Source organism: Onychomys torridus, chromosome 21 (genome assembly GCF_903995425.1).
Source record: "Onychomys torridus chromosome 21, mOncTor1.1, whole genome shotgun sequence".
Taxonomy (NCBI): domain Eukaryota; kingdom Metazoa; phylum Chordata; class Mammalia; order Rodentia; family Cricetidae; genus Onychomys; species Onychomys torridus.
Window position 1 is genome coordinate 33,368,428 of NC_050463.1, and position 55,722 is coordinate 33,424,149.

At 51.7% G+C, this 55,722-nt stretch overlaps 5 protein-coding genes across 14 annotated transcripts in view; 2 read left to right on the forward strand and 3 right to left on the reverse strand.

Annotated features, from left to right (window-relative positions):
• The first annotated feature begins 2,522 nt into the window (after window positions 1-2,522).
• On the forward strand, window positions 2,523-15,794 carry Cgref1 (cell growth regulator with EF-hand domain 1). 2 transcript variants are annotated; one of them, XM_036171435.1, is made up of 6 exons: window positions 2,523-2,928; window positions 12,858-12,960; window positions 14,337-14,402; window positions 14,497-14,567; window positions 14,663-14,784; window positions 14,940-15,794. In XM_036171435.1, the coding sequence occupies exons 2-6, from the start codon at window positions 12,875-12,877 to the stop codon at window positions 15,441-15,443; spliced, it is 849 nt and encodes a 282-aa protein (XP_036027328.1). In that variant the 5' UTR covers window positions 2,523-2,928; window positions 12,858-12,874; the 3' UTR covers window positions 15,444-15,794. The 2 variants fall into 2 exon arrangements, with proteins under 2 accessions (XP_036027328.1, XP_036027327.1); XM_036171434.1 differs by lacking the exon at window positions 2,523-2,928 and having other exon boundaries at window positions 12,876-12,960; window positions 14,337-14,406.
• A 1,663-nt stretch (window positions 15,795-17,457) lies between these two features.
• Window positions 17,458-27,948, reverse strand: Khk (ketohexokinase). 2 transcript variants are annotated; one of them, XM_036171143.1, is made up of 9 exons: window positions 27,451-27,948; window positions 24,396-24,512; window positions 22,209-22,343; window positions 21,882-22,016; window positions 20,252-20,324; window positions 19,116-19,262; window positions 18,078-18,166; window positions 17,841-17,998; window positions 17,458-17,753 (listed from the first exon to the last, which is right to left on the reverse strand). In XM_036171143.1, exons 1-9 carry the CDS (start codon window positions 27,540-27,542, stop codon window positions 17,668-17,670), a joined length of 1,032 nt encoding a protein of 343 aa, XP_036027036.1. In that variant the 5' UTR covers window positions 27,543-27,948; the 3' UTR covers window positions 17,458-17,667. The 2 variants fall into 2 exon arrangements, with proteins under 2 accessions (XP_036027036.1, XP_036027035.1); XM_036171142.1 differs by lacking the exon at window positions 21,882-22,016 and having other exon boundaries at window positions 27,451-27,946.
• Window positions 27,949-28,182: 234 nt separating this feature from the next.
• Window positions 28,183-35,994, reverse strand: Emilin1 (elastin microfibril interfacer 1). Its single transcript, XM_036170930.1, has 8 exons — window positions 35,418-35,994; window positions 34,406-34,531; window positions 33,901-34,121; window positions 30,654-32,579; window positions 29,980-30,096; window positions 29,561-29,578; window positions 29,298-29,435; window positions 28,183-28,896 (listed from the first exon to the last, which is right to left on the reverse strand). The coding sequence occupies exons 1-8, from the start codon at window positions 35,585-35,587 to the stop codon at window positions 28,559-28,561; spliced, it is 3,054 nt and encodes a 1,017-aa protein (XP_036026823.1). The 5' UTR covers window positions 35,588-35,994; the 3' UTR covers window positions 28,183-28,558.
• A 5,953-nt stretch (window positions 35,995-41,947) lies between these two features.
• Window positions 41,948-43,200, forward strand: Ost4 (oligosaccharyltransferase complex subunit 4, non-catalytic). Of its 2 annotated transcripts, XM_036170477.1 has the most exons (3): window positions 41,948-42,064; window positions 42,177-42,314; window positions 42,957-43,200. In XM_036170477.1, exon 2 carries the CDS (start codon window positions 42,178-42,180, stop codon window positions 42,289-42,291), a length of 114 nt encoding a protein of 37 aa, XP_036026370.1. In that variant the 5' UTR covers window positions 41,948-42,064; window position 42,177; the 3' UTR covers window positions 42,292-42,314; window positions 42,957-43,200. The 2 variants fall into 2 exon arrangements, with proteins under 2 accessions (XP_036026370.1, XP_036026371.1); XM_036170478.1 differs by lacking the exon at window positions 41,948-42,064 and having other exon boundaries at window positions 42,174-42,314.
• Agbl5 (ATP/GTP binding protein like 5) overlaps window positions 43,053-55,722 on the reverse strand; it is a 17,800-nt gene continuing 5,130 nt past the window's right edge. For 4 of the 7 annotated variants that reach the window (XM_036170472.1, XM_036170471.1, XM_036170470.1 and 1 more), the window contains 9 exons: window positions 55,448-55,617; window positions 55,025-55,160; window positions 54,319-54,521; window positions 53,612-53,844; window positions 46,356-46,511; window positions 44,863-44,975; window positions 44,533-44,579; window positions 43,934-44,146; window positions 43,059-43,589 (listed from right to left, as the gene is read on the reverse strand). In XM_036170472.1, the coding sequence (XP_036026365.1) occupies window positions 43,418-43,589; window positions 43,934-44,146; window positions 44,533-44,579; window positions 44,863-44,975; window positions 46,356-46,511; window positions 53,612-53,844; window positions 54,319-54,521; window positions 55,025-55,160; window positions 55,448-55,617 (1,443 nt within the window). In that variant the 3' untranslated portion in view covers window positions 43,059-43,417. Of the gene's footprint in view, window positions 43,590-43,933; window positions 44,147-44,532; window positions 44,580-44,862; window positions 44,976-46,355; window positions 46,512-53,611; window positions 53,845-54,318; window positions 54,522-55,024; window positions 55,161-55,447; window positions 55,618-55,722 lie in introns of all 7 variants that reach the window. The other 3 variants (XM_036170475.1, XM_036170474.1, XM_036170473.1) reach the window with 3 other exon arrangements.

A 55,722-nucleotide genomic window follows, 5' to 3' on the forward strand; every position in this document is an offset into this window, starting at 1 on the left:
AGGCAGGCCTTTAACTTGAAGTGATTCTCCTGTCTCTGACTAAGTGCTGGGGTTATAAGTATAAACAAACCATCATGATCAGCTCATCAGTATTTAGATATTTAGATGGTGAATTCATTTGTTGAGTTGATTTTTTTTTCTTTTCTTTTCTTTTCTTTTTTCTTTCTTTTTTTTTTTTTTTTTTTTTTTGGTTTTTCAAGACAGGGTTTCTCTGTGTAGCTTTGCACCTTTCCTGGAACTTGCTTTGGAGACCAGGGTGGCCTCGAACTCACAGAGATCCGCCACCACCGCCTGGCGAGTTGATTTTAAAAAGTACTGCAAAGTGGATGTTCTGGATGCAAGATGTTATCAGGGTGGGTTCCTTGGGGGTCTGTGTGCGCATCTCCCATTGCTTCTGAGGGTTGGTTGGTAATCTTCAGTGTCCATAGGCGCGTCTATCTTCACATGGTGATCCCATAACAAAATACTACAGATTGGATGGTTTTTAAAGATTTATTTTTTGCTGTGTGTTTGTCCATGTGTGTTTGTGGGGGTGCATGTGAGCGCAGGTGCCTGAGGATGTGAAAGGAAGGCGGTAGATCCCCTGTAGTGGGAATCTCAGGCAGTTGTGAGCCACCTGACATGGGTGCTGGGAACCAAACGTGAGTCCTCTGCAAGAGCGCACTATGCTCTCTCAACCACTAAGCCTACCTCTCTAGCCCTATGCAGGACAATTTATAAGCAATAAAAGTTTGTTGCTCACAGTTTTGGAGTGTGAGAAGTCTGTCAGTTGCTAACAGTGCTTAGTGTCTGGTCATGACCTGTTCTTCATAAATGATGCCACTCATGTGCCCTGACATGGTGGGAAGGACGGGCGGGAAAGACAGCAAAAGGCACAAAGGATCTGCAGCTTCTCCCATAAGGGCATTAATCCACATGCAGGGCAGAACCCTGGACTTAATCATGTCCCAAAAGTCCCTACCACTTAGCACCACAACCAGAGTAAGTCTCAAGACATTAATTTTGGGAGACACTTCAGGCCATGGCAGTGTTATTCCTGTGTGTGTTCAAATGTCCTCTTTAGCCATGGACACCAGTCATATGGGATTATGAACTCCAGTATGACTTCATCTAAACTGATCACATCTGCCATTACCCTCTTTCTAAATATGATGGAGTTCAGAAGTTCTGGGGGGTTATAGCTTTAACAGGCGAGCATTTGGAAAACACAACGGAACCCCTGACTGTTATGGAATAAGCATTTTGTACACTGTGAAGATGTGTCTTTGCCAAGGCACGTTCTGATTGGTTTAATAAAAGAGCTGACTGGCTGGTAGCTAGGCAGGAGGTATAGATGGGGCGATCAGACACGGATGACCCCGGAAAGAAGAAGGGTTGAGTCTGGAAAGTCATGAGGAGACTTGGAGAGAAGCAAGATGAACTTGCTGTACTGAAAAAAAAAAAAACTTCCATGTGGCAGAGCATAAATAAGAAATATGGGTTAATTTAAAATGTAAGAGCTAGTTAGTAACAAGCCTGAGCTACTGACCGAGCATTTATAATCAATAATAAGTCTCAGTGTGGTTATTGGGGAGTGGCTGCTGGGACACATAAGCAAATGGAGAGTGAGGAGGGACTCCCATGGATGCCAGTGCACACAGGGAACTGAGGCCAACTGACAGGGAGGAGAAGCATGGCAGAAACCAGTGGACACAGATCCAAGCTAACCTTGCCCAACAGCACCTCCCACAGGAAAGATAGTCTGGGTGGCTTATGGCTGTGATGGCTGGCTACTAACTGAAGGTTCTGATGGAACTGAAGGAGGAGCCTCAGGCATGAGATTATTTTAAAAAACTAAGTCCATGGGCCAATGGGTGAGATGCAGTCCAGAGCTTAGGTAGAAGCACTCACCACTGGAATAAAAGTAGGTGACATTCCATCTTGATCTTAAACTGTGACCATAGTGCTGCAACAGCTTTGTCTGCAAACTACCGCTCCTGTGGCATTGGTTTCTCCTGACACACGCCTCCATCTGCCTCTCCTCTCATGTGGAACCTCTCCTCCATGATGTACATGTTCACAGTGACACACTGACACCTTCCCTGGAATCTCAGCTTTAACAACTCGAGGAGAGTTTGTTCGGATGTCTTGGTACATACAGCCTGTTAACACCCATACTGTCACGCTCCTAGATAACTGGCCTCCTACTAGCCACACTGCTCTTCCCAGCGAAGGCCGCCATCACACATGCTAAGTCATATTTTATTCAGTCACAAACGAGTTTCTCAGAGAAAGCCAGTGCAGTACCCACAGCATAGTCCTAGTTAAAGGCATTTTAAATGAACACAGCCTCCCATCTGTCCAGTTGCATCTACTTCTCACTCACAACACCCTCTGCCTCGCCACTGTATCTGTGTCTATCTTACACACATGCACATTAGTCTCACTAGCCTGTGACTTATACACAAACCAGTCTACCACTCCGACATCGTCTCTTGAACACACACCTCATATATACCCTATGCCTCACCAGCCGCCCACACACACATCCTCACAAATCTTCTCTAGTCTGTCATGCACACATACTCCGCCTCACCGCTCTGTCACACTCAAACAGACGCAAACCAATCTGCCTCCGTCTGGACCCCGGTGACACGCACCGAGGACCCCATCCATCTTCCCCCAGCCCCGCATGGAACAAGGCCAGGTGGAGGCGCTGCCAGACAGGTCTGGGCAGGGCGGGGCGGTGGCCCTGCCGAGGCTGTCACTCCTTCTCCGCCCGGACTCTGCCCGGGCCTGGGCGGTGGCTGCAGCCGGGAGGGCGACGTGGAAAGGCCACGTGGAGCCGCCCGGGGGAGGGCCGGCTGCGGGCAGCCAGGCAAGGGCGCCACGGTGCCCAGAGCGCGCACGAAGCCGGAGCCCCAGTCGCGCGCAGCGCCACCGCAGCAGGTGGGTCGGACTCGGGCAGGGGGCTGGGGCCCAGCGGGCCGCCGGGGTGCCGGGCTCCTTGTGGGGGGTGAGGGCGGAGACCTTCTGCCTGCTGTCAGGATGCCGAGAGAGCGCAGTCCTCCGCATCCCTTGCGGCTTGGACTCGGCTGGGGAGGTGGCCCTGGCCTCTAAGTACCATTGGGAAAGAGGTCATCCCTGAGAGCAGGTAGAGGAAGGGTGCAAAGCGCCCCCCTCCCAAGCCCTCTGGTTTAATAGCAGGTCCAACAGCCCTGGCGGTAGGGGTAGGGTTTCGGGTAGCTAGCTAGGGTTCATCCTCATTCAGTAGATGGAGATGATCGAAAGGGCGCTGGCCGTCGTCATTCAACTGTAGGTGGCTGGTCTCCATCTAGTTCAGGTGTGAGCCCCTTGGGCTGTATAGCCGCAGTCATTCGGGGCTCCCCCTCCCTAGACCCAGATACGAAGGGGCTAAATGAAGGCAGATGATTAGATTCACATAACTTGTTCAGAAATGACATGGATGTCCTTCATGGGGACAGCTCCTGTCCTGGAAAGGTTCAAGAGAGGCTTTTTGGCTATTTGACAGGGATACTGTAAAAGAAATGTATCCACGAGATGGGAAGCCATACAGCTAAGGAGCCAAAGACCCCCTGCCACATAGAGGAGCGAGCACCTGCTGACGCTAGCTTAAACCTATACTATGTCACTGTACCTTCCTGAAGTCCCTATGAAACACCCTCATCTTAATCATGAAGACCCCAGGGCTAAGAGAGGTTAAGATACCCGCCTGGACCACGCAACAGTGCAGAGGCAGGATGTGACCAAAGGTCCAACCTCAAGGCCAAAGTCTCCTCCTGTGAGCTGGGGCAAAGGCTTAAAGAAACTGGAGGCAGAAGGTGGTTGTGGGTGTGGGTGTGTGTCCGACTTGAAAAGCTTCACTGAATTATATCACAACTTAACTAGCAGTTACCGTGGCTCTCAAGTGTTTATTAGAGTCGTTACGTTTATGCATGCTCTAATTATAGGAAATGGCCAGGATCATTTTTTATTGTACAAGCAATTGTTCAATGACCACTCTATTTCTGTTACTTACAAAAGCTCTTACAAGGGCTTAAAACTGTGTAAGTATGGACAAGCCGTATCACATCACCCTCATTGCACCTCACATGAAATGTTGTCCTGGTTCTCTCAAACAAAGGCTGAAAGCATCAAGAGACTAGCAGACCCAAAGCCTGCATGCAGCGCTTTTAACTTTGGGGGCAGACTGCCACGAAGCGCTGAGGTTATCGGGAGGGTCCAGGTGGAAGGCGGAACAGGTTTGGACGAGAACATTAAAACGTGAAAATAACAATCTAGTACGCCGATGTTTGAAGCTTTCTCTAATGGAGCACAGAGCGGGAGGTAAAGAGGGTGTGATACCTGAACACCCAAGCGAGGACTCTGGACTGTGAGAAAAACAAGGAGCTGTGAAAGGTCTTGGGGTTGGAATTGCCAGGTGTGGTGGTGCACACCAGTTATCCCCGTGCTCGGATCAGGAGTTCAGGGTTATCCTCAGCTACATGCTGAGTGGCAGGCCAGCCTGAGATACATGGGACCATGAGGGATTTTTTTAAAATTAATTGATTATTTGAAATAGGGTTTCTCTGTAGCCCTAGATGTTCTGGAACACACTCTGTAGACCAGGCTGGCCTGGAACTCACAGAGATCCACCTGTCTCTGCCTCTAAAGCAGTGGGATTAAGGGTGTGTGTCAACACCCCTGGCCTGTATTGTTTTTATTTTTACATGTATGGGTGTTTGGCCTGCATGTATGTTTGTGTACCACTGTGTGCAGTGCCCTCAGGGGAGACAGGACAGAAGAGATCTCAGGCCCTCTGGAACTGGTTACAGATAGTTGCTAGCTAACATATGGGTGTTGGGAACTGAACCAGCACTCAACAGCTGAGCCATCTTTCCAGCCCCTTTTGATTTTAAAAAGTTTTGAATGGACCAGCAAAATGGATCGAAATGCTTGCAAGCAAGCCTGAGGACCTGAGTTCAAACCCTCTACCCCACAAGGTGGCAGGAGAGAGCCAATTCCCCGGAGTTGTCCTCCGACCTCTACAGGCGCACCCTGGCACGCACCCTGGCACACACAGGCCTACACTCATGCAGAGTAATAAAATAAACAATAAAAAATGTTTTTGGAGCAATGGCGGTCTAGTAAAGGGAGACTTATCTGATGTGGGTGTGAAGACGGCACCACAGGCTGGGGCAAGAGTAAAAGACTGTATGTGAGAAGGAGCTCCCTGTCCACTTGCCATTTTCTGCAACCCCATGGTTCCGTCCTCTACACACACCAAGTAGTTACATATGTAAGACTCACCGGACAGAGAAGAGGACAGGGACGCCGATGTGCATGGGGAGGGCTCAGAATCAGCACATGATTTGCAGAGCCCAGTGCAAAGGTGGTTAAGACTTTCAAGACAGCTACAGCAGACAGCTGTGTGACTAAGTAGGTCCCACACCTAAGAAGCCAGCTCTTACAGGGCTGGGGTTTGGATTATCATGATTACCTAACAAGCCACTCAAAACTTAAATGGTTTGGATTTGAAGATAGATAGAGGAGAGCTCCTGAGTCCTCCAGAATCCCTCCAGGTCTTCAGAAGGGGCTCCGTACGTGGCAGGTGCCTGCAGATGATCTCAAGCTTCCCAGCAGTAGGCATGCTGCTTGTACAGTTGGGGTCAAAACCAGCTCCAGCTCTTACCTTGCTCCTAGGCAGACTAGATTATCACAGCGATGCTTCAGTACCAGCTAGGCTACGGGAGTCCTCTGCAGGTTAAAAAGCAGTATACAACAGCCGGATATGGGGACACGCTCGCTCCTGTAATCAGCACTTGGTGGGAGGCTACATGGGGAGACCCTGTTTCATAAAAACAACTAGAGCTAGGTGTGGTGGTGCATGACTATAATCCCTGTTCTTGGGAGGCTGAGACAAGAGGATTTCAGTGAGTTTAAGGCAAGTCTGAGCTATATGAGTTCAAAGCCCACCTGGATTGCATGTCGAGACCTTGATTCATAAAACCAACCAACCAAAACAACTTAGTAGCTTCAGATGTTAACTTCACTCTGCATGCCGTCTAGGCGAGGCAGTGGAGACCAGCTTTCTTCTGTTCATGCTGTTGGCTAGGCCAGCTGGAAGGCTCACCATGGGATATGGAAGGTTCATTCTCTGACTTGTCTGGCCGGGAGGTAGCTGGGCCCCAAGGGCTCTATCCCTGTGTAGTCTTTTGGGGGTTTGCAGAGGAGACAGAGAGGGGCAGAAACACCGACTGGACCTGCCAGTCTTTTCAACAATCCTAGTCACTTGGAAGCCAGTCACTAAGTCCAAACATATAAGAAGAGGTGAATAGACTCCAGATTTAGGGGAAGGAAAGTAAAAACAAATTGAATACATGGACCAGTAAGATGGATAGTAAAGGTGTTCTGATCCCCAGGACCTACACCGTGGAAAAAGAGAAAGTTGTTCTCTGACCTCCACATGTACACTGGCACACATGTCCACAGACAGACAGACAGACAGACAGACAGACAGACACACAAAATAAGAAAGGCAATTTTTTAAATTAAAAAGAAAAAACTGTAGGCATGTTTTTGGGGTCACTGCAGTCAGCCTAATGAATGGATGGATTAGTGGGTGGAGGGGGGACACTTCCTGCTGGGCCCGAACCGCCACCGCTAGGGTTTGTCTTCGGAGTTCAGACACCCTCTTCTGAAAAGCAACCTTAGCGGACAACAACAGATTCAGTTCAGCTCTGAGGGACTGAAATGACATGAGTCTCCTGCAGCCCGGATGCTGGCAGGGAACGGACGGGGAGGAGAAAGTAATTTGAAGGACTCAGGTGGGAAGCCAGGGGGTGAAGGTGTGTGGGAAGGACTTCAGAGCAGCCAGGACAACTTGTGGAAGGAAGAGGCCTCCTCTCACTTAGCTACCACCAAGCCTACATTGCAGATGGAGACCAGAGAGAAGGAGAGCATACAGCCGGTGCAAGGCAGAGCCTTCGGTTAGGACCCTTCTCCGTGTCAGAACATCGGGTTAGACCTCCTTCTCCTAGCAATTCTGTATTTCTGTGTCCCTCCCTCCGTCCCTCCCTCCCTCTCTCCCTCCCTCCCTCCTTCCCTCCCTCCCTGTCAGGCTCTCACTACATTGCCAAGGCTGGCCTCGAACTCATGACTGTTGTAACTCAGCCTCCCCGGCAGCTGCGACTGTAGGTCACTCACTTCTGTTCATCTGTTCATTGTTTAAACATGTGTGTCTTTTCCTGATTATGTAACTTTGCAAGCCTTAAGGAGGAAAAGAAATAGTTTGATCTTATACTTCCAACTTACTGATAAGAGAGTGCCTCATTTATCAGAAGGGACTGAGAAACAGTAAAGAACCTGGCGGGGGAGGACTCAATAGTTAAGAGCACCCGTTGTGGCCCTCGCAGAGGACCCAGGTTCAGTTCTCAGCATCCACATGGTGACTCCCAACCTTACGTAATTCCAGTTCTAAGGGATCTAGTGCCCTCTTCTGCTTTCTTTAGGCACCAGGCACTCACATGGTACACATGCATACATGCACACAAAACACTCACATACATACATACACACACATATATACATCTAATATATATTTTAAAATTAAATGCTCTAACAGTGCACTTCAGTGGTGGGGCCCTTGACTTGCATGCTGGAAGACTTGGACTTGACCTCCCCGCACTGAACAATGAAGAAATGCACAGCCAGACACCATGACTCATGTCTGTAATCCCATACTTGGGAGGCAGAGGCCGGGGAATGAAGGGCGGGCGACATGGGCTACTTAGGGGAAATGTGTGTTTGTGTTCTACACATTGCCCAGTTGCCTTCCTCGGATACTGGCCCGCCTGGTGTGACTGTGTGATTTGGCTTCCCATGTGTGTTAACTTTCCGCTGCCGTAACGAACATCTGCGACAATCAATTCATAAAGCAAAAAGGTTTACTTTTCTTAGTTCTGGAGGCTGGGGCTCAGGGTCAGTTGGCCTGGTTGCTCCTGTACCTGTGAGGCAGCACACCATGGCTGGGGTTGGAGACAGAGCTGGTCACCTCACAGCTAGGGCAGGAAAGGGGCGGAAGACAAGGCTGGGGTCCTTTATTTCCCTTCCATGGCACCCCCAGAGAGATCTCCATTTTTTCCCCTTTTCTCCCCCTCTGTCTCTCTTGGTCTCTGTCTCTGTCTGTTTGTCTCTCTCTCTCTCTCCCTTCCCCTCCCCTGTGATGTATGCCTATGTAGCTGTTCATGTGGATATGTGCGCACGTGAGTATGGGTGTACACACACGTTTGCATATGTGGGTGTGGAGGCTAGAGGCGGACACTGGGTGTATTCCTCAATCATTCTCTCTTAATTTTTGAGACAGAGTCTCGATGAAACTTGGCCTCACTAATTGGCTGAACTGGCTGGCCAGTGAGCTCCAGAGACCCACCAGTCTCTACCCTCCCCTCCAGTCCCTCCCTGATGCTCTCTTTTACAAGTCAACTGGAGAGGGGGGTCTCCAGCCTTCATGCTGGCCTCACAAGCACTTTGTGGACAGAGCCGTCTTCCTGGCCCAGGATCAATCTCTCTCTCTCTCTCTCTCTCTCTCTCTCTCTCTCTCTCTCTCTCTCGATTTATTTATATATTATGTATACGGTGGTCTGCCTGCATGCCAGAAGAGGGCACCAGATCAGATCTCATTTTAGATGGTTGTGAGCCACCATGTGGTTGCTGGGAATTGAACTCAGGACCTCTGGAAGAACAGGCAGTGCTCTTAACCTCTGAGCCATCTCTCCAGCCCCAGGACCAATCTCTTAAAGGTTCTCCGCCCTTCCAGTGTGCCAAGCGGGAATCACACCTTCACCTCTCATACAGGGGCCGTTAGAGGACAATGCAGAGCCAAGTCCTCTACCGCACCATGGTGTCCTCTTTCTTATCCAGGCCAGGAGCCACACATCTTGGCATTCTCCTGCTGACGTCTCTGGCAGCTGGCTCTCTCAACCACTGTGCACTCCTTCTTTTCATATTGGAGACTGGACCCCAGTGGGCCCATCTTTATCCCAGAGACTTCGCACACAAAAAGCTTTTAAGGTTGCCGTCTAGTTCCCAGACCCATTGCCACCTGCCACACAGGTCTCTGGGGCAGGGCCAAAGGAAACAAGGAAGCAACCTGCACAGCTTGGGTTTCCATTTAACACCTTAGGGGTTCTGTTGACATTTCTGCCTTCCACATCCCTTTGAGGCCTCCAGGTGGCCTCCAAACCAACTGCTGACACTCAATTCTTTGAACTTCTGTGACTGCAGAAATCTAGACTTTTGAAATGCTCAAATCTGCCCCCCCCTTTTTTTTCATCTTAAATTTGATAAGCTGGAAAGATGGCTCAGCAGTTAAGAACTCTGCTCTTCCAGAGGACCCAGATTCAATTCGTAGCACCCACATGGTGGTTCACAACCATCTGTTACTTGGGTTACAGGGGATCTGATGCCTTCTTCTGGCTTCTGCAGCCATGAGGTGCACATGTGGTACACAGACATACATGCAGACAAAACGTCTACATGCATAAAATACATAAATTCTAAAATTTATTTAAAAATCGGTAAGTTTAGACATTTATCTTTTATTGTTATTGTTTTCATTGGTGGTGATGGTTTTTTGTTTGTTTGTTTGTTTGGGTTTTTTTTGTTTGTTTGTTTTTGTTTTTGGTTTTTCTGAGACAGGGTTTCTCTGCGTAGCTTTGCGCCTTCCCTGGATCTCACTCTGTAGCCCAGGCTGGTCTCAAACTCAGAGATCCGCCTGCCTCTGCCTCCCGAGTGCTGGGATTAAAGGTGTGTGCCACCACCGCCCAGCATGGTGATGGTTTTTATAGGACAGGGTCTCACTTTGTTAGCCCTGGATGGCCTGGAACCATCAGATGCCCTAAAGCTGGAGTTCCAGCTGGCCTACTTGACATGGATGTTGGGAACCAAACTCAGGTCCTCTGGAAGAGCCCCAGGTGCTCTTAGCCACTGAGCGGTCTTTCCATCCGCCTTTGTTTACTTGTACTTAGTATAGCCATTTGGAATCCCAGCTTGATGTACGGGGTCTCCTCTCAATCTGCTCATATTAGGCCAGCCCAAGCAGCTCCAGTTCACATGGGTTGGGTTTTTTTTTTTTTTTTTTTTTTTTTTGTGTGTGTGTGTGTGTGTGTGTGTGTGTGTGTGTTGTTTTGTTTTTGTTTTTGTTTTTGAGCCGAGGATCGAACCCAGGGCCTTGTGCTTGCTAGGCAAGCGCTCTGCCACTGAGCTAAATCCCCAAGCCATGGGTTGGGTTTGACAGACACTCCTGATGAGGTGGATGTCAAACTCACCATCCCCCCATCACTGGTTCCACAGTGCTTTGGTACACTGAGAATTTCTTGCCACTCGATGCTCACGGGGGAATACTTTCTACTTGTGTCCAGCCTTGTGGTTACTGTCCTTGGGACATTTGCTAACACACTCTCAGGTGTGCAAGCCTAGCTCACACTGTCATGGAGCTGTGTCTCCTTGAGGGTTTAATATTAATATAGAGAGCTCAGTTCTGGGTGCCCACCTTAAATGACCACAAGACCCTGTCACCTCTCCTTGGTACAACTAGACCCCAAGGCTCGACAGTCACAGCTGATGCTACAAATATCTTTCAGGCAGTGGTGGCTTGACCATCCCTTTGGCCACTGGGGCTTATAGAGATCAGCAAGCTACATGTACTCACCGGAGCTGTCAGCAGCCATCATATGTGTAGACAAATGAATATGGCATTGAGGGTGGGAGGGTTGGGGTGGGTCAAACACAGATGTGAGCACCCGAGTTCAATCTTCAGTACCCATGGAAATAGCCAGGCTCAGGGTTGGGACGGGTTCACTCGGTGAAGTGCCCGCTGAGAACCTGAGTTCAGACTCGCTAGAATTCCTGTAAAAACAGTAGTGTGTGCCTGTAACCCAGTGCTGTCTGTCTGTCTGTCGGTGTGTGTGTGTGTGTGTGTGTGTGTGTGTGTGTGTGTGTGTGTGTGTATGAGAGAGTGGGGTTAGAAAGAGGTGGATCCTTGAGCTTCTTGAACAGCCAGTTTAGATGAACTGATCAACTTGAAGTTCAGTGCGAGATTCTGTCTCAAAAAAGGAAAGTGGTTTGGCAGCTAAAGATACTTTACTGTGCAAGCCTGGGTACCCGACTTTAATTCCTGGAATCTATGAAAATTCGGACTCCATAAAGTTGTCCTCTGACTCCCACACGTACGCCACGGCACACACGACCACCTCCACGTCACTCCCAACAATACTGTATTTTTAAATTAATTCAGGTTTCTTGTGATCAAGGATAGTGATCAAAGAAAGATATTTGACATTAACTTCTGACACCCACATGCATGTGCACAACTATATTAATAGGTCCATACATCACACACACACACACACACACACACACACACACACACACGCACGCACGCACGCACGCATGCATGCACGCACGCACATGTGCATGCACATAAAGGAAAAACGAACACAGGGCCTGTGCTGTGATGGCTCCATCCTTTTCTGGGCTTCCACTCTTTGGTCTCCTTACTCAAGGCAGCTCAAAATGGTAAATGTTATGCTTATCTCCCTGTGAGCCAGGTGCTTGCCAGCTCCACCTCTCAGCTCTTAGGGACCTAATGCCCATCCTGGACATGTTTCTAGACCTTGCTAGGATCATGGACCTCTTAGGGAACCTACTGAAAGCTAGGGGATGTCCTTTAGTAAAATCAAGTGCTTGCCTGAGTTTTAGGTTCTGTGGATGAAAGGTCCTGACCATCAAACATCTGATTATTTTTCTGCACAGAGATGGTTTTTCTGGGAGGATGTCTCAATTTGGGTGGGCATCTATCTCCTCGGAAACTCACATTATGTGTACATATCCCTAGGATGAACTAGAAAGCTTTATGTTCTGTGTTCCCAATAGACTCATTTTATATTTGAACATTTCCATATAATTAAGTCTGTGTAATGTAGAGACAGCCAGGCTGACTTTGAACTCACAATCCTCCTGCCTCAGACTCCTGAGTGCTGGGATTATTTATTTATTGTGTTTTTCGAGGCAGGGTTTCTTTGTGTAGCCTTGGCTGTCCTAGAACTAGCTCTGTGGACCAGGCTGGCCTCAAACTCACAGAGATCCTCCTGCCTCTGCCTCCCAAGTGCTAGGATTAAGGGGATGTGCTACTACCGCCCAGTGAGTGCTAGGATTATGAGCATGCACTACCACACCAAACCTCGGCAGATTTTTCATAAGGACAGGCCAACAGTGCATCTCCCTCTTTGTCTTTCTGTATAGTTTTGGTCTTTGGTGATCCCAACATTTCTAATCTTTCCTTTCCCATCTGTAAATAAAGTGTGGCCTGCTCCAGAGAAGACACATTTAAGCAGCACTTTAAGCAGGGCCAAGGGACACAGGGAAGAGCACTCACATCCAGAGCTACCTCCCAGAGCGCTTCTTTGCTTTTATGCACTTAAATACTGGAGCATGATTTATATATTTTCCTATAATCGGGACTTATGTTGAGCAAAGTTCCATGGGACGTTGCTGGTGTGCATGTATAGTCCTCTTTGAGCAGACGTTCTTTGTCCTTATTTATTTAACTTTTTTTTTCTTATTTTATGTGCATTAGTGAGAAGGTGTCAGATCCCTCAGAACTGGGCTTACAGACAGTTTGAGCTGCCATGTGGGTGCTGGGAATTGAACCTGGAAGAACAGCCGATGCTCTTAAGCTATCTCTCCAGCCTGCAGACATCCTTTTTCCTACAACACATGTTTCCACATACAAGGAAAGAAGTCATTGCTGTTCGAACCATCTGACCCCCAACACTGTGGCAGACACCCCTCTCCTGATTCTCTGATTCTGTTCCTAGCTCCAGTCTCCAGAAGGATGTTCCAGTGTCTGATGCAAGTGTTGATGCTACCACTGTTGTTGCTACCTTTGGGTCACGCTGCTCCCAAGGATGGAGCTGCAAGGTGAGAGGATTAGGAGCATGGGTCCCTGGGCTGGGGTAGGGAGAATCTCTGGAAAGATGTCAGGACCCCTCTGAGGAGCCGGGAGCCTGATGAAGTATAGCCTCCTTCATTGCTGTGTTGAGCACCCCAACCTCCTGCCTTGTGATGATCAGAATGTCACATGTAGGGATGTAGTGCATGCTAGGAGACCCCTTGGCAGCCAAGAGTTCAGCTGCAGTCTCGTGTAAAGCAGCAGGAGGAAGCTAGGCGCTGGGACAGGGGCTGTGATCTATGAACCAAGACCTGACATTGGGAATATCAAGGAAACAGGGATCATTAGCTAACGTTTCTGACTTGCTAGAACTTCTCTCTTCAGTGTGTGCGGAAGGATGATGGGTATGAGGGGCCAGCAGTGCTGGAGCAGCCTTGGAGGGCTGGCGACAGTGACCCAAGGGACTGCAGCAACTTTTGTCAGGTCTGCTACTCCAGGCCGCTGTGGGCAAACAGTAGCCACATGCAGGAGTCGGAATACATTCTGCGGCCCTGGGCAGACTTAAAGTCCAGGCTGACATCCATGCCCTCCGCTTCAAAAACGAAGGGGCAGTGATGTGTCCTGGGGCAAACTGGGTCTGTAGAAACCTGGGCATCACTACTAGCCTTAGCTTGCGATCTGCTCCTTGGATGCTGGCATTGAAGAAGCAAGATGACAATAAGCCACTGTGGCTTGACACTCACTGGACCATTATTTTGTTTTGGTGGGGTTTTTTTGTTTTTGTTTTTGTTTTGTTTTGGGTGTTTTTTCAAGACAGGGTTTCTCCGTGTAGTTTTGGTTCTTGTCCTGGATCTCGCTCTGTAGCCCAGGCTGGCCTCGAACTCACAGAGATCCGCCTGCCTCTGCCTCCCGAGTGCTGGGATTAAAGGCGTACGCTGCCGCTGCCTGGCTCCACTAGACCATCTCATTGGGCCTCCACTGTGTGTCTACTATGGTGGCCCAATCTCACCAGCAACTTTCTCCTTTCTTTTCAATTTCGTATTTATTTACATGTATGTGTCCGTGTGTGCATGAATGTGGAGGTGCTTGCAGAATCTAGAAGAAAGGGTTAGGTCCCCTGAAGTTGAAGTTATAGGTAGCTGTGAGCCACCCAATATGGGTACTGGGTGAACTCAGGTCCTCTGGAAGAGCAGCAAGTACTCTTACCCACTGAGCCATCTCGCCATTGGGTTTCCTGAAGTTAACTAAGGCACCTGAGCTGCAAAAACAGCCTTAGGAGGTAAGGTTCTTCTTCCAGTAACATCTGAAGAGCTTTTTCCCTGCAGCCTTTTCTGAGCAATTGGTTCCGTTGGGACTGCGGAAATCTAAGCTAGGCCTTGGGCTGAGCCTTCTCTCCCTGTTCTAGGCTGGACCCTGAGGTACAACAGCAGCTCATGCCCAACCCGTTCCAGCCAGGCCCCGAGCAGCTCCAGTGAGTAAGCTGGGGGCTTTCAGGAGGCATTTACCTGGTCACGTCCCAGGTCACAGACAGGACTCTCCTGGCTGATCTACCGCTCTTTCCACAGACGTCTGCAGAATTACCTCAAGGGGCTAAAGAAGATGGAAGAAGATCCAGAGCACATGGACCGGGAGCAAGGTGAGGTGCTGGGAGGCTCCTGGGGACAGAGCTGGGGCTGAGTGCCCACTGCCCTGTGGGTTCCCGCCTTCTCTAACCCAGCTTTTCCCCCCTAGTCCTGCTCTACCTCTTTGCTCTTCATGACTATGACCAGAATGGACAGCTGGATGGCCTGGAGCTGTTGTCCATGTTCACGGCAGCTCTGGCTCCTGGAGCTGCACACTTTCCCATCAACCCGGTAAGCACTGCCGGACACTGTTAGACTAGCGCCTCGGAGATCTGGCCCTTTGGTAGACTCCCTGAAAAAGGAAGCTGAGACCCCTTGCAGCAGGGACGAGGCTGTTGGGAGAGGGGCTGGGTTCCTGGCAATACCTATGGTAACTGTTCCCACAGGTGATCCTGACGGTAGACCAGGTGCTCGAGACCCAGGACCTGGATGGAGATGGACTCATTTCTCCTGCAGAGCTCGTCAACTTCCCAGGAGAGGCCCCCAAGCATCCAGAGTCCCTTCCCCCAGCGCTCCAGGAGCCACAACCTGCTGGAAGGCAGCTGCATTTAGCTAACAATCCATTGCAAGCAGACTCCCAGGAATCCCCGGAGACTGGAGAAGAGACTCGGGACCAGGCAGAGGCCAAAAGGGAGTCTTTGGAACCTGTACAGGAGGCTAGACATCAGACAGGGTCTCAAGTAGATACCCTCAGTCCTGCAGGGGAGGCTAGGAGACAGGCGGAGGCTGAAGGAGATGTCCCGGGTCCCAGAGAGGATGCCGAGGGCCGGGTGGAGAGCAGGGACAGTGAAGGGGAAGCCAAAGAGCTGCTAGTGGAAACACTAGATACCATAAACACTCCAAATGAGGTTGAGGCTCATAGTATTCAAATGGAGAACGATGAGATATAGGCCCGATGACATGGGCTCGCATCCCTTCAAATCTCAGTGCGGAGCAGGAAGCATGAAGGGGTGAAGCGTGTATGTTGCGCTAAGAGCCACCTCTGACATGGGTACGGTGGCACAAGCCACTGTAGCAGAAGGATTGAGAGCTCCAGGCTAGCCCAGGCTATATAGCTAGTTTGAGGCCAGGCTGGCCTACTTAGTAAGACCCTGTCTTGATGAGGGAACAAAAGCTCTCCTATATTTCCTTTCTGGCCTCAGGAGGAAGCAGGACTTCTGTGCTGCTCAGGGAGACCCCAAGCTGAGAGGCGGCTTTCAGGCCCCCAACAATCAATAAAGACCAGAATGAATTCATCTCCATAGCGCCTTCCCCTCAGAACACAAGGGTTTGGGGACTGGACAAGCTTCTCGGCGGGATGGAGAGTCAGCTTTCCCAGGGTTTCTGGCCAGGGGTGCTGAGATCACTAGCCACAGCCAGCTGCAGACAAGCCCAGGAATAAAGCTCAGTCTATCCTGGGAGCATGAACTCTGTCCTGAAGTTTCCTCTTGACTTGACAGTCAGACCTCTGTGACCCGTGTTGTGGCTCAAGGCAGACAGATGGTCCCCACTCCTCCGTATCACTCCCCACAACTAGATGGCATTAATAACTACCCTCCCTTCTCTTCCTCTCCTTCTCTTCCTCTTCCTCTCTTCTTCTTCTTCCTCTCTTCCTCTTCTTCCACTCTCTTCCTCTTCCTCCCCCTCTTCCTCCCCTTCTCTTCCTCTTTCTCTCCTCTTCCTCCCCTCTCTTCCTCTTCCTCCCCTTCTCTTCCTCTTCCTCCCCTTCTCTTCCTCTTCCTCCCCTTCTCTTCTTCTTCCTCCCCTTCTCTTCCTCTTCCTCCCCTTCTCTTCTTCTTCCTCCCCTTCTCTTCCTCTTCCTCCCCTTCTCTTCTTCTTCCTCCCCTTCTCTTCCTCTTCCTCCCCTTCTCTTCCTCTTCCTTTCCTTCTCTTCTTCTTCCTCCCCTTCTCTTCCTCTTCCTCCCCTTCTCTTCCTTTCCTTCTCTTCCTCTTTCTCCCCTCTCTTCCTCTTTCTCTTCCGCCTCTTCTTCCAGGCCCTCAAGCTAGGTGACAGTGGTCAAGGGGGCCTGCTTTCTGGGTCCGTGGGGCTTCTCTGTCCAAAACTGCCTTTTCCCATGGGCTTCCCAGGAACCTACAGGTCCTCAGAACTTACCTTGAGTCAGGTTGGTACTTCAACCACAAATGTAGCCTGACACAGAACGCTGCTGTCCCAGGGAGAAGTTAGATGCAGGTGACATGTCAGGACGGGACTCTAATGTGACATTCCAGACAGGTGGACAGAAACATAGGCTTCCTTGTCAGACAGAGGTGAATTCAAGTGAGTTATTTAATTAGGTGTGTGCCGCCTTTGTGGACGTGGCTTTACCCTCCTTTCAACTTCCCATCTGTCAAATGGAGTTGATTTTTGCCTGGTAATAGAATTACCGTCAGGACGAAAATCAGATAAAATGCTATATTAAAATGTCGGCCTGGTGCCTGGTGTGTACAAAGTTCTCAGAAGGAGGCGGAGGAGTAAGGAAGCCCAGGCTGACACCTGGCTTAGGGCCTGAAGAACTGTCTTTTCTGTTGCTTTGTTCTAGAGAGGGATGGGCTGTCCTCCCTGGACTGGATGGCTCAAGGCCTCTATCTTTCCTGACACTCCTCTGAGGACATCTGATGGGGGGTGTGCCTGCTGCCTTAGCCGATGTAGCCTCCCTCCGGGTCTACATGGGTGGGACTAATCTGAAGAATGAAGGGAAAAAATGGAGGACTGTGGTGTCAAAGCCTCAGGAATTCATCCAGAGCAGTCTGAGTATCAAGAAGGACAAACGGGCTAGGCCTAGGATTCCAGCACAGGGAGGCTGAGACTGAAGGACTTCAAGTTTATGACCAACCCCGGGCTGTGTGACCAGACCCTATCTCATATAGGGGGGGAAAAATATATATATATATAAAAGCAAAACCACTCAAATAGACAGGCAAAGCTGGTTTAGGAGAAGATTTATTTGCTCTGAGTATCTGCAGAATGGAGGTGGAGGAATACAGAAATATGAACACAGAGAGTTCTTTCCACAGCCTACACCTGCCCAGGGAACAGGGCAGCTGGGTGCCAGGCCGGGTGAAGCGGAGAAGGCGATGGCAGGCCATGGTGCCAGCCTCTGAGATGTTGAGCTGGTGCCTCTCCCCGGCCGCCTCTCACACAATGCCATCAAAGCCCTGCAGGCCACACTTCCTGCCAGCCACCTGGCAGCCAAATCTCAGTGCCTCCTGCATGCTGTTTCCTGGAGGAGGACAAGGAGCAGGGTCAGCCTGGTGTTCGGGACAGTGACAGGCCCGACCCGGCCCTGATCCCACGCTGAGGGACTCACCCTTCGAAAGGCTGAAGATGACAGAGGCGTTGAAGGTGTCTCCTGCCCCCAGAGTGTCTACGACTCGGGGCGGTGGGAAGGCATCTGAGTGTAGCAGCTGGCCATCAGGGCCCAGGGCGTCGGCGCCCTCCTCAGCCCAGGCACAGACCAGTGTAGCCCTGTAAGACCCACTCAGATGGGCGTCGGTCCACCTCATCCCCCAGGCCCCTCAGGCCCCCTCTTGGCTTCTCCACTCACCCTTTCTTCACACGACCATACAAGCCTCTCAGGGCCTCCGCCGCTGACTGGAACCCCAGGTGCTTGGCCACGTCTTTGCTCACAAACACCTGTGGGCAGTGAAAGAGAGGATGGCAGCCACCTGTAATGAGTCCCTCACTACTAACGGCCAGTGTGGCCGACAGGTTATAACACAACCCTTCTAACTCACTCACGTCAATCCCTAGCGCGGCATCTCGCTGTCCCACAGGCACGCAGTTTATGCCTGCTGAAGGTGTGCCAAAATGCAGCCTTGTGAATTGTGACATGCCCCCCCCCCCGTATTTTCATTATGAGTTGAGGGAATTCAAAACCCAGAAGGAGCCTGGAGCACCATCTTGGGGTGAAGTCAAACCAGGCTGGCTCTCAAGAATGGATGCTGTTTTGTCTGTTCCCCCCCCACACACACACAGCCCAGCCCTTCAGAGCGAGTTTCTTCATCTGCAAAATAAGGCAGCCAGAGCTCTAGCGCTCTCTCCATAGTAGCTTTATATTAGAGTCCCAGGGGTTGGTTTGGGAGGGGGGGATCAGCCTGTCATAATTTTTAACTGTGCACCAAGACCAACAAACAGTGTCTAGACAGTATCCAACTAGCTTTAGCTACGGCGCCGGGATTGTCGCCCAAGTTCCCTGTACACACAGCCCTGTCTAAATCTTCCTGTACCAGCCCCCTTCCCATTCTCCTCTCATTGCTACTGGCTCTCACCTCCTGCCACCTACGTGAGAAGAAACTCAGAGAACAGATCCATCCCCTTCTTCATTTTGCAGAGGGAAAGACTGAGGGGGATGAGCAAGATGTCCATGGCTATCTGGGTCCTGTCCATCCTTATTCCTATGTATCTACCTGAGCAGGAAAATTCTCCTTCTGGGCTACCTCCACCTACTGCAACCCAGGAGCTGTGACCTACTAGGAGCTGCCAAGTTATCGCTCAGAGCCTGGCAGGCAGGATAGGGTCCTCTCTAGTTCTCCTAAGAACCTCGTCAGCTAGAGATGGCCAAGAGAAGCTGAGGAGCACTTACCACCTCACCATAGCCAAACAGCTGGAAGAGCTCTTCCCGGGGCTTCTCTATCTCCACCGACACCCGGACTCTCTGGGGCAGAGGCTGCTTGGCGTTGTACTGTTCTATCCGCTGCAACATCTTCACCTGCTCCGATGCATTCCGGCCCTGGGGCAGGACAGGGCAGCTCAGAGCCCAGCTGCTCAGAGCTCATTCTTCCCTCCCTGATACAATTCTGGGTGCGGAGGGAGAGGGCTTGGAGGAAGATGGGCTGGAACCCCATTGGAGCTGCGTGATTCTAGGACTATCTTGGGCCTTGGAGGCCTGATCAGCCAAATTTTTCATTTCAAAAATGTGAATAAAGAATGAAAGATGCTGGACATTGCATGCATGCCTGTGACCACAGCACTCGGGAGACTGAAGTAGGAAAATTGTGAATTCCGGGCCAACCTGACCTACATAGGTAAGACCTTAGAAAGAAGCAAGAAAGCAAAGAGAAGCTGGGTGTGGTGGCACACGCCTCTAATCCCAGCACTCGGAGACTAAGTCGGTCCAATCTCTGCGAGTTCAAGGCCAGCCTGGTCTACATAGTCAGACCCTGTCTCAAAAAACAGACAAAAGAAAGCAACAAGAACCCCAAAGAGACAGACAGACAGAGGGGGGGTGAGAAGAGCTGGAGAGAGATGAACAAAGAGAAAAGAGAGGGAAAGGGATAGGAGGTAGAGACACCCTGGGTGAACCTACGGGACAACCCTGGACTTCTCAAGGTTTCCCCTTATCTGGATCCCCAGATTTCTCCCTTGGAAAGAAAGCTGTAATTCCCTTCGGGCCCTCTCCTTCCTGTTTCCTCGGAAGTAAAAGAAGTCCTAAGCAGCAGGAGGAGATACCAGGAACAGATACTAGGAGGGAGGCAGCCCTAACCCAAAAAGGGGGGCTTTTCCCCGGGGCCGTCTGTGCCTATATGCTGCTGTATCTCCCGATCTTTCTGCACCTCGGTTTCCTCATCGGAAAACATCAGAAAGGGTGGAGAGGAATGGCGGGTTACTATTCATTATCCCTATCGTACTTTACGGTTCCAAGAAATCACGGAAGAGGCTGACCATGCGCAAGGGCCTGGCAGGCTAAGCCCCTAGAAACACACGTAGGGCAGGGCTTGCCTCAATGTGGATCCACTTGAACCGGGTCAGATCCACCTTCTCAAAGTCCTTAGCAGACACATCTGGCAGGTTCCTACATCACAAAACAGGAAGGAAAGAGAAGGAGCGTGGTGAGGGCAGCCGGGCCCGGGTTCTCCGACGGCTGGGGAGCCTCGTAGCGATACCAGCAGCATGGCAAGAAGCTGGGAAGCTCAGGGCTCTGAGGCCTCGGCTGAGCCCTGTCCCACTTTGCTAAGGTGCCCTTTTTGAGTTGAGATTATCTAAGGATAAACACCACGGCAGCCTGTGACAAGTCTCCCTCGGTGTTCCTCGGAAACCACCGCCCCTAGAGTGCAGGAGACTACATTTCCCAGCAGGCCCCTCGCTGGAGCACACAATGGCCCCCCGCGAATTACAAAGCCCAAGGCCGCCTTGCCAGGAGCTCTCTTGAATAACATTCTCCAGCTGGGAGTTTGCCAGTGACAGAACGCCTTGTCCTGAGTTGGGCTCCTCAAAGTTCACACTCCTAGGAAGAGTTCGTGTTTGGCTGGTCTAGATGTGGAGACCCAGGAAAGTGCTTGGCCTCAACGCCGCTTGGCCACTCAGCCTATTCCCTCTCCGTGGTGCTGTGGCGCTTTCCACCCACTTCGCTAGTGGCAGGGGCCTTTCTGGGGCATCTTTCCCATCGGTACACAGGACTGAAAGCCTTAGCCTCCTGGGGCTGCTGCAGTTGGAGCTCTGCATGTGAATATGCCTGGACCCAGGCCAGAAGGCAATAAACATTTCTCTTCGGCTCCTCCTCTGCCTGCTGGACAGTACCCATGTGTGCCCTTGATCAGAGTTGCTGCGGATCATCGCTTGCTTGACAGGTAGATGACAAAGATTGCCTAATCTGAAAGTCACCTTTAATATGGGAATGCCCACTCACTTTTGAGATCTATACATAGCCTACCTAGGCCCCCAGCCTTGTCCTCTCTACGGCTGCCTTACCCAGTACCTGCCACGTACTGGGTTCTCAGTATACTGAACCTCTGAATCTGTTCAGGAGGTGCCTGGGAGAGATAAGGGTGCAGGTCCACCTTTGGGACTCAGAAGGGATGCTCCTCTGTGTATGTTAACGTCACATCAGATAGTCCTGACCTGCTGATCTGATGTCCCCTTCCTTCGGTGGTGGCTACCAATGGTGTGTGGTGTTTGGTTTCATCACACTAGGACCTTTGGAGGGGTCCAAACCCAAGCTTCTTGATGCCATGCTGCAGGCTCAAAACTGTGGGACCAACCCTAGAAATCCCAGTGGGTCCCTTAGCCCTTCAAGGCTTTGTATGGGTTGTCTCCCATCTCTGTACACCCAGCCCCAAGCTGATGATTGACTAATTATGAAGCAATCATATCATCAATTACATGTTTTACAGGTCTGCCTGGCCGCCCACCTTTGTGCCGGTCAAGGGCAAATTACCAAGCAGGGCAGAGCCGACCCCTTCCCACCTCTCTTCTCCCCTAATTGAATACAATTCAAAAATTACCGAACAGTTTGGCGTGGGGGCAATTTCCGGTATAGAGAAGCCGTGGATGGAAAGTAGTTGGTTTGCCCAGCAATGAAAGAGGGCACTGATTGGTGGGTTGTGGGAGGGCAAGGCCAAGGGGCCCTTACGTGTCGTAGAGTATAATGGTACGGGAACCATTGGAGTTGTTGATGATGCAGGATGAGCAAGGGCTATCTCCCTGGCTCTGCCAGGCCACTTGAGACACATCCACGCCCCTCCGCCTGAAGTCAGCCACCAGGAAGCTTTGGGGGGAAGGACCCAAGCCAGGGAGAGGGCAAGGAAACACAGGTTAGAGCTCCACATAGCCTAGACCTCCCCCAGGAGTGGGAAGGGTGCGCTGGAGCACACGGGCCTCTGAAAGAAGAAGGGTCCTGTCCTGACAGTGTAGTGATGGCGGCGCTGGCGGCGGGCAAAGCGCAGACAGGCGTACAAACCTGTAGGCGTGCAGGATGGTGCGGCTACCGCTGGCCTCGTTGATGATAACTGTAGAGGTGGGGATGGAGCCCTCAGTCTGATGGACCGCGTAGCGTAGGTCCACAGAATGTCGGCGGAGGTCATCCAGAACAAAACTGCCAGGGTGGAGTAACCCGGAAGGGCAGTTTGGCGAGAGTTTAGAGGACTAGAAGGGAGGGCCACCGGGGACCCTGAAAGGCAAGGGGATGAGCAGAGGAAGTAGGAGGGGACCGGCAATCTTTGTCTTGCCAGAGGTGATGGCAGGGGGCAGGAGAGGCAGGGTGCAGAGCCTGGACATCAGAGAGATAGGAACGGACATTTTAGGTCAGTCTCGGTCCAGTTCATACTGCAAAGCTTTGCCCTCATCCTTAAAGCTAGACGGAGGTAGATTTGGGGCCTGGGGCCTGTTTGAACTAATTGTGTGTGAGTCCTATGGCCTGGTTCATGCAAGACCTAGGCAGAATTAATAATTAATCGCCGAGGTGATACTTTGCAACCCTCCCAGCTGCACGCTGCGTGTTCATCCTCATGGTGTGACGCTTTCTGGGGTCCCTTCTGATCTTGCTATGGTACCTCCTCTTACATTTCTTGCAGGTTGATCATCCAGGAAATGGTGCTGCCTTGGGGGACCTGGTCACTACTGTCTTCTCAAAGCTGGACTAACCCCTATGGGCAATGGATTGGTGCACGTGGGAGGTCTGTAAATAAGCACCTGACCCAGGATGATTTCACATAATGGCCCCTAGTTAGAATGAGCTCAGAGACATCACTTCAAGATTAGCCTAGCGGGACAGCAAGGAGACTAGTCCCACTCCTTCCAAGAAATCCCAGAGCAAGCAACTGCCCAGCGGCCCAGCCATCCTGTGTTTTCTCACTATGAGCAGACCTCCCTTTCAGTAGCACCTAAGCTGGACAGACCCACACAGTGCATCATCCCTTGACCTGACCACTCAAGGGTCCCTTAGCAGTTTCTCCCGATGCATTAGAAATATGGTTGAGGGGCTGGAGAGATGGCTCAGAGGTTAAGAGTATTGGCAGCTCTTCCAGAGGTCCTGACTTCAATTCCCGGCAACCACATGGTGGCTCACAACCATCTGTAATGAGATCTGGCACCCTCTTCTGTGTACATAATAAATAAATAAATCTTTTTTAAAAAATAAATAAATAAATAAATAAATAAATAAATAAATAAATATGGTTTGGTTTGCTGATATTTTGCACCCACAGTGCCTGGCATATAGTAGGTGCCCATTAAATGTTTGCTGAATGCATAGAGAGAATTCTGAATGGCTCATCCCCCAAATATGATTGCTCCTTATGGAGAGTCCACCCTCCTAAGCAAGAACCAGGGTCCTGCTTCCACCTAGGAAGGAACTCCTGGCCCATCTCCAGGATAGTCTCTCACTTTGTTAGTTGTGTTCCAGTTCACCAAGACTGGGAATTTGGCTGTCAACATCCCCCTCAAACTAGGGATCAAAGGGCTGTGCTTTACAGGCCAGAAACCTGGCAGTCTGCCCCAGTGCCCGCAGCGGGCAAAGTATGGGCCACACCTCCCGATAAGTGTGTGCTGAGCTGGCAGTGTCAGGAGTCAAAGGACTCTTGGGTCCTTGCAGCAGCTGACATGGAGAAGGCGCGTGGGTCACTTGTGGGCTGCAGCCTCCACAGCAAATGGGTTTGGGGCCCAGTGTTAACACGTGACCTCAGGATGTCCCGAGCCATGGACTCTGGGCATTTACTTACAATGAGGACACTAGCGGTGACCCTAATCCTCAACTGTGGGCCTTCATCCTGTGACCATGGATGCTCAGGGCGCCCCAGAGGCAGGGAAGGGTACAGCATGTCCCTAACTGCCTTTTACATCAAACACAGCAAGGATAAGGGCCATGAGAAGGGCCAAGGCAGATCCTAGAGGAGGAAAGGAAGGCGGTGGCGGGCAGCCTAAGAAGCTCTTCGGCAAGCTGTGGAAATGGACTCCTTACAGGAGTGGGGGTTAGCACCCAAACAGCAGACAGACCACCCCAGAAGGATCAGGGAATCTGGGACTCTCCTGTGGGTCACCACCCACCAACCATTCTTCTATCCTGCCCACCCCACGGTTCAGACAACTCTCCTCTCCCGTACCCTGCAGGCAAGCACCCCCTCCCACAGGTACTCCCTCCCAAACTTACTCGGCAACATGGCCAGGGGCCAACGAGCCCATGAAGGCGCAGCGGGCTCCGAGCAAGGAGAGGACTGTGCAGGAATTGGACGCGTTACCTCCACGTTGCCATCTCTGGGATAGGCACCTGTAAGGCACAAGGCGCATCCCTGCAGCCTCAGCAGACTGGTCCTGGGGGAAGCTGGACCGACCTCAGTCCCCTGTGTAGGCGTCCACAAAATGCAGGAGCCAGGAGGAATCTGTTTCAGCTCATCTGCTATAAATGGAGCTGCTGAGACTCAGTGGTGGGATGGGGCTGGGCTGCGGGTCTGTCCCCATATCTCAGGCTGGATTCAAGCGTGGAGCTGCATCCACCTGTTTTTTTTTTTAGCGAACCAGGAAACCTGCGCATGCGCAGGGGTGGGGGTGGGTGGGGTGTCTCACTTGGAGGGCTCCCTTAGCTTTGGGTCATCTCGGCCTTAGTCACAATGAGATGTCACAGTGGAACCCTTCCAAGTCATGCTGAAGCTTCAGGCTGGGCAAAAGTGCTCAGCATGAGGATTTTTTTGTTTGTTTGTTTTGTTTTTCTGGAAGGTTCTCCTCAGCATGCACTCTGGGAAACAGGAGACCTATCTCAGGTCGTCTCTGATCGTGAACCCTCAAGTTCTGAGAGTCCCTGGGTTAGGTGGGGTGGGGATGTCAGGAAGGATTAGGTCCTACTCAGTATTGCTCTTCTGGGAGACTCAAGAGTCCAGAAGCAGGATGCTATGCAGCACCACAGGTCAGCAGAGCTGTACACCCTGGGGGCAGGGACCTGACAAACAAGGGAGAGGTCTCTTCCAGTAGTATCCACCTTCCAAATGGAACCTGTGCCATCAGCAGGGGGTAAAGGGGCCCCTCCTCTTAGCCTTCAGGTAAAGAAGCTCAAAGGAATGTGGCGTTCAGTTCTAGCAGAATGTGGTACTGCATGTATTCAGGTTCAAATACAATCTCTGGAGAACTGGGAGCCTGAACTATGCACGTTCTCCTGGAATAAGAAAAAGCACAGGGCTGGAGAGATGGCTCAGTGGTTAAGAGCACGTGTTCTTGCGGAGGACCAGGGTTCAATTCCCAGGACCCACACAGTGGCTCACAACCATCTGCAACTCCAGTTCAGGGCACCCAAAGCCCTCTTCTTACCTCTGTAGGTGCCGGGTACACAAGTGGTGCAAATACATACATGCACACAAATGACTCATACACATAAAGTAAATAAATCTGCAGGGTGGGGCCAGAGAGATGACTCAGTGGTTAGAGGGCTAGAGGACAGATTCAATTCCTAGCACCCACTTGTCAGCTCACAGCTGTCTGTAATTCCAGTCCAGGGGATCTTGACACCCTCACAAAGACATACATGCAGGCCAAACGTCAGTGCACATAAAACAAAAACAAATAAATCATTCAATAAAAGAGAGAGAGGAGGGCTGGAGAGATGCTCAGCAGTTAGGAGCACTTGTTGCTCTTGCAGAGGATCCAGGTTCAACTCCCAGCAACCTCATTGTGGCTCACAACCGTCTGTAACTCTAGTTCCAGGGGATTCAGTGCCCTCTTCTGGCCTCTTCAGGCATCAGGATTGCATGTGGTGCACACACATTTGCACAACACTCACATACATACAAATAATAAATCTTTTTTAAAACGAGAGAGAGAGAGAGAGAGAGAGAGCCCGTTTCCCCCTACTGAGCACCAAATTCTACCTTGGTAAGTAGGTTGGGTCTACATAACTACTGTCCCTGTACCCCTGGCCAGGGCTCTAACTTCTGGCAAACAAAGCAGCTCAAAGCAAAGGCTAAACTCCACGAGCTGAGCAGTAAGAGCCAGCACACTGAACTTGGAGACATGCGCTGGAATCACTGCTCTGCCTCGTGTTACGTATGTGGCCTGATGAACACAGCTGGGCTCCTCCAAATCTTCAGCTTCCTCATCTAAGGAAAGGATCTGCATGGTGCTTTCACAGTTCCCAGGGAGCACAGGGGACAGTACTCTGGGGACCCCAAAACCCAAAGAGCACCCAGCCTCCCCACCTCTGCAAGTTCACCGCTGTCAGAGCTCTAGTGCTTGCCTTGAACTTCCTTTCGTCCAGTTCTTTGCGGAGACAACAAATAGCCAAGAGACAATCGGTGTTGCTCAGAGCACCAGACCTCACCAAGAGAAAGCCAGTGTTCCACTCCACAGGCATGCCTTCACGGCATGGCAGCACAGTGGCGTGGCCCTTATCAAGAGTAAAGGTAAAAAACCGTCAAAGGATACTTCAGCTTCCACCAGACAAGTGGTGGATGTTCTCAGAACGTCCACTAAGATTCCCTCATCTTTGTAAAAAGACTTCTGGTGGTAGACTCCTTTTGGCACTTAGCACCAGGAAAAAAAACTGAGCCAAGTTTCTCCCTAGCTAACCCAGAGAGGTTCCAGGTTTGCTTACACTGCCAGCCAGCCCTGAGCTAGGCAAGGCTCAAACGCCAGGTTTTTAAATGTGTGTGAGTGATTTAATTGCACGGATCACTCACGGTTAGCTACCTCGTGTTTTATTTCAGCAGTAGGCGGTCAGTTAGAAGTGCACAGGCTTGGGGTTGTAGGGAGGGGAGCCGAAGAACGTTTGTCTGGCACCTTATCAGCTGTGTGCCCTTGGGAGGGAAAAATCATTTCAGCCCTGTCTCTAAACCGAGGATTCTGACGATCCCCACAATCCTAGGATTGAGATGGGAACCGGCTAACAACAGCCATGATTCAAGCGCGGTGTTGAACTCCGGTTAATTCCAGAGGCTGAAACGAGGAGTTTAGGACAGCTTGGGCTACCTAGCAAGACCCCGTCAAAATAAAACGACAAACCCCCTGAGTCTTATTTTTAATGGCCTCTAGTCGCCTGTCCTCACTCCCGCTGAGAGCCCCTAGGCTTCCCTGGCAAAGAACATTTGCACTCCAGGCTGGAATCGTGCCTCACTGCAAGGGGAAAGGGTGATACCCCCGGTTCAGCAGCCAATTAGCAGTGACAGGCGCAAAGACAGGGCTACTGCGGCCCTGGGGTCTCCGAGGGGCCTGGGCGCCCCTACCTGCGATCCGTGTCCTCCTCTGGGTACTTGTCCACCACATTGATGATGTCCAGCACCACCAGCCCCACGCAAAGGATCTGCTTCTCTTCCATGAGGCTGCTCCCCAAGCTTCCTACCCGCCAGCGGAGGGAATTCCTGCTGGGGCTCTGCGCCTCTTATCCGCTGAAGAACGGGTGTCCCAGCTTCTCTGGGGCTGCCCTGGCTCCTCCTCCGCGTGCGGAGCTCCTCGGACCAATAGCAGAACCTCTCCCTTCTCCGCCTCACTGGTCAGGCTGAGCCCGGCCAGACGGTCTCACGAATGCAAAGCGGAAACGCACTACGATTGCATCACCTTCTCGGTCCCTCTGCACCTGCTGCTGACTGCGGACCCTGGACCACCGGGACGAGCGGGACTGGCAACCGAAACCCCTCCTTCGCAGGAGGAGCACCGGAGCACACGCTCCTCCCCGCCGCAGTGGCCCAGGCGAAGCCCCGCCCCGGCCAGGCTAGCGGGCGTCACGTGACGGGGAACGGGGAAGGCCGCCAGCCCGAGAGGCGGCTCTAGTCCTGCGCCCCCTGGCGGCCGCTGGGGGAACCGCGGCCGGGACCCTGAGGCTGCGACCGCGGGTGCCCTTAGCGGGGCGCGCACCCCGAGACCACCAGCCAGGAGGAGATCGCCTCCGTAGGACCCCTCCCGTCCTGCCCCTTACCGACCCTTAAACATGTACCGGAGCAGAATAGCTGTGTTTGTAGAAAAAAAAAAAATCTAAGTGTCTTTATTCCTGAATAGTTTAGTACGGCGGTGCGGGCTCGGGAAAGCCCTTGGACCCGGAGGATTGCGGGAGCAAAGGGTGCGAGGGACGGTTCCTCTCCCGCACCCCGGGTCCTGGAGAGGGCTCTGGTGGGGATGGCAGTGGGGCCAAAAGTCAAGAGGAGACGCCTAGGTCCCAGACACCACCAAGTCGCTGCGTGCAGAGTGGCCGCTCTGGATCCCTGAACCGCAGCGGGCCGCGGTCCCCGGACTTGCCCCACCCGGGCCTCGGTAGGGGGTTTTGGGGGTGGGGAGCCACGATCCCAGGTGGCTCTGCGGCCCGTGTAGATAAGTTTGGTGGTCGTGCCGAAGCCGTGTCTACACCTGTTCAAGCTCTGTGTCCTCGTAGAGCAGGGCTCCACTGAAGATGGTGAGCGGCTCCTCCGAGTGGGCCAGCTGCCCCATGACCAGGTCGATGCAGACAGTGTCTCCGACCTGCAGCGGCAGGATGAGGCTGAAGACGCCCAGAGCGCCGGGGCTCGGCTGACTTTCGGCCACAGGCTTATTCTCCAGTCCCTCGGGCTCGTAGCCTCCCGAGTCGATGCGGGCCACGCCCAGGTTGGAGCGCGACAGTACGGCCTCCACTTTCTCGTGCCGGTGCCCAGTTAGGACAGCGCTCAGCAAGTAGCGTCCAGCCAGTGGTGCAGTGAACACACCTGGGGACAAGGATGGCCGTCAGGAGGGGAGACGGTGTCTGGGACAAGGACGGTTTCTGGAGGAGGGAGGGCGTACAACGCTCCTGGGCCGGGGCCGGGGGACCACCTTTCACGGCTATTCCACTGGACTGTACCCTGTAGGGGACCACCCGCCTTGCATCTCCAGCACTTACTGCAGGATGCGTGCTGGAGCCCGTCCCTACCATAAAAATCTCCTTCCCTCCCCACCCTCTTCTTGCCCAGCTGTGGTGGGAACGCATGGAGAGAATAAAGGTCTTTCTAAATGACAAATTGAAAAGATGTACTTGTCTACAGAGGCATGGACGAGGCATCAGCACTGCCCAACCTCACCCATTCCCTCAACTGCTCAACCCAGCCCCCTCCCCTCCCCCATAGGTTACCTGTCTCGGGGTCGTAGTAGCCTCCATCATTGAGCAAGACTCTGTCGAAGGGGACTGTGCCTGGTTCCGACCGGGGCAAACTCAGGGCAGCTGAAAATGCCACTCTCGGCACGGGGGCTGCTGGCGCTCCCTCCACTCCTGAATAGGGGATAAAGTGAGTGTTAGAATGAGTGCCCCCTTCCTGCTGCCCAGGCTGCCTGAGGACTGTCCTCCTCCAGCCCCGAGCTCATTTCCCCTCCCAGAGTCTAATAATGAGAACTCACCCTGTTCACCTTGACGACCTGTGAAAAGAAGAAAAGGATAACAGTGACTAGGGCATCCCTCACTGTACCACTCACCCAACATCTGTCTTGCAGGGCTCTGAGGGTTAGGTGTGTTTCCAAGCAGGAAATGAGATGCCAAGAAAGGCCTAAGTAGGCTCAAACCCGTGCAGCTGCCGGGCCATAGCCTCAGCCCTGAGCTTTCCCCCCAGATGGCCCTTGTAGGCTAAGCGTTAATCTGCAACACAGCAGAGAGATCAAGACACCCAGTAACCAAATGGCCACCTCATCTACTAGTCACTTTCTTCTCTGTTCACGGTTAGACACTGGGAACCTCCATTTCCTGTCTCCCCTTTCTCAGTCCAGCTCCGTGTGGAATGTAGCCGCAACCCCGGCTGTAGCAAGGGTCTCAGCCAACATACCTGGTGGTCCAATGGGCCCCGTTTGTCCATCTATGCCAGGAGGTCCTGGAGGTCCTGCAGGGCCTGGAGGCCCCTGTAGCCCAGGAGGCCCAGGGGGCCCAGCCTCTCCTGAAGGCCCTAGGGTGATAAAACCTAGTTGAAGGACATTTGTAGAGGGAGCTTCCAACTCACGGGAAAGGTGGTGGGTCCATAGGTAGAGAGACGGGTGAGAGAGATGGGCTTGGAGGACCGATGGAGACGTGGGGCCCCTTGTGCTGCAGGCAAGGCACCTGAGCGACAGAGCCACATCCCACCTCCACTCACAGGCCCATCTAAACAACCAGAGGGAGGGCAGGGAGCTAGATCCTGGCAGCTTCTCTGCAGACACACTTCAACCTCCCAGGGGAGCAGGAAGAGCTACCACTGGGGCCGAGCAAAGAGGAGGTGGTTGTTGTGGGGTGGAAGGGGACAAAGAAAGGGTCTGGGGGCTGGAGAGATGGCTCAGAGGTTAAGAGCACCGGCTGTTCTTCCAGAGCAGTTCCTGGCAACCATATGGTGGCTCACAACCATCTATAATGAGATCTGCTGCCCTCTTCTGGCGGGCAGGGGTACATGCAGATAGAACACCATGTACATAATAAATCTTAAAAAAGAAAGGGTTCGAAAGGGGAACCCCGCACGCCTTCTGTCCTCACCAGTGAAGTCCTTCAGGCTGAACTGCTGCAGACGGTCTTCCAGAAGTAGCAGGGAACTGTTGAGGGCACCAAGCCGTCTGCCCAGGCCTGCCTGGCCCCCCAGCAGCTTCTCCAGCAGGGCGGCCTGTGTGTGGCTGGTACTGTTGTTCTCCCGAAGTGCAGCCCAGAGCCCAGCCACATGTCTAGACAGGCCTTCACGCAGGCCTTGTAGTCCCCCTGCCACAGTATCCAGTCGCTCACAGACCCCCTCAAGACGGCCCAATCGCCCTTCTAAGCTAGGGCACTGGCCGGCCTGTGCCTGGCCCTCCTCTAGACCTCGGAAGCGCTCCTCACTCTCTGTAATGTGCTCCGTGGCCTCCTGCTGTAACCTGTTGATCTCAGAGATGATGCTGTCCTTGGTGGCCCCCAGGTCGGCCAGATCAGCACCCTGGCCCTCCACAGTGGTCTGGAGCTCATGCAGTGAGTCATTGAGGGAGCTGAATGTGAGAATGACCTCAGAGAGTTCTCCTTGAAGGGCCTGGAGGGCTGAGCCGGAGCTGCCCCCAAACACACTGAAGCCGTCCAGAGGCCCGCGGCTTGGTCCCCCAACACCTGGACCAGCTCCAGGGCCCCGCGGAGGTAACAGTGGGCAGGAGCAACGTTCCACACCATCCCGAAGGCGGCCCAGCTCCTCCTGGACACCACCACAGGCCCCGCAGCCCTCATCCCCTCGGGCTTGCAACAGACCCTCCAGTTGGCTTAGCTGGGCTGCTGTAAGATTGAGGCGCAGCGAGAGTTCTGCCACTGACTCTTCCTGGGCATCCATGCGCTCCTGCAACCGGCCCAGGATCCCTTGCAGTCCCTCCAACATGGCCTGCTGGGCCTCCCCTGCTGCTCCAACTTTGTGCAAGTCTGAGCCCACCAGCCGTAGCTGGCCCTCGCTGTCCAGCACCCTGCGCTCCAAGGCACTGAGGATCTCACTGACCCGAGAATCCTGTTCCCCGGGGCCCCCAGAGCAGAGCTGTCCACAGGCCTGCACTGCCCCGGCCACCTGCTCTTCCAGCAGATCTAGCCGGCCACCCAGCTCCCTGCTCACATTGGCCATTAGCTCCTCCAGCTTGTCTAGCCGGCCTGGAGCATCAGGCAACCAGTGGCCCAGCTTCCTCGGTCCTCCAGGCCGGTCCTTCTCCTGCTCCTCTGAGGGACCGAGGGTAGAGTTGAAGCGGTCCTCCAGGTGAGAAAGGCGGGATGCCAAGCTGGTGTAGCCTGGGGGGTAGCCCCCCTGCCCAGCTGCTCCTCCCAGCTCAGAACCTCGATGTCCACTTAGCACTGTCACTGAGCCGGCCACTACATCCAGCCTCCGCTCCAGCTCTGACAGTCGCCGGCCCAGCTCTGGGGGGCAGCACTCCTGAGGGGGTCTCCTGGCCATGGCAGGCCCCAAGTGCTGCTGCTGACGTTCCTCCCTGGAGGACAGGAGCTTCTCCAGAGTTTGCAGCCTCTCCCTATCCTCTTGCTGCTGCTGGCGGAAGCCATCTAGCCCCGCCAGGCACACTGAGCAGGACTCCTGAAGCTGCTGTTCCAGCTGCCTCAACACCTCCTCACTGAGGCCCGAAGGGACGGGGACAGGGGCCGGGGCCCTGCCGCCTCCACCAGTGCCTCCATTATGATGGTTGTTAAGGTGGCCCAGCTCCTGGTCGTGGGTGGAGACACGGTTGTCCAGGAGCTGCAGCTGGTGCTGGATGGCAGTGAGGGTTTCGTGCACACCCGGACGGGCAGCTGCATCCGCCGGCTGCTGCCTCCCATTAAAGGCTGTCTCCACAGCCTTCTGTACGTCTTCTGCCAGGCGCCCATTTATTCCCTGCAGGACACCTCGAAGGCCTTGCAACTCTTTGGTCAGGCTCTGTACCTGCTGCTCCAGCTGCTGTACTTTCTCTGACTCCCCAGGACCTGAAGAGAGAACAGTGGATGACTGAGGGCCCAGGCCCCTGCTTACCCCAACTGCAGCAGGGTCAGGGGCTCTCCTTTGGATGATGTGGGCAAGAGAAAAAAAAAAAGGAAATATCATTTACTGACTGCCCTTACCCCAGGTTTGAACCACAGATCTTCTTTTTGTTTTTGTTTTTGAAGACAGGGTTTCTCTGTGTAGCTTTGTTCCTTTTCTGGAACTTGCTTTGGAGACCAGGCTAGCCTCGAACTCACAGAGATCCGCCTGGTTCTGCCTCCCGAGTGCTGGGATTAAAGGCGTGCGCCACCACCGCCCAGCCGGACCACAGCTTTTAAAACTTCCTACTGAGCAAAGCCTCTTGCCATTTGATGGCATGGGAAACTGAGGACCAGAAGAATTAGCCGGGTAGTCCCAGCAAGAGTCAGAGGCTCTCCTTTGGACGATTTGGGCAAGAGAAAAAAGGCTTAACAAGTAGCCGAGTCAAATTTCTAATCTAGATCATCTATCTGGCCACCAAACCTACCCACATCATTTCCACTTGGCCTTAAGACCTCTCGACTTCTTGGAAACTGTTTCCTTATCTGGGAAATGAGAAAGACACCATGTGTCCTCCCTCTTTGGGGTGACAGTACCAAAGGGGAATGTTAAGTACTTCACATAGCACTGTAGCAATGACTGGGCATTTCCCCAGAGCACCACGGGTCAAACAAGAAACCCTTCAGCAAGCCCGCTGGGGTGCTGGCCGGCTAGCTAGTCAGCCAGAAGTTCCTGTTTCCATAATTATAGTTCGGTTATCTCTTTGGCAGGAAAAGAGCGCACATCCGGTGTGCCTGGCCTAGCCCCTACACACGGGAGGAAAGAAAATGCAACAGGGACTATTGCATTCTGGGACGTGCAGTCTCCAGGGGCCTGAAAGGGACGTGGGACCTGTAGTCAGGTGCAATGCATGCTAGGATTTGTAGTCCTAACTGTTTCCAATGCGGACAGACGGAGTTTCTCAAAGGAATTCCCCGCTTCTCCCACAGCCTTTCCCGACTAGGAAGGACCTTGGCCACATGAGGGCGTATGTGAGCAAGTCCTCTCCATGACTTCTTATTTGGCGCTAGGTTTTCAGGTCTTTCAATCAATCGATTCCCACTCCTGGCCCCCCAGCTCCTTGACACACTCAAACCACGCAAGCATAAACGCATGCAGAATCTCGGGGGCGTCACTGCGTCCTTTCCATCCGCCTCCCTCCAGTCTAGAGCACAGAGGTTTCCCTCCACAGTCGAGCCCACGTCTGCCACCTGGGATCTCCCCATCCCTAGGAAATTGCAGACTCACCTTCTCCCCCTAGCCCACTGAGGTGGCTGCCAGCACTGGAGCCAGATAGGTTGGGGCGCACAGGCCTGGGCCGGGGGTGTGGTGTGGAGGGTGCAGGGCCCAGAGCAGAAGCAGGGCCTTCTCCACAGTCATCGCCCCCGTACCCCTGACAGCACCGCCACTCCATGTCTGTTACTGTCTTGTAGGCCACCCTGTAGCGAGGACGAAGGAAACTCCGGTACCTGGCCAGAGAGGAAAAGAAGGTTTTGTATTTGCTCGGTTTCTGCCAGGAACCCTGAGTTCGTGGCTATGAGGCTGACCTGTCCAACACGAGGCCTGGAGGTTGGAGACTGCAGTAGCTCACCTGCAAAGCCAGGACCCTAATATCCTCTCAAAAAGTGTTGTCCTGCCCCCTGGCCCCTGCCCCCTGCCCCCTGCTCCCCACAGAATCCCTGAGTGGCTACCAGCTGTCAGCCCTGGCCCAGCTCCCACTAAGTACCCAATCCCTCAGTGTTGGGGGGCTCACATGATACTTCGGGGACACTGGGGCTGGCCCCAGCCGCAGGGTTGATAGTCTGGCTTGACAAAGGTCTCCACTCCATCCTCAAGGACGCAGCTCACTGTCCGAGTCACCACGTAGGCACACCAGTTCCTGTAGGCACAACCCTACCTGGGCCAAAGGACCAAAGACACAAGCCCCAGTGGGCCCAGAGGCTGATGGGAGGGTCGAAAGATGAAGGGGCCTTGGGGACCAATGAAAGTTAGGGGTTTTGCAAGGCCCACCCCACGTCTTCTATCACCATAGCAGATAAAGACTTTTCAAGATAGGGAGGATATAATGAAAAAAACACACACAAAGAGAAGTCAGTCAGTCCTCATGACTGTGGGGTCCCGGGCACCCTGGATTCACAGTCCCTTGGGCCTGTCTCAGGCCCCAGCTGTGTAAACCAACCAACTTGGATGCTGGGGATAATCCCCTGCACACGGTGCTTCTACCCACCCCTCAAGGAGGAGAGCAGGGGCAGGCAGATGTCCAGCCTACGGTTAAGTAGAGAACCGCCAGGGCTCTGTCCCCCTGGGGCTTGCGGGGCTGCACTCTTGACCCCATTCACACTGGCTTCTAATCTGTGGACTGCTGCGGAACCAGAAGCAGTAGGGCGGGAGAAGTTATACATTAGTGGCTGGGGCTACGGAAGCCCTAGAGAAGGACAAAAGGTCTGCTTGATCCAGAACTGCCTGCCTGGCACACAGCTGGCAGCTGGCAGCGAGGTCTGGTCCATGCCCTTCAGTGTAGTTTCCCTGGGCACCCAACTGCAGGCCTCCATAGAGAAGAGGGGTGTGAGCTGATCCCCCTTAGGCCACCAAAGCGCTGGAAAAAGTCCCGTGGGAAGGTGCATACAGGAGGGCCACTGATGGATGGGAGTCCTCACTCTCCTCTTCATGGCATTGGGGGGATAGCCAGGTTGCCCATCTTCTGGGGACTTTCCCAACCACAGCCTCCAGCCAGCCCTGGCTGGAGGACACACACAGACTCTTACCTGTGGCGGCTGGCAGGCCGTGGTGAGTTCTGGGCCTGGGGTCCCCCAGGACTGAGGGCCGAACTGCCCCCTGTGTAGAGGCTGTAACCTCGAGGAGGGTAGCTGGCCGCCTCCGTGGCTACAGTCAGCAGACAGCAGAGGCAGCACCTCCAGAAGGTGCTGGGGGCCATGGTGAGGTGTTCCTTGCCGCCCTTAGAGACACATCCCGGCTTGACCTCTGGTGCCTGGACCGGCTGAGGCTCCAGGGGACGGTCCGCTAAGCCAGTTCAGTCCCTAGCTTCCTGCCTGTAGCCCCCAGCCACACGCCTCCTCCTTGGCTGCTGGGCCTGACCCCTCTCTCTCCCTCCTCTTTCCTCCTCGGGCTCCTGTCTGTCCCTCCCTCGGGTTCCTTCCGCTCTCCTCTTCTGCACTTTCTGAGGGGAGTCTGTTCTCTGGGCCCCCGGCCTCCTGTGCCTGGTCCCTGCCCCTCTCAGAGGCTGTTTCCTGAGCCTCCACCCCCTGGCTCCAGCTGGCCCTCTTCTGGTCTCCCCGTTCTGTTCCCTGATGACTGGATCCTCAGGATGACAGAGCGTTGCCCCTGTGGCTGTGGAGAGGCACAAGAGTGACCGTAGGGCGGGACAGCCTCTTCCCTCCCTTCTTTCCCCTCCCTCCCTTCCCCTGTCTGGCTGGCCATCCAGCCTCCCCCTTCCTCCCCCACCTCTCCAACCATCGTTCGCCACATCTGCTTCTTGTTAACTCCGGGAAAGAGGGGGGCAAAGGAAAAAAAAAAAAAAAGGAAAAACAGAGAAATGTAGAGTTGCCGCCGGGCTTGGGGCCAGCCTCCCAGACAGGCCACATGGAGCCGGGGCCAAATCTGGATAGGAGGCCCAGGGCTGGTGGTTAGGACCAGGGACTCTCCTGCCAGGGTCTCAGCTCCCCTGGGTCCGTCAGAACAGGACCCTTGGGAGAAGATGAAGAGAGAGGAACCCTGAGGACAGTCAGCAGGAAGGCAGGACTGTACAGGAGATAGCGCATGTGGGGGTTCGGCAGGACCTCACCACCACTGGCTCCTTCTGCCTCCTTTTAGAGGCTCACGTGGGAAAGTCATTCATTTGTCCAAGGTGACACAGCACATTGATACTATGGCTGAGATTGGACTCTAAATGACTCCAGTGACTCAGGAGAAGAAGAGTTGGGGGAGGGGGTACTCCATGGAGACAGATGGGAAACCTAAGAGAGAGAGAAGAGGAAGGAATCAGAAAACAAAGCAGTCTTCTCTTAAACAATGGAGGAGACAAGAGGAGAAGGCATCCCCTTCCTGTCTGCCATTGGTGAAGGTCAGGCTATGACCAGGAATGTGGTGATGGTAGAGGTAAGACTTAGTCCTCCGCTGTTGCCTGCAGAGAGAATGCTCAGCTTAACCCGAAAGCTCTTGGTGGGATGCCTGCTGCCTCTTGCCTTCCCTGTGGTATGTTCTGGACCTGCGTCTCCCGGGGGACGCTGGAAGGGAGAAGCTGGAGGATCAGACAGACAATGGCTACAAGAGGTTGCCGTGTGCCAGGCGCTGGAGAGGTGCCTGAGTTGCAAGTCTAAAACTCTGTCACTGTCGATTAAGGAACAACTCCGGCTGATGGGCCCCCAGACAGAGAACCACAGAGGCAGGACAGACCTATTGCCAAGAGGCCAGGACAAAGGGATGATGTGTGCTCTGGCTAAGAGTTGGGGAGAGACAGCTGGCTGCTGGGGGTAGGAGAAGAAGCTGCTGGAAAAGGAAGAGTTTGAACAGTGTGGAGCAGGAGAGGAGGGGTAAAGGACAGAGACAAGGGAAAGGCAGAGATTTCAGGCTCAGGGAATGTGCTCTGCCTCAGTTTCTTCCTCAGACACAGGCATAATATAACTGCTCCCATCTTAGGTTTATGAGGATTAATAAACATTTCAGAATAGCGCCCAGAATATGGTCCAGGCTTACTTAGTATATGTTAGCTCTTTTTGGTACACTGGAACTTGTGGGAATCCTCCTGCCTCAGCTGCCTACACTCAGCAACTATTAAGCTTTTTTTTTTTTGATTTTCAAGACAGGGGTTCTCTGTGTAGCTTTGCGCCTTTCCTGGAACTCACTTGGTAGCCCAGGCTGGCCTCAAACTCACAGCGATCTACCTGGCTCTGCCTCTCGAGTGCTAGGATTAAAGGCGTGCATCACCACCGCCTGGCTTTGTTAAGCTATTAATTGTCAGAAAGGTGTAAGGCAGAAGTCAAGAGAGGTAGGCTATGGGCCAATGACAGAGAGGCTTCCATGACTGGCCAGGCTATTGACTTGCAAGGTTTGGAGTAAGAGCAATGAACCCAGAATGAGGTTACAAGGATTTGAGTCTCGATTTCTGGAGCTTGTAACTTGGAATACTTTCCACACCACCACTGGGAGTCTGTTTGCTCTCGAGAGCCTCTTCCAAATTCTACACTGTAAAGTGATGCAGAGAGGTTGTGCTGGTGAGCACGGCCATGGGAAGAAAGAAAGGTTATGCCTGCTCGGTGCATGAAGATAGAAGGAAACACCGCAGAAGGTTCCAGAGCTCGAGCTAAAATGAGGAGGTTGGAAAGAGTAGGCCCAGAGGGAAGAGAGACTATTTCAGTCTGAACATACCGGAAAAAAAAAAAAATGAGAGTAATACATTCTAGTAGAAACAACTGTCAAGAAAATAGTTAAAATGCAGACCTGCATCTGGGAACCATTTATACAGTGCTAACTGGAAGCCGTGAGAACGCATGTCACCAACTCCTCTCCTTGACTCTGAGTGATCTGCCTCTACTTCTGAGAGCCACAGACCTAGACTATGACCTTGGTGGTTAGAAGAAATACTGATGTTGCTAGGCAAGGTGTTGGGGAAAAAGTCAGAACCAATAGAAGTAGCAATATGTTTGCTCTTCGGGGGCCTGCAGACCAGCACGTGTGAAGACTTGAAGGAAACGTTCACAAGAGGCCCTGATTTCAGGAGTCTGCCAGTGGGAGGTGGGAGCCTTGTCTCTGGACCTTTACATCACTTGTAGGCCCTGGCCCTGGCAGAAACCAAGCCACCCCAACCCCATTCCCCTGGCTACCACTATGAGTTTTGTATTTTTCTTTTTATAATTTATTTCACTTTACTTTATGTACATTGGTATGAAGGTGTCAGATTCCCCAAAACTGGAGTTACAGACAGTTGTAAGCTGCCATGTGGGTGCTGGGAATTGAACCCAGGTCCTCTGGACGAACAGTCAGTGCTCTTAACCACTGAGCCATCTCTCCAGCCCTGAGTTTTGTATTTTCCTTCTCCTCCTCTTCCCTTCAGGGGACCACTGGCAAGCTTTAAAAAAAAAAACAAACAAGATAACAATAAGCCAGGCCGGGCAGTGGTGGCGCACACCTTTAATCCCAGCACTCGGGAGGCAGACGAAAGCAGATCTCTGTGAAGTTTGAGGTCCAGCCTGGTCTACAGAGAGAGTTCCAGGACGGTCAGGGCTTTTACACAGAGAAACCCTGTCTTGAAAAACCACACCAAACAAGAAATCAGCCTCCCTGTCACTGCCCCGTCACCACACATTCCCTCTCCTGTGCTCTTGGGTCGGAAACTCTGTTGTACGGTTTAAATGTGTCGAGTAAAAGAATGCTGGCTTTGAAAGGTGATTGCAGGAGGCTGCATTTCTCTTAGCCTTGGAATTAGGAGCCAAGGCCCAGGCTCTGACATGAAGGTTTGTGAAATCTCCTACTCACCATTCACTGGCAGTAAAACTTCCCATTGCTGGCCTCGGGGTGAACAAGCAAGCTGCAGTGGTGACCGGTGTTGGCAAGAACGTAATGGTGGCAGTGGCATTGGTAGTATTGGCAGACAGTCACAAATTTCCAAAGTCATTGGCCAGAATTGCTCACCAAAAAAAAAAAAAAAAAAAAAAAAAAAAAAGCTACGTCCTTGTAGTAACACAGAGTCTATTTTATAACAACTGTAAGGCGGGGGATTTTCGATGACCTAGTGCCTGTGGGACATCTTGGCCACAGGCAATTCATTCATTCAGCCATCACCGATTTAGCAAGGAACTGAAGTTCTCAGAGCCAGGGTAGCAGGAGGCTCCAGAAATGAGGAGTATTTTATGTCTAAGGCCTTCTGTTAAAGGACTCAATAGTGGGTGGGAGGAAGAGGAGTCATGTGAATTGGGGACATGTCATGCCAACACAGTTGAGAATTCAAGCCAAATTTCATGCCTGTCCAAATGCATGCACTTGTGTGTGTGTGTGTGTGTGTGTGTGTGTGTGCGTGCGCGCACCTTCTAGGCCTTTCTCCAGGTATAATACTTGAGGAGCTGACCATCCTGGGACCCAGGGACCAGTTTCCCTCCTTTCCCAAATCTTACAGATTTCTCACTCCTAAACTTGACCCTGGTCCTCATGTCCTGTAATCCCAGTACTGGGGAGGCGAAGGCAGGAGAATCCTGAGTTTGAAGCCAGCCTGAGCTACATAGTGAAGTTCTATTTAAACTGCAACAACAGTATAACCATCATATTAATTAGAGAGTACGTTTCATAAGTATCTTCCTAGCACCTTCCCCAAATCCTGCCAGGATGAGGTTTGGCCTGCTTCACTTTCCCACATACTTTTCCATCCAGGATTTTTTTTTTTTTAAATCAAGCTTTGTCATTTCTTAGCTGAGTCTAGTTCAGTCCTGAGGTCAGTTTTTATTTCAGTTCCTTTAGGCAGTAGGCCAAATGACCCAGTGAAGGCTGATAAAGACTCACTGACCTAGGCATGGGAAGGGAAAGGGAGGTGAAGGATGTTTCTGGGTAATTCTAAAATAAATCTTTTCCCGTTTGTCCCTGACCTTTGGACAACCTCCTAATTCTCTCTACCGTGGTGGTGGTGGTGGGGTGTGGGAAGAACAGGTGTCCTCAGCCAGCTGTAGGACCTTGACTAGGTTACCTTCTGGGCCTATTTCCTTCTTTACCAATAAGTAAATAAAATGACAATAACAGATCAAAGAAGTGCCTTTCAGTTGTGGTGGTCTAGGATGCTCTGCACCTGAAATCTTGAAGCACTTTCCTGAGCCTTCTCTTAAAACTTCTTTTAAAACTATAGTCGAATTCTGATTCAATAGCATACCTAAATGGTTGAACTTGGATCTGCTCCCATTTTCCAGGAGACACGAAGCATAATAATGTGTAATCCTAAAATCTAGACATCATTCTTTCAGGACGGAGCTGGGGGACACACCAGCTCAGGGAGGGATGCCTGGGGAAAACACGTCTGGGTTTTCACCCGTGTTATATGGAGGGCACGGTAGGCCTGGGATTTCTAAATATGAAACTTCTGGGAAACAGTGGGTGAGGGCTGAGGCAAGAAGCGGGAGGAGGCATGGAAAACTATAAACTAACTACTGAAGGCAAGTATTGAGTTTAGGAGCAAACTGTACACAAACTGCTGATGGTCCAAGACCAGAGAAAGCAACATTGGAATAGTGCAAATTCAGCTCACTGTGCACACAGGAGGCAAATTGGTCCCCTGTCCCAGCTGTTCCAGACCTATAGCAGCTCCCGTACAGTTTTCTTTGGCTCAGAGAAGCAGAGGCCTCCCCCGGAGCCCCGGCCCCCCTCTACCGCAAAGCAACTGGCTTCCATTACCCCTGACAGCTCCAGAGCAATGAACGGTCCAGCCCCCGGCCCTGCCTGGCTCCACATCATTCCCTTTTATGGTGAAGCTAAAACAAGAAAGGGGAAACCCGTTTCTAGCTGGAGAGAGGGTTGTAGAGATTCAGGGTGCTGCTACCCTCACCAGTGACCCTCGGATGTCTGTTTGTCTATTGCAGCCAACTCTCTTCTTCACCACAAACTCACGACCCCTCTGGCTTGCCCCAGCCCTTCCTTTCCTACCCCCGCCTTCACATCCGGGGGGTGATTTCCCACTTGGCCGAGGTCCCACGTTTGGTTTTTGATTATGAGAGGGTCCGCCCTAATTTCGACGCCCACCTCCAGGAGTGGGATGGAGGCAGGGGGCCCGCCTGAGACGGGGCACTGGTCAAGTAGTCAATGATCCGCCTGTTTGGTAGGACGTGGTTTCAGAAAGACTAGACCCGTGAGAGCACCGGCATCCTCAGTCCTGTCCATTCTGCACCACCTTCCATCCTATCCCCACCGCCTGCGAGCCTGGGAGGGGACCGGGAGGGCAGGACCCAAAGGAAGCACCTGGCTGGGTCGGGCAGGGAAGCGAAGGGTGGCAGCATGCAGGAAAGTGAGTCGGAGCCTGCGGGTCAGTCAGGCCCGGCCTCCCGCCCGCAGCACCCTCGCCCTAACCCACCCCTAGGCTCCAAGGAGGCTGCCACTACAGCGTCGCTAGCAAACCGCGGCTCTCCCCGCGCCAGCTGCCGCCAGCTGCGAAATCGCAGCCCCGCCCCGCCCCCCGCAGCTGGGCGGTCCCCAGGCTCCGCCCAAGACCCGCCCTCCGCAGCTGGCCGGTCCCCAGGCTCCGCCCAAGACCCGCTCTGTGTGAGCTGCGCGCGTGCGCGCACCGCCCGGAGCAGACGAGTCGGCGGGGTAGAAAAGCCGGAAGTGCCTCCTCGTTTCCCGGCTGGCTCTACGAAGTTCCGGCTCAGGTCTCCAACCCCGAGCTTGTGCGGCGGTAGCGTCGGAGCCCGGTGGAGCCGGTCAGGTGAGAGGCTCGTAGGCGCCGTGTCACACGCCGGGGCCGTGGTGGCGAGGAGCGGGCCTGGTGGGGGCCAGGAGAGCGCGGCCCGAGGCTCAGTCCCTCCCCTTGTCCGCAGGATGATCACGGACGTGCAGCTCGCCATCTTCGCCAACATGCTGGGCGTGTCGCTTTTCTTGCTTGTGGTTCTCTATCACTACGTGGCAGTCAACAATCCCAAGAAGCAGGAATGAAAGTAGCGCTTTCTCCGCCCCAGGTAACGGTCCGGGCAGGGGCGCCCGGGCCCGGGGGAGCTGAGTGGTGAGGCCGCGCCAGGGCCTGCAGGCTTAGGGACGTCAAGTCAGCAAGTGTCAGCCGAGCTTAGTCCAGAACCGGGCCCCTGTGTTCGCACTCTGTACAGTGCCTTGAAAGACCGCTTCCTCCCCTAAACGGCTTCCTGCTACAGTGTGCGTGGGTTTCCGGGTCCTCGGGCTCCATCTTGAGGGTCCCGGTAGATAGAGGCCCAAGTTATAGGGTCTGGTTACAAGGAGGCGTTGACAGCAGTACAAACGGGGCAGTAACTGTGCCGTCCAGGTATGGGGGGTCAGGCCCTTAATAGCCTCACTTTCCCACGGAGTCGGAGGCGTTATTTAGGCAGGTTTGGGGGAAGGGCATGGTAGTGAAAGATGTACACTTATTTCCATGTTCTGGAGCCAGGGACGTTTTTTTTTTTTTTATGGAAGAACTACAAACACCAACCAGAGAGGAGAAAAGGGAGGGAGGGGGCAGAGTCTGGAACCCAAGTGTGCTTAAAAGTGTGAGGGGAGACGACGGGCTAGGTGGGGGTTGGCTCCTGAAGGACTCCCCACAGGCGAGCTGCAGCATTTTCCTTACTTCGGGTCTTTCCCCTTTTTTCTAGGGTTCCAGGACATAGTCTGAGGCAAGATGGAGGGTGTGAGGGGCCGCACACTTCATCTCTCTACCCATCACAGCATACAAAGCAACTACACCCGGATTTTTCCAAACAACTTTTATTTCCTCAAAGTCTTCCTTAACCCTATGGAACAAGAAGCTGCCACTGAATAGGGCCCAGTATAGGGGCTGCTTTCTTTTCTACACCCTCCCCCCAATACAAAAATATAGATATGTATTTTTTTGTGGTCCCAAAATCTTGTGCTGTGGAGGGAGGGAAGGGGTGGCAGGTCCCTGTTTTGTTCTGTCTCAAGGTGATGTTCTGCAAGGCCTCGGACAGTGTGGCCAGTATTCCAGTATTCTATGGTTGTCACATGGTATCAGCAGCTGGAAGACGGGACTAACATAGCGTTTCACTGTGTTCCCTCACCTTAGGTCTATATCCTGGGCATGGAGGTAAAGGCATTGTCAGACCCTGGGAAAAATAGTGAGTGATGGAGATTTAGGGACAAAACAAACCTCACATTGGTTCAAGGGCCCCCTGCTGTAACAAATCCGGGTTGGGGAGTCAGAGAGAGTACAGGAAATAGGAGAAGAGGCAGGGGCAGAGCGGGGCCGTGGGGGGCCGGCCTGAGGCAGCCTGCAACAGAGAAGAGAGAGGAGATCAGGGTTGTGGAAACAGCCCCTTTTCTGGCCTGTCAGCCAAGGGCTGGGAAATGAGAAGGTGGGTGGGGACAGGCAGATTTACACTGCACAGATGTCTGAGACTAGAACTGGCTAGCTAGTCCTAGGCATTAAGAGCCTAACTACAAGTTACCCTCTGAAGTGAAGACAAGTCATGGCAGAGTAAAAATCAGGGACTAGATTATCAATGAAAGCGCATTTAGTCTCTGGGATAAAAGAAAATGATTCTGAATGGTGGCAATGGGGGTGAAGGAATAGTAGAAATGAGGGGTAGAATGAAGGGCGGACTCCGGTGCTCACCCTGGTGTAGCAGAGCGGGGTCCCGGCTCCTGCTCACTGCTCTCTCTGGTTTGGGGGATAGGGGATGTGGGGCTTGAAGAGCCTCTCATCCCTCTGCGAGTCGGCGGTGAGCTCCGGCCCAACCTGGGCCTAGCCTGTGTGGACAGGGGTAGTCTAAGAGGTTGGGCTCTTCCATGAGGCTTTTCTGCTTCGAGAGTTTCCATGCAGAAGAATCTAGCACAGAAATCAACAGAGGTGCTGGGACCTCGAACTCCTGGGCACTGTTCCTAGCTGAGAGGACGAGGTGGGGCAGCTACAGAACTCCCAGATTCAGTTTGTGACACCATGCTAGGTCTTATCTAAGGGTGGCCAGAGGACCCAGCACGTCACCTCCATGGGTACCCATGGCTAAGAGGTGGCTGAGGAGAGAAGCACTGTGGAGAAGGATGGTAGAGAACTAGCAGGCCTCCCTCAGCTTCCTGAGCCTCTGCCCTGCCAGAGCAGCTGAAGCTTCATGAGTCAGCTGCCTCTACCAACTACAGTCAAACTGGGAAGAAGAGCTTGTCTGAGTTGGAGGTGAGGGTAGGGCTGTTAGTAGGAGCAGTAACCAGATGTGTTACCTGGGGAATCCGGGACCCCTCCTGGCGGAAACTCTCCTCGGGCAGGTCTGGTCAGAAAGAGAGGAGAAGCTAAGGACGGGTAGGGTAAGCCAAAGCTAGCAGGCTGCGGTTGGGGTGCATCTGGCAGGGACAATGGAGTCTGAAACAAGCAAGATACCTGGCCGATTGGGACTGGGTAGGTTAACACCCAGGTACCATGGCAGTTCTGATAGGCTGGTGATAGAATGCTGTCAAACAGGACTGAACAGTTTCTCTCCCAGTGCTCAGGAGAAGAGTGCCTTCCTGGGCTCTCCTAATGCGAAGGACATGGGAAAACCCCCAAAATTTTACCTGCAAACGAGTCCTAATGCAGGGGATCCGAGCACCAGCCCCTAGCAGACTTTTCCCAATCACCATGACAGCCTCTGGCTTGTCCCCTGAAGACGAGAATGAGCAGCTGCTGCCTAGAGAACAGAGGAAACTGATCATCAAGGTAGGACTAGAAGAGAAGGGGAACTTCACTCAGATCAGTTTCTTGACCTTGGTTTGTTTTCTTCCTAGTGCTGGGGATAACCTGGGATGGACGATAAGCCGGTGCTCGGCTGCTGAGCTGCGCCAGCAGCCTTCACCCTCAGCATCAGTGAATAATTGGCGGCACCACCACTCATTGTTACAGTGGCTTTTGTGCTTAGTAGGATGTTTATCAGCATCCTGCCTTAAACTCTTGTGTACTGTTTCCTCCTTCGGTCCTTGCCTGGTGTAATAACCAGAGCCTCTTTGGATGCTGCCATATACTCCCTGGGTGGCAGAATTGCTTCTGAGGGGTTCTAGTCTGATCCAAGGAGTGAAGCTGCCACTTTGGGTTAAAATTCAACCCTCAAGTTCAATGACTCAATTTGTAAGCCTTAGAGTCCACTCCATACATTTTGGTATTTAGGAATAAAGTCCAACTGGGCATAGTGGACTTTTTCCTCCTAGCGTTCCAGAGCTAGAACTGGAAGGCCAACTGGTCTATATAATGAGTTCCGGGACAGGCAGGGCTACACAGACCTGTCTCCAAGGCAGAGTGGGGCAGTCCATTATGTACAACAGCTGGACTGAGGACTAACTTGACTAAAAATTGTTAGGTGGGTTGGACTCAATCATAGAAGACAGTTCTGCTTGGCATGGTGATGCACGCCTTTAATTTCAGCACTCAGGAGGCAGAGTCAGGTAGGTCTCTATGGGTTTGGGGCCAGCCTGGTCTACAGAGAGTTCCAGGACAGCCAGAACTACAAAGAGAGACCCTGTCTCAAAAAAAAAAAGAACGATCCCATTTAGTTCCTTATACCACTGGATCTCTAACTTAAGTTTGCCTGTAAGTTTAGTTAGGGTATAGGATCCATTTATAATCAAAATAGGTGAAAAGCCTGTGTTTTCAAATGTTCCAATTTAATCCCCGCTCCTAGCTCTTGAAGTTAGGGAGCTTGGGTAAGCAGCACTTTGCGGGGAGGAAAAGTCCTCAGCTTCTTTTACTACAACTGAGGACTAGATAGTATAGAGCAGTTCCTGCACAGAGTGAAAGTTCAGTAAATGTTAACTGTTAACTTTATTTTAGAAATCCATCTCATTGCATTCCAACCTCCTATACAAAGGCACATGTGGTAGGAATATGAAGTACCAGAATAACTTGCATCTGCTCTGAAGTGGCCTTGACAGCAGGTCAAGAAGGGAAGTCCAGGTGAGGTAGCAGTACGGCAGAGGGGGTTTCTTCTTGAAGCTTAGTTGGTAGCCTGTCTAAGCCCTGGGTGGTAGGGAAGGTAAGAAGCTGGGCAACCTCGATTTCAGGGGCCATGGGTACAGACCTGATAAGCTGAGTGAATTGGGCAGTAGGCAGGAGCCCAGGTTTCGTGAGGAGGCTGGGCCAGAACTAGGAAGAGTTGGGGATGGGGCCAGGCTGCTTGTGGTAGGTCGATGGTTCAGTGGCTGCTGCCGCCGTCTCCTGTCTGGGCATCGGGGCTCTGAGTGGAAAGGACACAAGCAGGTAGAAGATAAAATAAGTGAGACACTGTATTTCCCTTTGGTCAGCCACTTAAGAACAATGTTCCCAGCCTTTGTCTTCTCTCCTAAGTCTTGAAATCTCTAAGGCTCTTTCCTCACCAAGTGCATTTTGTCAGACATTCTACCTGTTAAGTCCCTGAGTGCCAAACCAGATCTCACGGTCTTCTCCCTAGGCCTTTTCCTGTCTGCTGGAAAGCTCACTCCACTTTCTGCCCCCTGTGTTTACTTTGTTGAGTCAGACCCTAACGGTTCAGCCCTTGCAGTAGACTCTTACTCAGGCCGTCACCAGCGTCTAGGTACAGATCTCTCCTCTGCTTGACTTTTGCATGTGGCTAAATTCTGAAGGTCTTTTAAAAGATGACATCTACGGGTTGGGGATTTAGCTCAGTGGTAAACTGCTTGTCTAGCAAGTGCTAAGGCCCTGGGTTCGATCATCAGCTCAACAACAACAAAAAAGATGACATCTACTCTAAGCCTTTACATTCAGAGTCCTGTGTTGTGTCTCCCGGCTACCTATCATTAGGATGCTGGCTTGATCACTCATCCCTCAGCCGCTGTTGCTACTAGCTGTGGGGTTCCTTTGAAATGTCCCTTTCTCTTTTTAGGAAGTACCTTGGCTCCCTCCTGTGTTCCATCTCAAATGTCAGCTCCCTGTAGTTACCTTGGCCATTTACAGGCAAAATTAGTTCTCAGCCCCTTTTTACACGGCTAGTAGTTGTTTCTGGATCAGTCACCTCTTACAGTGTAAGGGCATACCTAGCCTCTAGGGGTAGTACTCTGATGCACTCCTTTGGCTAGAACTTGACAGTTACAGGTTCTGAAGGGTGGGGTCCCAGGGACACAGATGGTAGGTGGATGGGAAAAGGGACTTGCAGGTTCAGTAGCTTTTAGCAGGTGCCATGTGCTCTTGAATCACCGTAGAACCAAATAAAACGTGTCGGTATTCCAGATGTTCTCTGATACAAGCTTAGGTGTGTGGTGTGAAGTGTCCAACTCTGGAAGTCAGTGACAGTGACTTCATCTTGTCTACACTGAGTTGTAGCAGGCAGTGCCATGTACATAACAGTACAAACCTGTAATCCCAGCATGCAGAAGGTTGTGGCAGTGTGATCACAAGTTCTAGGCCAGTGTGTGCTTCATAATGAGGCCCTGTTTGAAGGAATATTTCTGATCTATCTTAGAATGGGAGCCCTTCTGGCTATGTGACACTGAATGGATAACAATTAGAGTCTAAGGTGGACAGTGTAAGAGTATAAAACAGCCAGACCTTAGGGGGCTAGTGGAAATGCTGATAGGACGGCAGAAGTCACCCGAAACATTAGTCACCCTCAGTGACTTGTGATACTCAAGTGTATATATAGACCTGGTGGTTTTGATTTAAAATGTGGGTACTAGACCAGGCGGTGGTGGCGCACGCCTTTAATCCTAGCACTTAGAAGGCAGAGGCAGGTGGATCTTTGAGTTCAAGGCCAGCCTGGTCTACAGGACAGCCCTGGCAGTTACACAGAGAAATCCTGTCTGGGGGCAGGGGGATGTGGGTACTAAAATTGTCTGTCTTTAAAGGCAGATCTCTGAGTTTGAAGCCAGCCTGACCTACACAAGTTTTAGACAAGCCAGGGTTATATAGTGAGACCCTGTCACAAAAATGAAAGTATGTTCCTCAGCACAGAAGGCAGAAATAATAGGGTGCAGATGATCAGAGATCATGTCTCTATACAGGCAAGCTGAAATCACGTGATAGGGGGATCCTTCTCATGACCCTAAGGAAATAATGAAGAAGCAGGAAAGTGATTGGAGTATGGTAATGCACATCTATAATCCCAGCCTCTGGAGGTGGAGACAGGAAGAATAATTCAAAGCCAGTTGTTTACAAAGTGAGTTTGAGCCCAACTTGGGCTATGTGAGATTCTGACACATTAAGGAAAAAAAAAAGATTAAAACCTTTGGGACATATGTAGGTTCTAGTAATAAATGGAGTGCTGAATGTCTGTCACTCCAGAAACAATGAAGAAAACCAGATAAAAGATAAAGCTCAGGAATCTTTAATGAGTTTCTGAAGAAAAGGCAAGGTCTGGTTGGTCTGGAAAATATAAGGTATTAAAATTAAAGACAGTATTTCAATCAATTAAGGACTGCCGTAACACCTGCCCAGGCCTTCCTGTGATTTGTTAGTGAGAACACATAGCAGCTGGATTACTTTTTTTTGGTGGAGGGAGGGATGTTTTGAGATAGGGTCTCTCTGTAACAGCCCTAGCTGTCCTCGAACTCACAGAGATCCACCTGCCTCTGCCTCCCAAGTACTGGAATTAAAAATGTGCACCACCACCGCCTGGCTCTAGCTCACGTTTGTGTTTTGACTTTTGACTCCTCTTAATCCAGGTCTTATTCTATTCCTGTTGAGAGGATAAGAGGAGCCCCAATTCTGGATTTAGTTTGAAGTACAAACAACAGCTTAGTGCTGATCACAGGGTAATGTGATTGGCTCTGCTTCTGAAGGTGGTAAAACGGTATTTGCTGGTAACAAGCTGGGACTGGCAGGATAGGACTGGAGCTTATCACGGATTACACGGTCTGGTAAACTGAGCCAGGCTGCCCTCCCCTGCAAAGAGTTAGGATGCATACATTTTCTAAGCACTAGAATCTAAGGTGTCATAGTTGGACATATTAGCCTCTTGCTTTATACCTAGACTTGACATCTCTCCATGTAGTGCCCTAGATATTATTGAGGCCTTGGAATGTTCACACAACTGGTTCTTAAACCCTTTGAAAATTAGAAAGATTAGATAAGCATTTAATCTGACTCCCAACTAAACTTTTCACTCAACGTACAGTAAACATTTGCTAGGCACAGTGCTAGGTTCTAGTGTGGGGGAGGGGTCCCTGATACCGTTTGCAGTGGGAAGAGCAACGGTGGCAGTGGTGCTAGAGGCAGCAGGTCCTAGTGACTCACTCCAGAGGACCTGCCTGTTAGCCGAGCCAAGGCGGTGACTAGACCAGGAAAGAGTTGTAGGAATATCAGGTTCAGGCGACAGAGCTGGGAGTCAGAGGAGGGGTGCTGGTGGTGGGTGACAGTTACAGGCTCGTCTTCATACTGCCTCATCTTCTACATCACTGCATGGGCTGGAGGGCCAAGGCTAGAATCATGCAAGTGAGAAACCTAGGATGCTAACCTGAAGGGGGCTACTGCCTGATGACGGAACTTTGTCTGGGTGCCTCACCTGCCGCTGCGTCATGATGAGGAGACCTGCCTTGTCACCCTGGCCCCTCTAGTTGTTCACCTCTGCTTTTGCAGTGTCGTGCATGCCTCTGGTTTTGCGTCCTCACTGTATTCTCCAGTGACCTCTTCCTACAGCCACAGCAGCTACAGATAGTGTTGCTGGTGTTTCTGAGACGGTAGACTGGTGTGTGCTACAGATCTGGGAAGGTAGCTAGAGCATGTTTTGCAGGTGGGGAGTCAGCTAGATTCTGGCCCTAAGGTCGGGTACTGTTTGGCTTCCTGTAGTAAGAGCTTTCCTCTTTGTCTGAAGTTGGTGATTTACTGGCTTTCTACAGCACCATCTCCAGCTTGAGATGGAGCCTTTCAGACCAGTTTCCTGCCTGCCTTAAGCTGCTGGCTGAGCTGCCCAGATCTTTCCTGAGAAAACTCCCCGGAACTCTTAATCTCATATTTGTTCTAGTCAATAAAACCAATGAAATGTATAGTTAAATGTGATGTATACAATAACTGAACTTTGTATGGGGAGGGTGTGTGGAGCCTGAAACTTACTATATAGGCAAGGGATGACCATGTCTGTCTATATCTTCAAGTGCTGGGATTACAGGCATGTACCACTACACCTGACATAGGAATTTTACAAATAAATTCACAAGTCAAAACAACAAAATTATCAAACCACAGTCTAAATTTTGGGGTCATAAAGTATACCTCATTTATGGTTAAAATTTCTGAGATCTGGGGGTCATTTTTTTTCTAGAAAACGGGCCAGCCAAGATGGCTGAGTGAACAGACACCACGCCTGACAAGCTGAGTTCGGTTTCCAAGACCCACATGGTAGAAAAGGAAGAACATTCCATCAGTTGTCCTCCACCTCCACACGCGTCGCACGACATGCACCCTGCCCACAGACAGACAGACACACACACACAGTCAATACATACAAATAAATAAACCCTAGAGCTGTGCTGGAAGGCAGAGAGCCAGAGGTGTGGAAACAATGTTACATGGAAGGACAGATCACCCTAGACAGATAAGTTCTCTCAAGAGTTGACTGAAGATGTCATGTCCAGATGGTAGTCTGCATTGCAGCCCTATCTAAAATCAGAACCAGTCTCCCTTACTTGGGGTCTTAAAAAACACTGCCAGCAAATACCTGGCAGGACACTTTTAAGATTCCTAGGGCCTCACTTTTTAACTCCGTACAGTGTCTATTTTGATAGTAACTTTCATCTTGACCCCTTGACTTCAAAGCCATAGTTTTCTGCTTTTATTTTATTTTATTTATTCAAGTCTTGGGGGCATCTCTTCTCTACCCAGCTTTTTCTGTTCCAAGCTCATTCACCCGAGGAACATGCCTTCTCACTTGACATTACTATGTGTTAATTTAGATCTCCAGATCTCACTTGCCTTTACTATAGTTCTGCCTACAAGGCATCTCCATAGATAACCTAAGAAATCTAGGCATGTCTAACGTAGCTTTTCACTGTTTTCCCCCAAAGTGTCTTCATGTCACCATGACTTCCCTGTGGGACAGCTTTGAAGCCTCCTAGCTCATCTGCCTTCTACCATTACTGAATGCTGCCTCTTCTGTTGTGATGCTTAGACATCTCCCCATTGCAGGCCTTGGTCCAGGCTCCAGTTGCTCATGTGTAAACAAATGACTGCACACTTCCCCTCTCCCTGTCCAGACGCACAGCCCAGTCTCTTTTGTTCTCCTTTTCCTTAGAAGCATAGAGTTGCTACCATATGCCTCATTTTAAAATATCCCTGTTTTCAAAACAGCTCTCCTTCCCACGTTTCTTTCGTAGATTCTGTGGGTGAAGGGTGTAGTCCTTTGTGTGCCAGTTAAGTATACATGCTTTTGCTGTCCACCCAGGCTGTGTTTCTGGTCATGGCTGTCAATTCTCATTTCTGGAATGTTTTTGTCAAGCCACATACTATTTATTTTTCAAAGCTGTTTCTCAACTAACATTCTTTGCTTAATTACTCATGACCTACCACAGTAGCTCCCCAAATGCCCTGGATGTTTATAATGTGCATGTACTTTTTATGTGTATTTACTATCTTCTTTCTGCTATTAAGCTTCAAGTCAGTCAACCAAGAATTACTTAGTATTCAGGCTGCATATTTTCTATTAGTCCTCTGGGGAAGTAACAGAAAGAATACAAGGCTCTTACATCAAGGATTTCAGTGCAAGTTCTGCATCAGGGAGTGGGGCTGCAGGATGTCACCAAAATACTGATTAAAAAATGCCTATGGCTGGGAATGATAGCCTGCCTATAATCCAATAGTTGGTAAGTTGAAGCAAGAGGATCCTAAGCCAATCTAGGCTACAGAACTCAACTCTGCCTCAAAAAGACAAAAGAATTGCCTTGAGTCCTCATGTAATGATATAGAGAAGGACCTTTGTGGTCAAGGATGGAAGATTTATAATGCTGATGAAGAAATTATGAGCTATGATCTAGGAAAGGCTGACAAAAGAAAGAAACGAAAAACAACAGAAAAACCAGATTTAACATGGGAAACTGGCTATACTGGAGTGGCAGCTGGAAAAGCTGCCACTTACGGAATTCACCACCCTACCATTTCGCCCTGGGAGGAGTCTCATTAGACAGCCCAGACTGGCCTTCACCTGTGCTGCTCCTGCTTCAGCCTACCAAGCCAGGGTTATGGGTATGTGCCACCACACCCAGCTGGAGGAGCTGTTCTGAAGCAGTACTGAGTTTTCTCGTCAGAAAAATGGGAACATCATCTACCCCACAGGACCTGGTTAGATTAAGTGAAGCTATTTATGATATTGTCTTATTCATTATTAAATGCTATCTAGATATGAAGCATCATGATTACTAATTTAATATGTTAAAGCACAGTGCATATAAATATTTATTCCCAAGTTAGACAGACTCTCAAGGGGGTTGGAATATAAACAGAACCAGGTTTCGTATCAGAAATAGGAGCATCCTAATAGTTGAAGCTGGGATTCCTCTGCAGCTTCTCTAACTAGCAGTCAGATTTACAGACACTGACCAGCATATCAGGGCCAATACAAAAGCCAGGCCGCAAACTGAATGGTACACAAATGCTCACAGTTCCAGCTTACAAGCCTCCATGTTTTGACAAGATTTCTATAGCCCGGAAAACACCAACAATACTGATTTGTGGTGTGTGTTCCTAGAACTAATACTACAAAATTCTCTCCCCTAACACAACCCAGCCTCCTGCCAGCTTTTGTTCCCCCATCCCCACCCGCTTCAAGCCCATGCATTGGTCATAAACTTGTGACCCAGAATCTCTCATCAGGTGAGACCTGAAACGTACTAATGCTACCTAGTGTGCCACTGTGCACACGGATGAAGACGGGTATACGGCTGGTTTATGCACCTGGAATAGAAGCTGTCTCAGCTCTGCTTCTCCTTGGAAGAACTGGAATCTTGAATTACTATCTGAATAGCCATCAAGCCAGGAAGTATCAGCCCACAGAGGCCGTGGACGGTGCTCACCATTCTACAGTGCTGCCAACAAGAAGACTCTGCAACATTGTCCTCGGTATGGACGTTCTGTGTCTGTGTTTGGCTCTGCTTTAGCTAGTGTTTTGTCCTTGGAAATGTCCCTGGCTCCTAGCATGTGCTGAAGCTACAATCCCCAGGACTTCTTCCTGTGGCCGGCCATACACAGTATTGCTCTGAAGTCATGCCGCAGGAACAACATTCGCAGGAGAGGCTGTAGATTCTTCTGCTACAGACTAGTTTATTGATTCACCCCTGGCGTGTCTTCAAGCTCTCTTCCCCCAGCAATGCCCCAAACAACCGAACACCTGCCGCAGGGTCTCCCAGACTGGCTTACCTCTGACAGGGCCCAGCACCCGATGGCTGACCTTCTGGGTGCTAGAGCCCAGGCCTGGCAGCCCTGCAGGCCGACTGCCATGAAAAGGAAAGCTGGGAGAGTTCTTCATCTGTGGGGAGTTTTGTTGGCCGCCGCCGCCGCCGCCGCCGCCGCCGCCGCCGCCGCCGCCTGCACCGGTGCTGAGACTTCGAGCCCGGCTCCCAGCATTTTCAGAGCAGGAAACAGGCACTGCACTGCAAAGCAGCAGCCACGCCTGAGGCCTGGGAAGAAGGGCCTAAGGCTTCCTCAGGATACAGCAATTGAAATTCACTTCCCATGTCAAAGGGCAGAGGAACCCATTCCCAGGAAGGAAGGAGGGAATGCATGCTCATGGATGGAGACTTGGGACAAAGCCCCTAATCTTGGGTCATCCTAAGTAGCGTTATTTCATAAAGAATTTCTCCTTTTTTTGTTGGTGCTGGCTCTAGAACCCTTGCCACAAAGGCAGTGGTTTTGTGCACTACCCCGGATCTAGGAACCCCTGGACTGATTTTCAGCTCCCTCAGATGTAGCTCTAGGTGAAAGGGACGAGGCTCCCATTCTCAAAAACTGAAGTAATCTCACCAGTTTTCATTTACCCAGGACACACCATGTGGCACCCTGCTCCCCACCTACCCCTAGAGCTTGCCAAGCGTCCTGCACTCTGCTTGCCATGCTGCTGGTCTTACTTGTTACTTTTGGGAGGAGTCCGGGAGCCTCTCTTCTTATTCACGCTCACATTCACAGTGCTGGTCAGACCTCTGCTGTTGCGCACATGCTTCAGCATCCAGGCCCGCAGGTTAGTGAGGCTGTTGTGTTCTGACAGCACAATCCGGGGCCAGGGGTTACATTCAGCCATATCCAGGGCCGCGATGGCCATAGCTCTTCCCACCTGTGGGGAGTCAGTGGGCTTCAGTGTCTTTGTCCTCTAATCTAGCTGCTGTTTGGGGGTATGGTGCATAGCAAAACAGGAGAGAAGAGACTAGGTGTAACTAACGGTGGGTACCCTGGAGTTTGTGCCCAGGTTCTTTAACTCAAGTCTATCCACAGCTTGCTGCTCTGAGCAGGGGCTGGTGTGCTTTTGGTTGACACTAAGAGTGAATTTCCCAGAAGAAAGACTTTGTACTTTTACAACCTGAAGTTCTATTTCTTTTATTTGCCTAGAAAAAGACACATCAAGACTATAGTAATGGGTGCTTTTTGAATGGAGGGGTGAATCAATCCATGAGGGAGATCAGCTGAGACCAGGTGATTTACTTAGGTGTGCCAGGCTTGGGATCAGAAGTCACGCCTGTGTTCCTGCCTATTACCATACAGTCACCTGAAGAAAGTAAACCACCCCGCAGAGCACCTGAGATTTGGGCACCGACTCTGCCCAGGTTTTGGGGTTCCTACCTGCTCAAAGAGTTCCACAGTGTATCTGGACGGGAAGGCCGGCGGGGGAGGGGGGCTGGCACGCCCATTGTCGTGGCAGGCAGCAGGGATGCTGTTTACTGAGCGGCCAGTGTTGTAGTTGCATTCAAGTGTGTAGCTGAGACACAGAGACCCATGTCAGTGTCTGTCTGGCCTGAACAGGGCTCAGGACAGAATGGACGGCCTAGAAGATAATCACTTGGAAACAAGACCAAGAGAAAGTGCTAATAACTCCCAACTAACAACTGACTGTGTGCCCAGGAGGTCCTTCAAAAATAAGATTCCCAGATTAATGCCAACTGAGCCTCTCCTAAGACTTGGGTGGTTTCAGCCCATACACACCCTGGAATAAGTTTTTTTTCTTTAAAGAAGTTATTTTCTCCACTATGCCAGTTTCCTCCCAACCTGTGTATTATCCCTGAGGCTTTGTAGATTGCAACACGGCCGCTTCCCTCTTTGGACTGGCCATCTCTACGGTCTCGGGCATACATGTTCTTCTCTGAGAAATTACAGCCCTGGAAGTCAAAGTGGGCTGAATTCAAGGAGATGAGCTTTGGATATAGCATGTTCTCCACCTGTTTGGGGGAGGAAAAGGCAACTCAGAAGACAGCACAGGAAAGAAGGGACAAGGGGTAAGGAAAAGAAGGCAGATCGTCATGTGACTACGTAGCATCAACCAT

Coding starts and splice junctions, on each gene's coding strand:
- Cgref1 (XM_036171435.1), top strand. CDS start 12,875: ATGTTCCAGTGTCTGATGCAAGTGTTGATGCTACCACTGTTGTTGCTA. Junction 14,568..14,662: donor GCACATGGACCGGGAGCAAG/GTGAGGTGCTGG, acceptor TTTCCCCCCTAG/TCCTGCTCTACCTCTTTGCT. Junction 14,785..14,939: donor CACACTTTCCCATCAACCCG/GTAAGCACTGCC, acceptor CTGTTCCCACAG/GTGATCCTGACGGTAGACCA.
- Khk (XM_036171143.1), bottom strand. CDS start 27,542: ATGGAAGAGAAGCAGATCCTTTGCGTGGGGCTGGTGGTGCTGGACATC. Junction 24,513..27,450: donor GAGGAGGACACGGATCGCAG/GTAGGGGCGCCC, acceptor TGTGCCTTACAG/GTGCCTATCCCAGAGATGGC. Junction 17,754..17,840: donor CATCTTCAGCCTTTCGAAGG/GTGAGTCCCTCA, acceptor GTCCTCCTCCAG/GAAACAGCATGCAGGAGGCA.
- Emilin1 (XM_036170930.1), bottom strand. CDS start 35,587: ATGGCCCCCAGCACCTTCTGGAGGTGCTGCCTCTGCTGTCTGCTGACT. Junction 34,532..35,417: donor CGGCCTGCCAGCCGCCACAG/GTAAGAGTCTGT, acceptor TTGTGCCTACAG/GAACTGGTGTGCCTACGTGG. Junction 34,122..34,405: donor CAGTGTCCCCGAAGTATCAT/GTGAGCCCCCCA, acceptor CTCTCTGGCCAG/GTACCGGAGTTTCCTTCGTC.
- Ost4 (XM_036170477.1), top strand. CDS start 42,178: ATGATCACGGACGTGCAGCTCGCCATCTTCGCCAACATGCTGGGCGTG.